General features: G+C 38.2%; 2 protein-coding genes and 1 long non-coding RNA gene across 4 annotated transcripts; 1 reads left to right on the forward strand and 2 right to left on the reverse strand.

Annotated features, from left to right (window-relative positions):
* Nucleotides 1-3,829: 3,829 nt before the first annotated feature.
* LOC311290083 (membrane-spanning 4-domains subfamily A member 8-like) lies at nt 3,830-31,944 on the reverse strand. The gene is made up of 8 exons (XM_084408376.1): nt 31,844-31,944; nt 30,382-30,577; nt 29,822-29,932; nt 29,665-29,724; nt 4,942-5,088; nt 4,478-4,591; nt 4,175-4,255; nt 3,830-3,983 (listed from the first exon to the last, which is right to left on the reverse strand). The coding sequence occupies exons 2-8, from the start codon at nt 30,550-30,552 to the stop codon at nt 3,906-3,908; spliced, it is 762 nt and encodes a 253-aa protein (XP_084264502.1). The 5' UTR covers nt 30,553-30,577; nt 31,844-31,944; the 3' UTR covers nt 3,830-3,905.
* LOC311290144 lies at nt 26,237-27,822 on the forward strand. Its single transcript, XR_014627331.1, has 3 exons — nt 26,237-26,786; nt 26,906-27,159; nt 27,263-27,822. It is a non-coding gene; the product is annotated as an uncharacterized lncRNA (long non-coding RNA).
* Nucleotides 31,945-58,951: 27,007 nt separating the features above from the next.
* LOC311288783 (membrane-spanning 4-domains subfamily A member 4A-like) lies at nt 58,952-67,226 on the reverse strand. 2 transcript variants are annotated; one of them, XM_084406376.1, is made up of 8 exons: nt 67,143-67,226; nt 65,690-65,874; nt 65,118-65,228; nt 64,961-65,020; nt 60,417-60,566; nt 60,140-60,253; nt 59,839-59,919; nt 58,952-59,610 (listed from the first exon to the last, which is right to left on the reverse strand). In XM_084406376.1, the coding sequence occupies exons 2-8, from the start codon at nt 65,858-65,860 to the stop codon at nt 59,533-59,535; spliced, it is 765 nt and encodes a 254-aa protein (XP_084262502.1). In that variant the 5' UTR covers nt 65,861-65,874; nt 67,143-67,226; the 3' UTR covers nt 58,952-59,532. The 2 variants fall into 2 exon arrangements, with proteins under 2 accessions (XP_084262502.1, XP_084262501.1); XM_084406375.1 differs by having other exon boundaries at nt 65,690-65,885.
* Nucleotides 67,227-72,089: the final 4,863 nt, after the last annotated feature.

Raw genomic sequence — 72,089 nt, forward strand, 5'->3', positions numbered from 1 at the left:
GACAACAAAACTTTGCTTTTACTGATATTTACTGAGAAGCACAAAAAAAAAAAAAAAAAAATCATTTTGGAATATTTTTGAAAATGGAAATATAGTGTTTTGGAAAAGAACTCTTCATATATATATATTCTGCAGGTGTATGTTTGATATGCATTATAATTAGGCTGTATTTCATATATCAATATTTAATAAATCCTAGCAAAAAATGTACTCTAAGGAACTCTCTTAAAAAAGGGAGGACGATAAGTGTCCAATGCTGACCGCCTGCAAAGTGGATGGCAAGATACGATTTTTCCACCAAATGCCTCAAATGGAGGGTTTTCCAATTATCCCACTCAACATTTGGTCTGACCCAGGACTACTTATTTGCTCAATTTTCTTAACAGATAGTAATCAAGAAGGATTACATTTCAATTAACTGGTTATAAAATGTGGCCATTTAGTGCAGCGTACTGTCTAATGTTTACAAAATACACACAAAAGGTCATGTTCATGACTCACCGTTTCCTGGTTTGACTGATGCATGTTGATGGCCTCAGTCAGTTTCCTGCGATAAGAATGAAAAAATGTCCTTATTTTAAATAATATATATTGTCAGAGGCTGTCCAGGGCGTAGGGTGTGGTAAGCACTTTTTATTTACATAAATATATATTTTTTCTACTTAAAAACTATAATTTCGTTATTTTATTTCACGACATAATCAAACTCAGCTTGTACTGAATCGTTTCAGAGACTTTGACATGTTTCCCAAATGACATCAGAATAATATCTGAAATTTCACTCACCAAAGCGACATTATCATATAGTCACTTAAAGGGATAGTTCACTTTAAAATGAAAATTCTGTCATCATATACTCACCCTCATGTTGTTTCAAACCTGTATGAATTTCTTTCTTCTGCTGAACAGAAAGGAAGATATTTAGAAGAAAATCAGTAACCAGACAATTTCTGTCCCATTGACTTCCATAGTATTCCTACAGGTTTGGAACTCATACAGGTTTGAAACAACATGAGGGTGAGTATATGATGACAGCATTTTCATTTTAAAGTGAACTATCCCTTTAAGGAAGATTGTTCACGGCGCTTCCTCTGACTTTCACTTCACTTCTCTCTCTCCCCGACGACAACACTCCAGATAACGCATCCAAAGTCCAACTTTCCAAGTGCACTCAATCACAGTTTTTGTTAAGAGAAGAAATGCTTTGGAGAAATGCTCCGTGCTGCTGCCTGCTGTTCCATCAGACCTACTCTCATCTGACTCTCTCCCCCTGCTCACACTGACAGCGGCGCAGGCGCGATCTGAATGCGCCACTGCTATTGGCTCTTTCGGGTGTCAGTCACTACAGCACAATCAGTGATTGGTTCGGATCATTTTACTGACTCGGATCTTTGAATCTCGTTCAGCAAAATGAACGAATAATTTTTCAAGTCATTTCGTTCATTATAGCTGAATATAAATAAAATGTTACATGATACATTCCCCAACACATCTAGTACCTACCTATGCAAATGTTGATTATATTTGAAAAAAATTATGAATCGCTTGGCTGGGTCTTCGGGCTATGCAGATTAGGCCTCACCTCTCGTGTCATCGGGTGATATCGACGTTGATATCGTCCATCGGCACAACCCTATTTGCGAGCCAGTGTGCTACATGCTAGCTACGTTTAGCTAAGCCGCAAGCTTGTAAAAACCCACACAAACCACGAAACTACAACAGTAAATACAGAACAACTGTTTAATAACGTAACTTAACTAGGCTGGAGTAAAACACAAACCTCCTTTTCCAGTATCTCCTTGTTCTTGATGGAATCTCATATTCTGAACCAGGGGCAGTGTATTTTCTTCTCCTTCTGTCCATGCCTCTCTTCTTCTGGAACGGAACCCTCGATCAATGTCGGTACCACTTTGCTGCTTGCACGATCCGTTATGCGCATGCGCAGATGATAATCCTGTTTACGACACTGCACGATCCCACGCTTGCACCGTGTGAACATATTGTGCATGCACATAACCACCGCTACTCTGAGTCTGTGCGTACGTGCCTCAGCGGTGAGAGAAAACGTAAAAAAAAACGTTTGCTCTAGTGAGCTGGTCAAAGGGGAAGGATACAGATGCTCTCAGTATAGTCCCCGTAAATTGGATCGTAGACTTCGATCCTGAAAACTCTAAAAAGGAGTATCTTCTCGAGTGCCGCAGCATCGGTGGCAAGAGGCCTACTAATGGGTGGCCGGTTGAAACAGCACACATTTTGCAGTTGGCAGCAAGTACAGTGCTTTTTTATATATATATTTTTTTACTTGGTTAGTCATGCAACGTTATTGATAGCAATTATCCTGTTGAGGTTTTGCATTATTGGCCAAGTAACGTTCGCTGTAGGCTATTAGCTAGCTTTGGGACAGTGACGAGCTAGCTAACGGCCGTCACGTGAGTCCCGCGCTTCATTTCGCCGGGGCGCGCTGGCAAAGGTTAACAGGTTAAAATGCCCTAAAATCTTCCTCGCAATAGCCAGTGTTTCTGTGATGCGACGCTGATAAAGCAGACCCTCATATATGAGCTGAAGAATGTGCGTGATGAACCACCATACCATCCATTGCTTTTTTTCACATTTCTTGCATTGTGCCGCAAAATGACATGGACCCATTGCTTGTCTGTTTCCCAAGTGTGCTGTATTCCGCTGGGTTTTTGTTGTTTTGAGGTGCCGTATCAAACTGGTAGTATTGGACGCAGCATTGTTGAAACTGCTCGCATTGATATTGCAAGTGGCTGTTGCACAGCTTTCATATTCCAACTGAAAATAATTCCACACTGCAGATTTTTATCTGCGTATTCCTGCCACTTGCACGATGGCTGCCGTAAAATACAGAAAATACCTTGATCGGCCATGATAATTTAAGATTGGCATGGGACATCCCTAATATCTATATTTATATCGGTTTACAATTTTTAAAGAAAAAAGGAAGGCTATTTTGTGACATGACACAGTCCATCACCCTTGTTTTAATCAAGTTTTAATGATAAATATGTATACATCCTGCCAGGCCGTTGTTGTAAATAAGAATTCTTTCTTAAGTCTCTTGCCTGGTTAAATACTCGACTCGACGCCTGTGAAGAGACGACTCAACGCTGGCGATATGTTATGCCCTAAATTAATACATGATTAACTAACTGTATTTTTCTATGTACATTCGTAAAATGCACTTTCTGTAAACAATATGCATTGTGAAAAGCGTTATACAAATAAATTTGAATTGAATTGAATTAAATAAAGGTAAAAGGGAACACACAAAAAGACATGAATAAGCCATTTTTTCATTCTGTATACTTTATTCTTACAGTTTATACTGTATTAAGCAATTAGTTGTTCACAATCTATCCAGTTTCACTGATGATTAGGTAAATTTCTTGACTTAAAACGTAAGAACTCATGAAATAGTATCTAGTCTTGAATAGTTATTATTTACTAAGGGTGTAACGATACATGTATTCATCCCAAATATGTATTCATACCTCGGTGCATGCAGTCAGATGACAAATACAGTCAGTCACAGATGATCCACACTCAAGTTCAGAAGAAGGGGTAATGCAACGCTGTTTACTAAGCAATAATTAGTAATAAAAGTTGACAGTTAGTTAATAGTGAGAATTGGACCCTAAAACTAAAGTGTGGCCATTTTTCCTATTGTATCGAAATTCTAACAAACCCCAAAATTGAGGTACGAACCGAACCATGACTTCTGTGTACCATTACACCCCTATTGTTTACACATTTGTGACTTATAAATTCTGTAATTATTTTTTCTTTTCTATAATGTTCTCTTTTTAATGAAAGACATTAGAGATGGGAAATCACTGGAAAAACCCTTGTGTCCCACCTCAACTCTGTCGACTCTGTTTTAATATTTATATTTTAAAATCACTGTATTGTGGAGGATTTTCTGCAGGAGGATGATGCATGGCAGGGTTGCTGACCACAGATATCTAAAAGAAAAAAAGTATATATATATGAGCTATATGATCAGCTTCCTTGCTTACAGATCACTTATTTATTGATGCTATTAAACAATTAATGCACCCATTACATCCACACACTTCAAGATCATATAGTGACACTAAATTCAAATAATACATTTGCTTTGTGGAACGTTTATTTTTTTTTTAGCTTCTCTTACCTCTGAGTTGTTAAGATCAGGGAAGTGATTGTGCCCAAAACAACAGGGTTGTTGAGTTAAAACTTGTGGAACAAACGGCACCTTTGGAAAAATGCACACAAATTGTTTTATGTCTTCTTACATGCAAAGACACTGGCAGACAGTTTCAGTATTTCAGGATTATAGACATCAATATACTTCAAATGGAGTAGAAAAAAAGCAAAATACTGAAATCCTTCTGAAATGTCCTGGTGTGGAAATTTATGCTTTCATTTGGATATCTTAAAGTCATTTTGCAACTGAAAGACTTGGCGCATCACTCACCTGTGGAGAACAGCAGGAGGTGGCTTTACAGGCAAATGCTGACAGACAGATGGAGATGATAAACTGAAGGAAGGCGAATATCAATGATACACTACCGATTCCCCAGAAGAGAGTCTGAGAGAGAATTCAACATTAGCATAAATAATAATGACAAAATAATTGATGATTAGCACTCACATCAGTACACAGGCTGTTCAGAAGTTCAGAATCTATCATCCTTGAGGTTCATATAGTAATACAACATATTTATAGGTCAAACTGGACTGAGTTTAAAATTAATGTATAATGCCTTCTTGCATTGTAAATGATCAGTAATAGCAAGAGATCTATAAACTACTTCTGAAATGTTTGTAAAAAGACTAGATAAATGAGAGCAGATTAAGGCTTGACTTGACAACTTTACTGAGCAGAGTGATTTTATTGTAATTACTAAATAAATGTGAAAATAAAAGTTGGTAACATACCTTATACTTGTCCCCAATATCATAACAATCATAATAACTGTCGCAGTAAGTGTTCAATGGCCCTAGAGTCAAATCCAATGGAATTATGATAAAGGAAATGCCTGCAATTATAGCACTGAAAACGTTCATTCCAAGTGAACCTTTCACCTATAGGTAGAAAAAAAAAAAAAAAACATAAAATAGATTAATAAATGACCTATAACTTTAACTTGTTAGCGTAGATGGAAAGGTATATGGAGTGTGATAAAAATAAACAAATCAAATATACCCACAAGCATCATTTATCAGGGTCTAAGCACCAATGTCTCATGCGGATGATTAAGGGATATGATTGAAATGTATCTATTTAAGAAATAATGTTTTTTACAATATAGTCCAGTCAATCTTCATTAGCTATGGTTCCATCCGCAAAGTATTATGTGCATTTTGGGATATCACCAAAAAAAATGCTGGATGGAAATGCCAAGATGCGCATAAATTCTAAAAATGTGTATAAAAACGTATGCATTCAATTGGGTTGGACCAGTCCACCCAAAAAGATTCATATTTTATTTTCAACTTTACTGATCCTTCAGTTATGTTCAGTTTAGGTTATGTTCAGTTCAGTTATTTCCCTCAAGGTTCAATACTGGGACCACTTCTTTTTTCTATTTGTGTTAATTTACCATTAATTCTCAAAAGTTGTCAGGTTCAACTTTATGCTGATGATACTGTTATATATGCTTCAAATTCTGTTTCTATACAAATTCAACTATCTCTTCAGTCTGATTTTAATATGTTACAAGATTGGCTTTTGACAACAACAAAAAAAAGTTGTTATGATTTTTGGTTCTAGACAGAAACTTAAATTGTATCACCTAAATAAGGTACTCCTTATTGCATAAAGTTGATACTATATTGAATATCTCGGGGTATGGCTTGATTGATTTTTTTTCAAATCACATTAACTATATTTTACACAAAGTTAACATTGGAATTAGTATCTTACATCGATTTCGGAATTGTTTTTCATATAGTGTTCGTAAGAAATTTGTTTCTCAATTAATACTTCAGTACTTTGATTATTGTGATGTGGTTTATGAAACTGTATTAAAATCAGATCTTGCCCCGCTTAATATAGCATTTCATAGACTTCCATAGAAAAAAGAACATCCCAAAACAAATCAACAATGTACGATGGTGGTCACACTCCAATGGTCATTTTTGCATGGCTTCAATTTATATTTAAATGTATTAATTTCAACTATCTCAGTTACCTACAACAATACCTTGTACAGATGGTGGACAACCAGAATGAGACTTTTACCGCCGCCGTTCCCGCGGCGGCAAAATTGGGATGTGTATTTGCTGCCTTTTACCGCTGAGTGGTGCTGTAATCACAGACTTTGAAAAGTGTCAGTTTATTCTCTTTATGACGTAATCTGCCGCGGCAGTAATCTGAGCTGAGAGGTCACAGATAAATTCAAGATAAATATTGTGGTTAAACGAATTCAAATTCATTAAATTTAAACAAAGTAGACACATGTTAACATTGTGTGCCCAGTTTTTCTATAATTTAGAAAGGCTATGTCAATAGGTTACTTGTCATTTACTTCGTGTTATTTTAATGTGTTTGTAGATTTATTAACTGAAACATAACAGTGAAATAAATTAAAATAATTTACCGTAAAATTAAAACATTTTCAGGACTTGCAGTTACTAACCGATGTTAGTCGGTTTAAGCATTCTTTGTTATATTCAGAATTAAATAGGCTTACATGTTGTTATGATTATCAATTGAATTATTTAATAAATAATCAACCACAATGCCTAAACTGCCGCAGCAAAAATAAACCAGTCGAATTTCAAAGTCGTTCGCGAAATGACTAGGCTATACCGGGTGGCGCAAGTGACAGGGCAAAACAGCAGCAACTGCGGCATTTTAAAAGGTAAGTTTCCTATCTGTTTATTTAAAAAAAAAAATGTTAAAAAAAAAAAAACTTTTTTATGAGACTTATTGAATATGTAAAAATATAAACAAACAAAGCAGAGAATAAAACAAACTTTTAGGAAAAAAATATAGGCCTATTATGCTACAACAGAATTGGTTAACATTAACGAAAGCAAAATATGTAAAAATACATTTAAAACAAAATAAAACAAAACAAATTCGTGGCCGAATTCAAATCGGTTCAAATCCCGAACAAACAGTAGTAGACCTATTCAGACGATAGCTCTGTGGTCAATGCATTAACAATAGTCTCTCGGAGCTTCAAACGATCTGAGATCGAATCTCAGTGTAGCTGACAGTGTTTATGTTTTTCCGTTCTTGATGCTTAAATATGCCTCTGTTTATTAAAGTCAATCGTCTTGTTTAATCATCAATTGTACATTACAACATAAATTTGCTGCACCAGAAAATGAAGATGATGAAGCTCGTCTTTAATCTGCTAAATTATTTTTTGTGTGTGTGTGAATCATTCACGAGATTGAGATGACTGACACGACAGTGATACCCGGCCATAGCAACGGAAGACATTTTTCAAAACAGATCGAACAAATCAGAAAAATACTTTCAATAGGCCTACAGTATTGCTTTCAATTACAAAATAAACAATGAAAATGTAAAAGAAAAAGAAAATTAATTAAGTTTGAAAACCCATCGCACATTTCAAGGTATGAATAAAGTGTCGGGACAGTTTATTTATTTAAACAGGCTTGCATCGATAGAGTTTATTCCCTTTGTGATGCAAAATAAGAAACACAGAATCTTATTCTTGCAACATTTAACATTTCTATTGTCAAAGAAATTGCAGCTAAATTAAAAAATTAAAACGGTACAAAACGAAAAAAGTTCAAAGCAACATAAATTATTTAATTTCTTTGCCTCTCTTGCGCTGGATATTTTTTTAGTAAGTTTGGTCTCCCTCACAGCGCGCGGCGCGAGTCTTTCTCGAAATTAAGCATTTCAGCGTAAGAAACACCATACAGCTGATAATACTGTATATGTCGCTGTGTGTCATCCACACAAATCACGAAAGAAAAAACTGTAACAAATAGCTTTTGTTCCTTCAAAGATACAACATGCCTTGCTGAATTCACCTTACAATAAAACGAGGTGGGTCGCGAATTAAAGAGCTCTGTATCTGCTAAATTGAAATTGTGTGTGGAAAACCTTTAAATACAATCAATAAAACTACAATATATAATTTAATAAGATATAGGGCCTACTGTACATAGGCTATGGACTTTTGGAGATTTTGAGATTAATCCTTAAAAGAATTTAGCCTTTGCCTGCTCATCAGGCTGGCTCCGACACTCTCCATATGAAAGACGGAACATTAACACCTCTGTCCTGCACCCCCACGATAAAGCAACTATTGCCTTCTCCAAACCCCCCACAGGCTAGCTGAGTTTGCAAAACAAAACAAAGAGTTTGCCACTCGTCGTGGTGTGCCAAAACACTTAATTATAAACTTCAATATTTCATTCAAAACAATCTCAAAACGCTTTGTGACATTTTGAAAAGCCGTGGATGCATTACTGCCACTGAAACCATGAACGCAACAGAATACTGGTTCTGATTTTATTGTTTGTCGTTTAAACGTCATATATATATATATATATATATTTTTTTTTTTTTAACAGAACTGCTTTTGAAATTATGATTGGAATTATTATATGCTACAGAAGTAAAGTCATTGTATAATATTTGTTCCTTAGTGTAAAATGGAAATGCATGGTGATTTTATTTTGTAAATAGGCTATAAGCAATAAATTATGTTTTAGAACTAGACAAATCTCTCTGCATCAACAATAGACTATAAAATGCATTAATAGGCTAATATAAAAATATCAATAGTCCAAGTTATTTCGGGATTCGAACCCGTGTCATCTAAATGATCGTAACGTAAGTTCAACCACTCGGCCACGATTCACTCGTTACGACATGGCCTAACGTTCCAGTGTGTGTTCGCTCAAACGCTCTTCATTCAAATGAACGCGCCGCCGCGTTTGTCGAACACTAATTCAACATGCCAGAATAAAACCTGGCTTTAGAACAATGCATAGCGCCACTCGTCGTGGTGTGCCAAAAAATTTACAATAATTTAGTTTCATTTATTTCAGTGTTAATGTTTGAGTTAAAAAAATCCTCTACAAATTAAATTAACACAAAGTCGGCTATTAGAGTCAGCTGGAGCGCATCTCATCCTCCTAACTTAACGAAACTCAGCGTATGCCTCACACAGACATGATAAATACATCAAATACACAAAGCTTGAAATGTCTTCAAACGAAATAATTCAAAACGAAAAGAAAAAGGCTACTCTCTGATTATGTCTTTATGTGCATTTCTCTCTAGGTGCGTTCACTACAAATATGGCGATCGTCAACTTCATCTTTGCAGTCGACACTGTCAGAAAACACTAGTTTATTGATAAAAATCAATGCACGCATCACCGGATTTACAAATACACATCTTGCTTGTTGCACGCACACATTATGTCGAAAAAACGAAATATTATGTTGAAATAACATTATTATTAATAATACATCTTTTAGAATATTTTATTAAATGCTGATTGTTGCGCTTGTTCAATTTAATAAAATTAAAACTTTAATTGTGATAATTAAAATAATTGAAAATTAAATATTTAGTGGCCAAGTTTTGCTAATTTATAGGCTATTATATGCCTATTGCCTATATTAAGTAGGTCATATTAAGACAAGGCATATATTAGTTATTTTAGCTGTTATGAGAAAAAAAAATCTAACGAAATCTAAAATCTAAATCTAATAAATCAAAAAAAAAAAAATCTAAGGCCAATTCACCATGCCAGAATAAAACCTGATTTTTGAACAATGCGTAACGCCACTCGGCCTGGTGTGCCAAAACACTACATTTTAAACTTCAATGTTTAATTCAAAACAATCTCAAAACGCGTTGTGACATTTTTTTAAAGCAGTAGCCTAGCCTATACATTAAGGGCATTGAAACCAGGATCTTAACTAAAACGCGTTCCGCGTAATCTCTCAAAAATTATGCCACACTACTCCATGTATTTTTTTTTTTTTTTTAAGGACTGCTTTTGAAATCACTACGAATTACTATGCAATTGTATCGCTCACGAGAGCTCTTCATTTATCTAATTCCTCAATAGAATAGTAAAAAAATTCCGCGTCATTGCTCCTAATATCGTCTCTATTTTTAACTTTTGATTCTATTTTTTCAGTTCTAAAATTGATTCTATCTTTGGTTCTATTCTGTTGTAGCCTAATAGGCCTATTTATATATATGAAAAATATGCCTATTAGGCTTAGGGTTTTATATTTAACCCACTTACATTTTAAAATACGGCAATTGCTGCTGTTTTGCACAATGTCCCTTTGCGCCACCTGGCGGTCATTTCGGGAACGACTTTGAAATGCGGCTGGTTTATTTTCGCCGCGGTGATTAGGCATTCTGGTTGTCCACCATCTGTACCTTTTTCTTTAAATTACCAAGTAAAGCATTCTGCCCATACTTATTTTCTGAATCCTCGTGCAAAAATCTACGGAAGCCCTGAACCGCAAGGTGAAAAAACTTATTTCCAACTTATTTCAACATATCTCGTTATTTGATATAATATCTCGTTATTTCGACATAAGTCGTTATTTCGACATAATAGGTCATTATTTTGACATAATATCTTCTTATTTTGACATAAATATCTCGTTATTTTGACATAACTTGTTATTTCGACATAATAAGGGGACATTCTAATATGCATTAAGCCACATTTAGCGTTCTTATAATGGTTTTCAATGGGAGGAAAATGCTTAACGTGAAATTAAACGCGTTGCGTTCATATTCTGGACTCATCTGATTTTTTGTAGTATACTTTATTATGATTTTAGTATCATAATGATTAATAAATGCACACACAATTATCCGTGAACTTGATAAAAGTTGCAGATATGTTTTAGGCTACCATCCACAAATAAATTGCTTTCAACTTATGTGTGCAAAATTCAGAATTCAACGAATGTGCAGCAATTTGTACAAATAGAGACATTTTTGTGAATAAAATGTTTTATTTTGTATTAGTGATCATAATTTGCGCATGCAACAAAGAAGATGTACATGTTTAATGACGTCTTTTCTGAGTCGATCTCATTTGAGTGTATTAACGTGTAATTAAACGCGTTATTAATAATAATAATTTCACTGTTATTGTTGTTGCTGCTGCTGTATGGTCTGTGCTAAGAGTATACTATTATGAAACCTACTGCAGAATAGATAGAAGAGTTGTTGCCCATAGGACATTTGTACATCGGCCAGATTTGATCGCATCACAACAGGAACAGGAAGGTCAAAGCTGGCGGGAGCAAACGCAGAAAACAGTGGGCACAGATCATCGCAGTCATGGCGGAGGATGATGATGACTTCCTTCGCAATCGTGGAATGCCAGAGGACATGTTAAAGCGTATGATTGAGCAAAAGGTGATTTAAACATGCATATTTATTAATATGTTCATTATTTTGAATCCAGTTACCTAGGGGTTAAACGGATCGTTGATCCGGTTCGCCATGCATATGATTCGAGTTTAACCACAATAGAATGAAAGGTTATCATTTGCACGTGGTTTGTCTTGCTAGTTTACACATTCAATAGATTTTAAAACATTCCAGCGCTGGAAGAGGCAAATGAGAATTTATTTCGGTACTCGGCGTCGCACACTGTTATCTGTGGTCACAGCAGCACACACAGAGAGAGAGGCGCATTTCAGACTCCGAATCGATTCCTCTTTCGCGTCCCCATGCACGTCTATGGACATATTATACACACACAGTCAAAATAATGAAGTATTCTCGTAAACACAATCGGTTATGTCTTAAGTGAACGAGTTAAAGTGACAGCAGCCTATAAATACATGCTGTTGTCTGTCATTAATGTTAATCAAACTACAAAACACAGCTTTAACAAAGATTAATTTATAAAGTTTATACAGTAAACAGTAGGGCTGCACGATTTGGGGAAAATGGCATATTGCGATAATAGAGGTCAATATTGCGATTGCGATATAATAAACAAATGGTTTCATGAGTCAACTTGCTTGGTTCTCAAGGAAAATAAATGCACACGCAGATTAGTGATAATCTGCCTAAAGAAAAAAGTTCTTTAGTCTTTATTTTTTATTATTTATTTAATATTGATTAAATATGGAAAAAGCAATAACATTGGACGAACCAGGTGCATTGTTTAAAGTGTTATAGCACATGTGCTAATTTTCAACACCTGTCCATAGGGGGCTTTTAAAAGTCAATTTCAAAATACTAAAATTTTCAAAAGTAAAAAGCTTGTGTATGAAAAAAGCTTTTGTATATCACAATGATGCCATCTCGGTTTCTTGTCAAATATCTTAATTGCCTGTTTATATAGAGAAGTGACTGGTTTCAGAGTGTACGCTGATGTTTGTGACAAGAGCAGTGAGTGTTTTTCTCTGTTCCTTGTTTTTCCTTGATTAACTTTAGCGACAGATATAATTAGTAGCTACTGTGTACTGTCCCTTTAAGACCAGCTGCTGTCAGAGACGCGGATCTCATACGCACCTCATTCTCTCGCGAGTCAGAACTCTTAAAGGGGTGATGAACTGAGAAATCAAAGTTTCCTTGAGCTTTTGACATAAGAGATCATCATACTATAATAATATCCTGTAAGTTTCAGAACTGAAAACTACCTTGTTAGTCCAATAAAAGCTTTTATAGACATCAGGCTCAGCAAACGACTCGTTTTTCAAAGTGGGGAACTATGACGTCAAAGAGGATAAAACACCGCCTCCACAAAAGAAGATCAACGCCTACTTCAACACGGCCTGTTTAGCCCCGCCCACTGATTCGCCCAAACATGCTAAATAACATAGGACGACATGATGATTGCTTACCGGATCGAGCTACTTCCAAGCAATAAACATGCTGTTTACTAAATATTGTGCAGTGCCTGGTTGTGGAAGAAGACAGTCTGCATAAGCTTCCTTCGGATTCCAGCATGGTTAAACTTTATTAAATCAGTCAATCACAATTTCCCGACACGGATCTGCCAGCAACATGTAAGTAACCATGTGTATTCTATAATGCCTGATCTGCGATCAGTGGTTTCTGTGTAATTATTCAAGTTCAGATATTTCTCTTAAAATCGTTCAATACTGTTTATGCATCAGTGACTAAACGATCAACTTCACATAATTTCTCGTAGTATTATGAAAATAATCTTTTTTTAAACTGTTATTAAATTATATAGCCTACAGAAAGCGATCAAAGAACGATCCCTTTCGCCCAAGCTGTCAATCAAACAGCACAGCGCGAGCCGCGAGAGCTTATCTGGACACTTACCAAACTCGTGATGAAATAATGACACTGTTACACTACACAACAAAGCTCTTACTGTGTACTCACATCGTGTTTGCATTGTGATTTGGTGTAAGCATTTGTGAGAGTGCAAAAATTGCGTTGCAATGATAAGATCTTTATTCACGCGATCAACAGACTGTCTGTCATCTGCTCAGTGCTCATCATGCTGCAACCTTTCATGTGATGGAATAGATTTAAATATAATGCTTTAAACGATACTTTTCACGATTTGTTAATCTCGATAGCTGTAATAGTAAAAACGTAGTAAAAGTTTTCGAGAGAGTTCCTGTAATACTAGCTATTTCATATGCAAGCATGTCAGCCAATCACAGCAGTGGGCGTTTGCACTGCAGTCTCACAGCAGACACGCCCCTTAAAACAGAGCGTTCAAATCTGAGGCAGAAATCAGGCTTGGAAAAATGGCTTTTATTTATAAATTATGACAATTTTTGATGTAAAAATCATACTAACATTATAAGGGCACCCCAGGCAACATTATAAAATAATAAAACAATCCAGTTCATGACCCCTTTAACGTTCATCATAAGACTAATCTTATGTTATGAAGATACTCGACAAAAAGACATTTTGGCATAATTGTGTGTGTTATTGTTCGTTCAAGCTCGAAAGAGAACTGTATTCTGGCATGCTGTTTTGTGCGCACGCACGATATTATTGCGAGTCTTTCTGTGTGTCACAGGCAGCGCGTTCATTTTGGCATAGGCTACATGTGTGTTGTTCGTTCTACCGCGAAAGAGAACTTGATACTGGCGCGCGTCTATCAGTGGGTCGTGTGTGTGTGTGTCAGGAGGACATTCACTGACTGACAGCGCGTTCTTTTTTGTCTTATCGCGCATGAATGGTTTAAAAGCATTTGCATGAATAAGAGCGGGACCAAAAGATGCCAAAAATTAACAGATGCTGCATTTATAGGCTTATTTGTTTATTTAATATAAAATCGCAGCATTTTGCGTCATATAATCGCGTAGGCTTGACATCGCGATTGCGATTGCGATACGATTAATCGTGCAGCACTAGTAAACAGTGTTATTTTTCATTTAATTATTACATTTTTGTTGGCCTACCTGACATGAATACTACAGTTAGACCTTACTTTATTTGTAAATGTTAGATTGTATATGTTAGATTGTATTTATCTATGCTTGTAATTGCTGTTTGTTCTTTTTACTGTCTGTTCACTTTCCTTTAATATTGCTTTAACTTTATTAGTTAGGCTTGTAGTTTTTGCAGTGGTATTGGAGTAGGTTACTTAAAGTGAGCTTTAAGTGATAAATGGAAAGCAAAGTTAACCCCCACCCAAAATATATATATTTTTTTTTTTTCTGCTGGTCCGAAAAATGATCCAATCCGTGACTCAAAAACCGTAATATGATCCAAACCTTGAGTTCTCTTGATCCAATGAATCACTACCGCATATATTCTATTTGAAATGAATAACTTATTTTAGTAATTATATTGGTAATTCATTTTAGTAAAACAGGACATTGCAAATGATGTGGAAAGGGAAGCATGGTTCTTCTCTCTTGGTTCACACAATCTGCTCAGAGTCCAGATTGAGAAACTATTGTTTCAAGCTCAACATGTCAACTGTGGTTATTTTCTGTGCAAGCTGTATTTAGTTGTTTGGGGGTTTTATTGCTGTTGGTCGGTTTGAAACGGGCGTGCTAATGTTAGTATGCATGTTTTGTTTGTAGAAGGACTCTTTGAATATCCTCTATTTTTCCTTTAGTCGATCAAGCTCAAGGCTGTAATACGAACTGGAACATGAGAGTTCTATAACCTAAGGACAGTGGCTTCAAAGCGTGACTGTGGTCATTTGGGATTTGGAATCATTGTGGGTTAAACTAGTTACTGCTTCGTCACGGGACTATTGTTCCATTCCGCTCCATCCCTGCAAATGGAACAATTGACTATGATACAAAGCATTGGAGGTACTCTATGGATCACAGTACAGTGAAAACTAATGCCGAGTTCACACTGCACGATTTTCAAAGTAGTCGGGTCACTGTTCTTTTCACACTGCGTGACTATCTGGGGTAACATTCAGTTGCTGCTGTGTTCACACTGAACGATGGATCGGCACACTACATGATTTTACAAAAGAAAGAATCACTGACAACTTCTAGCTGGTCCGCAAACTACGTTTCACAACCAAACACACGTGAGAAGTGATAAGGAAATCGTGTCTCACTAGGAGTGGATAGCGAGACTGTTACAGAGTATGTCCCAGCACTTCAGCCTGAGTATGGAAAAGAAGAATGGGAGGCAGTAGGTAGAATTCTACTAAAAGGATACCAGGATCATGGATTCTTCCCAGTGAAGCTGCCGTTGGCCTTTACCGTGTGTCTCCTTCATGGGTAGAACAAAGTGACACCAGACATGCTGATTGAATCTTTTGTGAGTTATGTACTATAGTATTGTTGCCAATTGTACAATTGAATGGTACTGCATGCTAAATAAGCCATTGAATATTATGACAAATATTTGCCACTATGCACTGTAAAGCCCCTTTCACACATTGCGTTGATCCCAGGAAATTCCCATAAAATTGCTAGAATGCCTTCTGTGTGAACGTAAACGCATCCTGGGATTGATGCCGGGATCGGTCCCGGGATGGGAACCAAGTAACATTGCTGGGATCAGTTCTGGAAGGTACTCTGTGTGTACAAAACCGTAATCAATGCCGTAAGGGGTGTGTCGTAGTGATGACACTGAAGCTAAGATCGTTCGCCAGCTTTGTGGAACGGTACTTCATGCGCTAGTTTATGATTGAATCAGGAAAAAAGATGCACACGCGTGGTTTCTCGAGAGAGAAACTGCAACTCATTAGCAAACTTAAGACGCTGCTGAGACATTACATCACATCGATGTCACGTGTCTTTACGGGATGTGTGTGAACGCACGTACAGATTCCGGAAAATCACTGGCAGTGTGAATGAACCAAAATCAAAATGATCCCGGGTCAAATCCCGGGACACATTATCCGTGTATTTTCCAGAATCTCTGTGTGAAAAGGGCTTAATTGATCTGTTTTATACATTCTGTTTTATTCAAGGTTTGTCACGCCATTTGAGAGAGACATCATCAGCTCTGTGCTGAAAGGAAGAGAGTATGACTGTAGAGGCTAATCTTGTTAAAACTTTCTTTAGCCCTTTTGAGGTTAGCGGAGGAGTCTCTCCCGATTCACATGTCCACAAAGCACGCACGGAGATGCAGTCATGACAAAAGCCGCGGTTTATTGAACATAATCTCCGGTTTACTTTCAATCCAAAAAAAAATTTTACTTCCAAGAAAACAAAAAACAAAATATTGCTGTGAGCATGGATACCATAGCAAGCGATTGAAGAAAACTGTTGCTCTCCACACTCTAACCTGTCTACCAACAATTCTAATACACATTTAAGTCCTGCACATTCGCGCCGTAATGATGTGTCAAGGAGGAGGAGCAAGTCTATTCACGTGAACAGGTTAGTCCAGATATGAAACAAAAGAAAAATATAAAATAAGTAAATTAAACAAATATCAATTTTGGTAGTACACAAAAATTCTAAATATGGCTCCTACATCCTGGCCCCTAATTGTTAATGCCAGAAGCAGAACAATTACTAAGCATAATATTTTGAATGGAGCCAAAACACACATAACTAATACAAGTCTTGCCATATTTTCAATATACCAAACCAAATGTCAATTCATATTGCATTTATCAAAACAATTACATTGCATTCCATTTATCAATGTCAACACATTGTCATATTTAACTTCCTTCTCTCTTTTTTATATCATCCCCATGAACCCCTGAGTTTGTCAGGATATGTGAAAGCGTGCATATTGAACAGACTATAGAATGCTGACATTGCATTGTTAGACTCTTAAGCTGATTCTTCAGCTTCCAGGAGCAAGCAGAGTTTGGTGATGGGTCTTTGTAGAACAGCAGTTCTAGTCTTCAGTATGACACTGCGGACAAGACCTTTGGGCCCTGGCAGGGTCTTCATCACACGACCTAGGGGCCACGAGTTCCTTGGTGCTGTATGGTCCACTATGACTACTAGGTCATTTACCTTGAAGTTTCTCTTGGTATTGACCCATTTTTGCCGTTGCTGCATCCATGAAAGATATTCAGTGGTCCATCGTTGCCAGAAAATGTCTGCAAGGTATTGAACCTGTTTCCATCGCTTTCTAGCATACAAGTCATCCTTATTGAAGAGTCCAGGTGGAAAGAGAGGTTTGGATTTCAACTGCAGAAGGTGATTTGGTGTTAGGGGTTCAAGATCATTTGTATCACCTGATACAGTTGTAATGGGCCGATCACTGAGAATGCATTTGACTTCGCAGAAAGCTGTTTGTAACATATCATCATCCAATGTCTGTTGTTTTAAGACAGAAAGTGGTATTTTTTTTACTAGCTTGATTAATCTCTCCCACACTCCTCCAAAGTGGGGTGCAAATGGTGGATTGAAAATCCACCTGACATGATCACTCAGCAAAGCATCTTGAATTTTGCGAAGGTCAATCTGGTTCAAGATGGCCTCTAATTCCTTCTGTGCACACACAAAATTGGTGCCACGATCAGACCTGATGGTCAGTATTGGTCCTCTCCGACATAAAAACCATCGAATAGCATTGATACAAGAGTCTGTGTTAAGTGTGCTTGCTACCCCAAGATGAATGGCTCGGCTCGCCATGCAGGTAAATATCACTCCCCATCTCTTCACACGAGAGCGGCCTCTTTTGACTTCTATAGGTCCAAAGTAGTCAATACCTACATGTGAGAAAGGTAGTAGATCAGGAGCGACACGTTCCTCTGGTAGGTCAGCCATTTTCTGTTCTCCAATTTTAGCCTGCATTCGTCTGCAAAAGACACAAGCTTTTATTATCTTTCTCGCAGAGGAATTGGCAGATGGTAGCCAGAACCTCTGACCCAATCTTGAGAGCATGTGATTTCTTCCTGAGTGTCCAACCTTTTGATGAATATCACGCAGGATCAGTCTGGATATGTGCGAGTCTTTAGGTAGGATAATTGGGTTCTTTAGACTCACTGGCATGGCTGCTTTGCTTAGCCTTCCTCCAATCCTCAAAATGCCCTCATCAATGATTGGATCCAGTTTGTATATGGAGCTATTTGCTTTGATGGGTTTGTCTACTCTCAAAAGTGTAATCTCAGAGTCAAAGTAGCGCTGTTGTTCATAGCTAATGATGGACTTCTCAGCTTCGTCCAGATCCTCTGGAGTTAATCCTTGTTGCTCAACTTTCCACTTGGAATCTGTCATAAGATCTTTGTCTTTCTGATTTCGAAGAATCAAGAGTCTTTTGAGCCTTAGCCACCATGCAATAGCTCTTAATAGTTTCCTCCATGAAGAATAATATTCAATTATTCTGGTAGTTGCATTGTTCTGCAGGTTCAAGCTATTCACAGAGATCTCCCTTTTTACCTCTGAATCATTTGGTGAGATGTAATGGAGATCTTCTGGTACCTCAGGCCATTCAGATTTCTCATTTGACAGGAAATGAGGACCGTTCAGCCATCTGGTGGAATTTAGGAGGGATTCTATCTGTAGACCACGTGAGCTGTCATCTGCTGGGTTGTCCCCAGAACATACATGCCTCCATTGATGTACTTGCGAGAGGTTATGTATCACTGCAATTCTGTTGGCAACATAAGTATGAAATCGTTTTGTTTGGTTGTGGATGTACTTCAGTACTACTGTACTGTCTGTCCAGAAAGTAGAATCATCCAGTTCCATGTGAAGTTCCTTTTGCAACATTCTGTCCACCTTCACAGCCAAGTCTAGGAACGGTCATCCGTTTCAGTGGGACTACTCTGGCTTTTCCCAGTACAAAGGTAACGTGAACATCTTTGATACTGTTTGTAAGTTTGAGGTAACTCACTGTCCCATTCCCTAGCTCCCTCGCATCACAAAAGTGATGTAATTCTGCTGTCTTTACAACACCAAAGTTTTCAGGCTTCATGCACCTGTCCACTTCAAATCTGCTCAGCTGGTCTAACTCTGTAAGCCATCTTTGCCATGGTCATATCATTTCATTTGAGATTATTTCATCCCACCCATATTTCTCATGGCAGAGCCTTTGCAGGATTTGCTTAGCCTTGAGAACAAACGGGGAAAGGAAACCTAGTGGGTCATAGATAGAATTGACTACAGAAAGGATTGTTCGTCTTGTGGGAGCTCTATTTATAACGGCTACCCGAAAGGTAAAGACATCCTTTTGGATGTTCCACTGGATTCCGAATGCCCTCTCAAGAGGAGGTTTTTCTCTGTCCAAGTCCAGCTGTTTCACAAGAGGAGCTCTGTAACTTTCTGGAATAGTCTCAAGGACTTCAAAGCTGTTGCTCACCTATTTACTCAAAGTAAATCCTCCTAGGGTGCATACTTCCCTGAGGTCTTTAATGAGCTTGATTGCTTCTTCCACGGAAGCCACAGATTTGAGACAATCATCGACGTAAAAACTATGATTAATTGTATCAATGACTTGTGAGCTGTATCGTTCAGAATGATCAATTCCTGTTTGCTTTAAGACAAAATTGGCAATGCTGGGAGATGATACTGCACCAAAAAGATTAACATTCATCCTATAGACTTCCAGTGGCTGGTTAACATCCCCTTGTGGCCACCACAGGAATCGAAGAAAGTCACAATGATCATTTTGAACTCGTACCTGATAGTACATTGCTTCGATGTCTGCCATTATTGAAATTCGTTCCTTCCTGAATCTAAGCAACACACCAAGAAGAGGGTTGGTCAGGTCAGGACCTTGGAGAAGTTCGGAGGTAAGAGCTTTGCCTTTGTACGAAGATGAACAATCAAAAACGACTCTAAGCTTTCCTTTCTTCTTGTGGTACACCCCATGATGTGGTATATACCATAGATGACCATCATTCCTGTGGAGTTGATCTTGTGGCACCTTTTCTGCGTATCCCTTCTTCAGCACATCCTCCATGAACACACTATACTCATTTGCATAAGCAGGATCCTTCTTGAATCTCTTAGCAAGGTTAAGTGTACGTTGTGCTGTCACTTCATAGTTGTTGGGCAAGGTTGCATCTTTATCACGAAGCGGTAGAGGTAAGTGCAATGCCCATTTTTGAGTTCCACTGAAGTCGTTGCTATGTTCATGAATATTTTGTCTTCAGAACATTTCTCTTTTCTCCTCATAATCCTTTTCAGGAAAGTCATGATATTGCCTGATAAGCAGATCCTGAAGATTTTCCATAGAGATGCGATTGGCCATCACTGACGTTAATCCAACTTCATCCATAGAGGGACAAGAATTGAGTGGGCCATTAACCACCCACCCTAGCACAGTCTTGACCGCATATGGTCCATTTCCTTGACTGTTCACTATTTTCCACGGTTCCATAGCTTTTGGAACATTAATTCCAAACAAGATTTCAATGTCAGCGTTGATTCTTTTCAGTTCGATTTCTTTCAAATAAGGCCATTTTTCAAGATCATGGTGAGTGAGTAGGTTCTCTTTTGATACAGGGATCTTGGGTTGAGTGTATATTTTAGGCAGATCTATGTATCCACCTCCACCTCCATCAATACTACCTACTTCTAGTCCTGTGAGCTCATAGCTCTTAACCCTCTGAGGTCGGCAAACGCGCCGGCGCGTTTTGCTGGATTTTTTTCACATAGCAGCAACATAAACTTAAAAAAATCTGTCATTTATGGTCATTGTAAGAGCCATTTGTGACATTTATGTTAAATTTAATTTAATGACCCCTGCTGGTGAATTATGACCTTGCGGCCTTGGAAGGCCTTGGCTCAGAAGGAGTTAAAATTGCACACCTGTGCCAATTAGTGGCATAGAGGTAGACAAAGGAGGAATCCTTGAGGTGTTGAAAAGTTTGGAATTGGATGTTGGAAATGCATGGACGCCAGCAGGCATATGGTTTTTCAATTTATTTACTTTTGGTTTATTTACCAGTTTAGTGACAAAATGCTATACTGGAATAAAATTAACAATTTATTGAAACCCCTGAGGCGTCCGAAGTGACTTATGGAAGGCACTACATAGTTGAAAAACCCTGCTATTGGAAAGTGAAACCTGCTGCATTGGAACATTTGGAAGTCACCTGCGTTTGGAAAGTTTGATTTGCGGATTTATCCTAAGAATACTTGGAAGATTGGGAGCTGCATTCTTTAAAGTATGTGGATAATACACGTTTCCCGCTGGAAATATGGGAGGATTTAACCTTTATCTCCTTGGACGTTTGTGAGTAAAACGCTGAATTGAAGCGAGCCGCTGCGCTCATAAAATTACTTTGAATGTGAGCCGCCGTGCTTACACCACAAACTGAACCTTTCACTTGCGTTTGTTTTCTCACTTATGTGTTGAACTTTGAGTTAATCTTTGAAAAAATGTCTGACGAAGAGCCTGAAGAGCAGGATTTGTACGAAGAAAAATAACTGTTTAAGTTAATTGCAACACGTAGGGGGAAGCTTGGTGTTTTAACACGCAAACGAAATGAAATTAATAGTCTTATTGAAGCTGGACAGGACAAAGAAACTGTTAGGAAAATAAATAAATAAAATAAATACATGATTATAAACTATAGAGGGTCTTCTTTTTTTTGTGTACACTCACATTAACATCAAAACCTTGTTTTTATTTTTAAATAAATAAAATAAACAGGGTGCGCTTTCAGCTCACTCTGTCTCCGTAAAAATCTTTCTGAAACAAGTCTGGAAAATGAACTGAAACTCAGCTAATAACTCAGCTAAGGAGAGAGGCTTCATGCATAAATAAACTTATTTGCACAAACGCGTTTCGGCGCGTGCCTTCAGAAGACTTTATACAGCATAGCCTAGACATGCTGTATAATATGTACAACGATATGTTTAGATCATAGGCCTGTATGAAAGTTAGAATTTTGAAATTAATTTAGAAAATATTATGTATGTTTAGATTATATTTTAACTAGTGTTTATGCTGCCTCATTATCATCAACGAAGAGTGCTTGCAAATATCTATTGCAAATGTGTGTATGTGCTGAAATGTGTAAATATGCCCAGCTGATGAATTGCAAAAATGTTTGCGTTTTGCTATCTCCGTAATGGCCTATTGACACGCAATATATGCCTACAGCACGTGTCTACAATTATTCGCATCAGATATTCATATAGACTAATGGTAATATACTTTGAAATATTTATGTTATAATAGTTTTCAAAAAAAAAAAAAAAAAGGAATGTAGCTGCATCACCTTCATCTGCAACTCGGAGGGCGCGCAGCAACACAGTCGAACATCAGAAAGAGTAAGTACATATTTACCCATGGTCGTTCAATTTTGTTTATATACTTATTACAATATGAGCCTGTATGACTATTTATTTTAGGAGGTTGGTTGATAATGTTACATATTTTTTCTTTGTGTTATCTTATCAGCATGCTAATGCCCATCAGTTGTGCATGTGCTGGAATAGTACTCTAAAATATATGATAATAATAGTTTTCAACTTTTTTTGAAAGGAATGATGTAGGTTCTGCAACTCGCACTAAGAGGGCACGCAGCAACATAGACAGAAATCAGAAAGAGTAAGTACATATTTACCCACTATTTTACAGATGTTAGACCTGATGTTGTTTTATCAACATGCTGACTGTCCATCAGTTATGCATGTGCTGGCATAGTACTTTGTTCAACCTTTTTTAATATTAATATTATTATTTTTATAGGAATGTGGTAGCATCACTCTCAGCCTCACCTGCAACTCGCACTGGGAGGGCACGCGACAGGTGTCGTTCAGTTTTGAGAACAACTGAAAAGTAAGTACACTTATTCCCTTTCTTTCAGATATTAGTATAATTCTGTTTACATATTATGGTTTCACATAGTCCATACAAACATTATGTGTCTGTATGGCTTTGCATCTGGCCAATGTTACTTTTAATGATTGAAATGCAGTTGTTATATTTTGTGTAATAAACATGCTCACAGTTGTTTGTTTGTTTTACAGCTATAAAGGTGATGGTGATCATCATACACCTGTTGCAAAGAGGGCCAAGACAAACATTCAGACAAGCAACAAGCAGTCTACTCTGTCATGGAAAACAGAGACTGACATGAGAATGGTGGCATGCAAAGCACACACAGGTATGACGCAGTACATGAAAGCCAAACCAACCAGATGGGGTTTCAAGTTGTTTGTTCTTGCAGACTCATCAAATGGATACACTTTGGACTTTTCTGTGTACACAGGAAAGAACAACTTTCCTTCAGGCCATGGACTGTCACATGATGCTGTAACATCTCTTTTGGACTGTAAAGTTTTAGGCTCTGGGTACCATGTGTACATGGACAATTTCTACACAAGCCCAAAGCTCCTCAAAGACCTGTTTGCAATGAAGTTTGGTGCATGTGGGACTTACAGGGACAACAGGAAGGATTGCCCACGTGATGCAACTAATTCACTCTCCAAAAAATCTGCCAGAGGATCCATCAGGTGGATTCGGGATGGCCCTCTTGTATTTGTGAAGTGGATGGACACACGAGAGGTGTCTGTCTGTTCCACCATTCAATCTGCTTATACCGGTGAGACTGTGCAGAGGAGGGTGAAAACACAAGATGCATGGAGGACAAAGACATTTCCATGTCCTGCACCTTTTACTGCATACAACAAACACATGGGGGGTGTGGACCTGTCCGATCAGCTCTTACAGTACTACACTGCACAACACAAAACAATGAAGTGGTACAGAAAGATCTTTCTACACTTCTTGGACATTGCTGCCACCAATGCTTTCCTTATCCACAAAGAGCTATGTGGTAACATGACCCATAAACAGTTCATGGAACAGCTTATTGCAGAGCTCTGTGGTGTGTCACAGAAAATAGCACCAAAACAAACCAGTAGTGACCATGTGCCGGTTCCAGGAGCTGAGCTGGGCTCAGATGCAAAGAACATTTGCACAGTTGGTCGCAAGATCTGTGTGCTTTGCAAAGGACAGCTTGGTAAAAGGCAGGACACACCTTGGAAATGCCAGGCATGTAATGTTCACTTGTGTCTTCAGTTGAACAGGAACTGTTTTCAAAAATGGCACCAAGACATGTAACTATATTCTATCTGTTTAGTTTATTTTGCTCATTTTGCATTATTTTGTTTAGAGCCGGCATCAACGGGGCATAAGCATTTACTGTGAGATACCTGCAAATTTAGAACATTTAGTTCCTCCACATAGAGGAATTACAATAAAACAGACTGAAAAACAAAACCTTCGAATCTCCTCTACTTCTTTGTTCAGGCTGCCTCACTTGATGGCCCATTAGCCATTGGGGGAGTGTCTATGTCACACCCCTGGTCTGAATCTCATTAATATTGATGGGCCATTACCCCTCCCATGCATAAACCTCTACTGACAAAAAAAATGTTTTACAAAGTTTAAATCAATGTATTGTTTTATGAGAACGATTAGGCAGGATGATTTTCACATCATTTTGAAGCCAGAACTCGAAGCGACAACATATATTAGTCAAAAGTCTTGTGGACACATATTTAGTATGTGTTTTGTGGTCTTATTTCAGAAACTTTAATTTTTATTTTTTCAAATAACCACGCATAAACATTATTCTCTTAAAAATACAAAGATTTACAAGCATGTTGATCAGATATTATGGTAGCCCTGTTTGTGCTATATAGAGTGAATTTACACCTTTGCCATGAACATGTTTATAAATAACTGAAAAAAAAACAAATGTCAGAACACCTCCAGGGCCCAGAAAACCCCTCAGACCCCAGAGGGTTAAATAGATTTGGGAGTTTTTTTGTATTTCCTAGTTCAGGAACAGACACAGTTTCTATGTGATGGGATTTATCTGACCTTGGTGACGTGAGACAGCTAGCAGCCGGTCGGTTAAGCCAGTCTGTCTGCTTCCTGACCTGAGCTCCAGTTCATGTTTGAGCTCTAAGACTATGAGCCAAATTACTAGAGAGAAGAGCAGCACCATCCCAGGAGGGATGAATACCATCTCTTTTCAACAGGTCAGGTCTGCCCCAAAAACGTATCCAATTATCTATAAACCATATATTATTTTGCGGGCACCACTTAGACAGCCAGCCAATGAGTGAGCACAGTCTACTAAGTATCTCATCACTCCGGCGAACAGGAAGGGGGCCAGAGCAAATTACAGTGCCTGACATCGTACTTGCGAGTTCACACACCTCATTAAAGTTAATTTTAGTGATCTCCGACTGGCGGAGTCGAACATCATTAGTGCCGACGTGAATAATAATCTTAGAGAATTTATGATTAGCATTAGCCAGCAATTTAAAATTTGCTTTAATGTCAGGCACTCTGGCTCCCGGCAAACATGTGACTATGGTGGCTGGTGTCTCTATTTTCATGTTCCGTGTAATAGAACCGCCAATAACTAGGGCACATTCAACAGGATTCTCAGTGGATTCACTGAGAGGGGAGAATCTGTTTAAATGTTATTATTGGAACGGAAGGGTGGTGTTTTGACCTGCGACTACAGCGTCTCACCGTCACCCAGTTGCCCTGCTGCACGGGCTCTACAGCCGGAACCGAACAATGTACAGAGTTCACTAAGCTAGTCGCATCCAACTAGCAGTATCTAAAGCCCTTGTACTCTTACAATTAAACTTGATTAAAGTTTGGATGAGTGTCTCTAGTTCTGAAATCTTCTCCGTCAGCCTAATTATCTTCCCTGCATTTATCACATTTAAATCCCTCATTGCTGACAGAGAAGGCTATACTATACATATGACATGAAGTGCAAGTGACACAATAGGAGAAGACATGACTCACCGATTTTGTTGACTGATCCTACTCACCACAGTTGTTTGATGGACTCGAAAAGGTGCGAGCTTGTGAGACAAAAAGATGGCAAACACGGATGGCAGATTAATAGGCTAGTGGAAGTGTCACCGGTGCAGGCCGGGGCGGACTCGGATGACCAGTCGCCCCTGACTCCAGACACCACCGTGAGGAGCCGACACCACAGGCATGCGACAGACGGACAAAGGAGGAGGCAAGTAATTTAGTTCACAAGTAACAATCTTTATTGAATAATAATCAACTTGAGGAAAGAATGAGCAACTCTTGTCTTCTAAGGCTATTCGGCCGGAGTAGCCGCTGGATCGATTATTCGCTGTCTTCGAGACCCAATGGTGTAATAGTGGCTGGGAAGGCTTACTCCACAGCGTTGCTGCACATCTGCAGGACTCAGACAGTAAGTAACAGGTAATGTATGCTTCTCAGTATCAGATGCGTCGTCGGGCACAATGGTAGGACAGTGACTCTAAAAGCTTACTTCACAGCGTTGCTGCACATCTGCAGGTCTCAGACGGTAAGTAACAGGTAATGTTTCTTCGCCCAACAGCAGATTCTCTTATCAGGACGTGAGAGGGGAATTGTGACTTTAAAACTCACTTCACAGCGTTGCTGCACATCTGCAGGTCTCGGACGGTAGGTAACAGGTAATGTTTCTTCGTCCAACAGCAGATTCTCTTATCAGGACATGAAAGGGAAATTGTGACTTTAAAACTCACTTCACAGCGTTGCTGCACATCTGCAGGTCTCGGACGGTAGGTAACAGGTAATGTTTCTTCGTCCAACAGCAGATTCTCTTATCAGGACGTGAGAGGGGAATTGTGACTTTAAAACTCACTTCACAGCGTTGCTGCAGTCTTCAGGATTCTTCCCTCAGCATCACTCACTTTCATCAGACATTAGCGAGAGACTCAATAGGCAGCTTTACCAGCGATGTTGTACATCTTCAGAGCTCCATCAGTAAGCATAACAATTCAGACTTTTCCCCAGCCATATGGTTCTTCACGAGACTTGTAATTTCAGAGAGAGAGAGAATTAACAGGAGCCTTCAATGAGGAATTACTTCACGACAATATTCAGTGGAAGAGAGGATAATACAAAGCATTACTTCACCAGTTCAGTTATATCGCTCTGGAATTTAGATGGAGACCAGTAGATCATCTCACAAGAATGAAAGCAGGCGTTGGGAGACTCTTCTCAGCATAGCACACAGCACTCGTGTTCACTACAAATCCACAGCATTAATTCAGCGTGCATCGGGTAAGGCAAACAACTGCAAATCACTCACACACAGTAGGGCTGATCAGAAACCTCGCTTCATCCATGCATTTCAATGGGAACGTTCCACTCTCAATTCCTCTCCAGTCTTTCTGAAACAGATATCCTCCTCAACAGTAAATTTCACATTCCCAGTCTTTTCTTCCAGCTCTACATTTGATTCAACGATGTAATTGATTCACTTATCTTTCTCTCTTCCTCCTCCAGCGCAGATCCAAGCAGCAGTTCAATCCAGTAATATTCCACAAGCAGCTCTAACGACAGACTCCAATGGCAGTTCTTCACTTACACGAGTTTTCAGGATTACAACGTCCAAAGTGAGCACTCAAACAGGAGATCTTCTACCCCACAGCATGACGACAGAGACCCAGCCGAACAACTGGTCAACTGAACACCGACCAGCAACTGCACCACAAGCAACCATCTTCACCGACTGAATCCAACTCAATTCCACTCCATACCACCCAATACCAAGACTGGATACCACGCATTCGACGACTCCCGGATACCACCTCTCTTCTCTCCTGAACGGCTCCTTTATCCTCCTCTTGTGAAGCGAACAGCCTGTACAAACGCCGCTCCTCTCTCTCTCTCACACCTGCCGTGCATCAGCGGTAATCAGGTCGGGCAATGCCTCTGCTACACCCGGAACCGGAGTGAGGCGTTACACCAAAATAATCCCCTCGGGGAACATAGAAAAAAAAAAGGTTCCGCTTTTCCATGCATTTTGTCACCCGTGACAGAAGGGTAGCGCATTTTGCGAGCGATGGAGATTTAGATTAAAGCTAGCGAAGTCAGATCAATGTGACAGACAAAATTAGATAATATCAGATATCTGGTTGATGAGTACAATATATTTAGCAATATAAACAACAAGGAATGATAGTAAATAGAGATTCAAAACGGAAAGCAATGCATAACAGCTTACAGACGCAAACCACACAGCAGCAAGACATGCACATATGATATACACGTGTATATGTATGTATGTATGTATGTATGTATGTATGTATTTTTTTCTTTTTTACAAATGTATTTTCTGATCAGTATATTTAGTTATATTTAGTATTTATTATTTTCTATTCTGATAACTAGGTGGTGTAATGTTTTCATTATTGTTTGTTTGTTTGTTTGTTTGTTTTTGTTTAAATTAATTGTAATTTTGTTTTGTTTTTGTTATGTTCTGATTATGTAAATGTTGTTTGCTAGGACTCCCTCGAAAACGAGATGGTACATCTCAAGGGGTTAATCCTAATAACAATAAAGAAGAATTTCAGTTATAGCCCCTCCTATAGGTGCCACTATGACACAGTTTGGTGTGAATTCTCAAAATGTCATGTAGTCTATTGCCCAGTTTCACAGACAAGGCTTAAGTCTAGTCCCAAACTAAAATGCATGTTTGAGCTGTTTTAACTGAAAGCAACTTGCACTGACATATCTTATTTATGTCAGTGCCATTATTTTGTCTCAAGGTGCACATCAGTAATGCTTTTTAAGGCACAAAAGCTACTTAAATGTCCTAATTGAACTAAAGCCTAATCCTGGCTTTAATCTAAGACCTGTCTGTGAAACCAGGCCTATGTCTATTAAATTTCATTAAGTTTGGAGATAAGTATAAATTTGTGAAAAATGAACATTGCCAGACAGTATAATTCACTTATATTGTCATGTTTCGATAAATAAAAATTTAGTGAAGATTGGACCAACATCCTAGGAGTTTGAAAATGTTTTATTCCCTCAGAAAATGTAAATAATTTTTATTGCGCCACCTAGTGTTAGACAGATGTGTGTCTATGCACCTGAGTAGATGCGCACACTTGAGACCTTCCTGACTGTCATGATCCTGGTGGGGTGCCTTTTGTTTTGTATGGATTTTTCTCTTGAAATGTCTCTGTTCCCATTTGTTTCTGTGTTTAGTTCCTGTTTCCTTTGTTGCCTTGCCTGCCTTGTTCGTTACCATAGTTACCCTGATTAGTTTCTGGTTGTTCCCAGGTGTGTCTTGTTTGCCATTCACGTCTTGTGTTTCTCATCTATTTTGGCTTTTGCACAGAAAAAAAATGGGATAAAACGATATACTTTGACATAAGTACATACAAAACACAAGGCACATCGATGGGATCGTGACACTGACAAGAAAATTAAGGAAGATGAAATCAGTACAGAAAATTACTATGAACACAATAGGGTTCCAGTACCTCTGGTGCTTAAACCCTGAATATTAACAAGTGTTGTGTACATACCAAACAGGGTGAATTCGGTTTGTTTTCTGCAGAAATGCAGAGTGAGCCTGCGATGATGTACTGAGAGCAGAGAGAAAGACAAAAATCAAGGCTTCTGCTGGAATATGTGACTTGTATTATAAAAGACACAACACTTAATTGTATAACTGTTTCTTACGACGAGAGATCCCCAGTAAGGAATACCACTAAAGACAAAGATGGATTCTGCATGAATTGAAGACACGATTCCCAACAGGAGAGTCAACAGACCAATCATTATCTGGACAGTCTGTGAAGGACAAGAGAGTCTTTTATAAAGTAAAACAATATTACATTTGGGGGAACAATATAAAATGTAGAAAATACATTTATAACAGCTGTAGTATGGACTTATGGTTTTTCTACAAAAATATCTAGGTACTCTCATTGGATGAAATCACATACTGATTTGCGGACTAGCAAAATCTATTCATTACTTCACATTTTTTGTTAGTTTGCAACTCCTAAAACATTCTTCTCTCTGATTGATACACTATAATTTTTTTTATGATTTTACACTGTAAATGATAAACCTTGTCTTCTATTGCTGTCTTTCCTACATTACCAAGGCATTGTCATTCTTCAATAAAAAAATGCTTTGTTCATGTGTGTACAACTGCTTTTTAGAATTTATGTAATTTCCTTACCTCACACATATACACAAAAATCAATTATTTGGGTTTATGAACAATTTCTCACCCCAAGGGTTTTTGGTTGGCCTTTCAGAAAAGGCTGAAGTCCATGAAGAGGTGAAACTCCAGCTAGCTGTTGTCCATAAACAGCCACAGGAACATTTGTCCCAGTTTGTGTTGGTGGTTGAAACTGGATGACAACCGTCGAAGAGTTCACGGGTATGACAGAGTGAGACATTCTTCTTTCTGAATCTGAAACTGACCTGTACAAAATCAGTGTAAATCAAGACTAGATTATAAAATAGATTTTCTATAAACAAACTTTCCAGTTTATTTATTAAAATATTATATATTCATAATAATGTAAGACAAAAAAGAACCTCAGACCATGCTGAGTGTCGTCCACATATTATATATTTTTCAGAGGTCAGGTATGCATCTTTTACTCTTTATTTCTGAGCATTTGATGTTTTGTATTGACCATCTTTGAATTGATTGGTAATCGGCATGATACATTTACCTGATTATTAATACCTGACTTACTTGAAATTATTAACTCTAGTAGATTACGTTGTATCCATTGTTACCGCAAATCTGCATCAGGTTAGTAACGGACTTAAGTCCAGTTTTGAGTGGAGCATAGGGCACACCAACTGAGATTTCAGAGATCCGGCTAACACTTGGCACTAATTCAAGTGTACTTGGACTGTAAAGGCTAATAAAGCGAATTTCCGTTTAGGATAACAAATTGTTGCTCGACCAACCTAAATAGGGTGAGTCTTACCTCTGTTTAATGTAATGTTACTCTAGATGGGAAACCATGGCATGACCAAACCAAAGCTACTATCAGAGAAAGTAAGGTTGGTTGGCTTATATCTGCAGTAGTGGTCATGACGTCTGACAGAGGAGTGTATACAGATATAAGGAGTCTAAATAAAATACTTTTAGAGAGAGCAAGCACAGGAGCGGCCCTCGTGGGATCCACATTAAACGGTGACATTGGTATCCAAATGAACAAGTAAAGAGTTAAATAGATTAATCAAGTCAGATAAGTGTTTTATTTTTAAACTTTAATTGGAATTAAACTACTTTGCCACACTGAAAAGTGTGTATCCAATACCTGCTCTACTGATTACTGCTGTTGAGCCATTTGGCTGGGCCTTGCAATATTTATTATTATAAATATAGTCTTCATGTTGTTGAAACACTTTTGAATGCAATTGTGTCAATAGTAGTTATTTCCATTGGTTAAATTATTGGCATCAACTAGAATTAGACTGTAATAACAGAGAATGTACTATATAACAAACAGCTCATGTTTAAATTGATCCACATCATTTACATTTAAGGCATTTAGCAGAAGCTCTTCTCCAAAGACACTACAAAAGTGCCCTACCAACCAATATAGAAGAAATTCATTTATTAATAAAATGAATACACAATAAATAAAATGCAGATATAATGCAAAGAAAAGCATCTGTATAACGATAGTCAGACAGTAAGTGTAAGTATATAATTTGTTGTTTTACCGGAAAGAAGTCTTCTCTTCAGTTGGTTTACTGCACTTTGCTCTGTTGTTCAGTTCACTCTCCTGAGATAACCCTATGCAAGTAAGATGTCATAAAAGTAACTGCTGATACTGTTTCCCAGAATGAAAGGGGAAGCAGGTGGAGCTCAGGTGGTTATAAGGGGTGGTAAAGCTGGCCATATTAGTCATAGTGGTGTGACAGCCTATCAGTACCTGATTCCTGTCTATTAAAAGACTGCGATTATGCTACCTGGGTGTGCATCATTGCAAGCTTTTTTTTTTTTTTTTTTGCATCATTGCTAGCTCCGCCCCTTGGTGTATGTGTGCTTCCATTCAAAAGTATGTTTTTAGCTGTCTCGCTAATGATGGTGTTATGTGCATTGTAGCGTTTATACGCCCGTATAAATATAATTAATTATTATTCATAACGGATTATGATCAATAATTCATAATTTAATTATTTTCAGAATTTACTGTAGCAGAATCAATAGTATGATCATTTTATCAGTTCATCCAATGAACAGAAAGCATAAACAATTATTAACTCTAGGAAATATAATATCTTCCTGGCCAAGAAACAATAATCCCCAGCTAACAATAAATTAAGAAATAATCAAGGGTAAAAGCACAGGTAACTTAGATCGAAGTTCAAGACAATAAATTCGTAAGCACATAACACAAGTAATACTTCTCTTTTCAAATACAAACAATACTTTATTGATTATATAGGCTACTAACACATAAAACTAATATCTAACACAAACACATGCATACACACACATTCATACAAGTTGCCGAAAGAAAGAAAGAAAGAGTTTGGAAAGAATGAGTTTAAGAGTGAGATGATGAAATCTCAAGATTCTATGCACTTATAAGACATAACCTGAACGAACCATCAATAATTAATTTCACCCTTCGTTTCTTAGGTGGGTTACTAAATCTGTATCAAATACACCAGTTCAGTTTAAGAGTCTGGAGGCAATACTTGCTTGTTTGCGTTCCTTTTTTCTTCTTGGGATTCCCTTTTTTGACGTAAAAGGGGTTTCCCCAAGTTCGTTCGTTGGCTGGTCTCCTCGTGCTTGGCTAGTCTGTGGCGGCCACTCACGTGGTGTGGATGGCGTATTGTTGAAGCGTCTTTGAAGTTGAAAGCGTGCGTTGCAGCCGTGAATCGTGGACCGAAACTTTGCAGCAAAACTTAACTTAAAACCGACTTTCAGTAGACTTTCAATCGGAAAAGAAAGGAAAACTCAGAAAAGAAAGAAAATTGAGACGAGAGTAGTAAGATGGCTTGAATAAAGCTGTTGAACCCGTTCTTCTGATCTTAATTTGGGTTCTTTGTCTAGCTGCGCGTCTACATGGTTACTGGTCTGGTTTAGATCTTCATCGTCTGCCGTCTCCGTCTTTGTTCTGCCCTAAAACGTTGCTTTTTTCTCGAGAGCGAGACTTTGTTTCGGGTCTAAGATTTTAAACTCAAAAGTTTGTCCCACCTCCTGAAGAGATCGGACCAATTAGACACTGGCTTTATTTGTCTCATCGTAAATCATGCGTTATCTGGGATCTCCTTACTCTCCAAGCTCTAGCAGAGAGTACAGAGGCCACAGTTTAGACATCATTACTATTATAAGAATACGAAACATTTTACACAGATTTCAATCAAGCCATCTTTTGAATCACGAGCATACGATCATACTGATATGAAACACGACACACTTTCATTCAAACATCTAACAGTTATAACCATTAAAGGACTTACATGGGATATAATCTTATTAAACATGCATATAAGTGGTAGAAACAACACAGGATTATGTAGTTGCATGATGTTTGATTATAAGTCCATCGAAAACTGTTCTGGATGATTTTATGTATTGTTATAGGAAAAATCTCAGTTTTCTGGTTTGAAGAGAAGAGAAACTCTGGTTTGGTCCTTCAGAGGTCCTAACGGGGGAGGGGTCAGGAATGTTGTGGGGTCCAGCAACATCTGCTGGTATCTTGACAGAGCACTGAGTTGTGCCATCTCTGAACCAATCATTCTTTTAAAAAAAAACTCATATTGACAGGTTCTTCCGTTAGTCTGGCCATAAAAAGTTCTCATTGTAGCCTTGCTAGTGCCAGGATGGGTGATTTATGGCTCTGGGTTTGGTGATTTGAGCCTGGAATGTGAGGACTCTGTGTGGGACCTTGGTCTCTGTCTTTCTCTTAACCAATCAGTGTTCGGCAACAAGCTAGCATTGACCAGTTATTTCGTTAGTGCTGGGGGGCTCTTTTAAATAGCCAGACCGGTGGCGCCTGGACCCCCATGACAAGATTGATGAGGATGCGAAGTCCTGACCAAATCTGCCCCTTTGTTCAGCAGGAAGTGGAAAGTTTGAACTAATCTTCTGGAAGAAGATTAGTTTGTGTTTGGTTCATCCTCGCAGTCGCTACAGCATCATTAAAACCTAAATTCCTTTTTATAGCTGGACTAGCGTTTGTTTTGCAGCGCTGTGGTGGTTAAATTTGGTTAAATTTGAATTTGAAAAATGTAATTGTAAGCTGTGTATACAGAGCCCCTGGTTCTAATATTGAAATGTTCATGAACAGAATGGAAAGTCTATTTACTAAGAATGTTCACAAAGCGGTGTTCATTTTTGGGGATTTTAACATAGATCTCTTAAATCCCAATAAGCATAAACTGACTGATGAATTTATTGATGTATTGTTTATAGGGGTGTAACCAGGGCTTGACATTAACTTTTTTGTTGTTGTGAAGTTACCAGATAAAAGTTTACTATGGCGTGCTAAAATTTACTTGAACTAGATTTACAACCCTTTTAAATGTAAAACCACTGTACACACCCAAGACTACATAAATATATAACAATACAGGTCATTATCATTAGCTCTGATAAGGTTGTGTGTAAAGCTCCTTTTTAAAAATAAAACCATGTATTATGTATTATATGTCGCCACATAGCTCCACCGGCATACGACGTAACTCCAGCAGGGCAGCTAGCTGTCTCTTCGTTTCTGTGTTGTCGGTCACTAGCGCAAGCCGCAAGGCAACACTGTGTGCATGTAATACTCATTAGGGCTGTCAAAATTGCTCAAAAATGACGTTCGAATATTCCCTAAAAAAAACACACATAGCCTATATTCGAACTATTCGAACAACTGGTTGCGCATTTTGTCAATGACGCGCATTACGTCAATAACAGGACAAATTAATACAAAGAGACATAACTACTTGTATAGGTAGTTTATTTAAGTTTAAACATATTTGACAACGTATTACCTACACAAAAACAAGTAAATCAACTAATGGCCAAGACTGCAGACCTCACTCTCGCTCGCACTCGCAGGCACTCTTTCTCTCTCTCGCCCTCACCCTCATGCTGCGTTCACACCAAACGCGAATAGAGCGTCTGGCGCGAGTGATTTCCATGGTGATTTCAATGTTAAGTCAATGTAAAGACGCGTCTACACGCGTCTGGAGGTCTTGCGGTGCGAATGAGGCGTCACGCTCTCTGCGCATAACGGTTTCACGAGTTCACATGTTAATGAAATCTGATGTAATATTAAAATGCGTATTTGGCTTGCTGTCCGGGGGGGAGGGCTCCGAGCTCGGAATTCAGCCCGACCCCAGAGTACTCCCCCCTATAAATGTATATGTGGCATTAAGAGGAGTTACTAAAGATCTAATGTAATGACTACGCCACCTGGGAATTCTCAACCCAGGAAAACCAACCTAATAAATAGGCTGCACAGATTTATTCCCTTAACAGGACAAGAGACGTGGATGAATAAATAATTACTTTTTTATTAGAGGACACAGGTGTAATAATGCAAGACAAGGACAATACAAGGACAAATGTTCAAAATAATACTTCCACGATAAGTTACACAAACTTCGCAACATAAATACAAAAATACATTAAACAAAAAGACAACTCAAATAATCAGACGACAGGACTGAGTGAGGCCAGCAGGGGGGGCACTCAATGAGCACTACAACACTCCGTAAGTAACACCAAAAATGCAAAAGAAAAACCAAAGCAATAACCACATCAGTATCACCTTCACACCGGTGCACATCCACAGCACAAAAATAATCAAGTCAAGCCCCGCCCCTTTGCTCTTGGACACTCAACTCCTAACAAAATCAAAAACAGAACATACAGAGAATAATTACATACAGTTCACAGTAGAAACATATACAAAATAACAAAATAACTAAACAATGAACCTTAGAAAGAAAACAATAACCAGACACACAACACTCCTAGTAAACATTCACACACTCGCACGTTGCCTACACACACACACACACACACACACGCAAACAAACACGCTAAAACTGCAGGGCGGCGATATTCCTCCTGTCAACCTGCATACGCCATTAAAGCACTAACAGTTTCTTGTCCGGCCGCAGCCAGAGTGGAATGAAATTGACACGAATCCTTTCGTTTTAATATAGTTGAGACAGCAGCAAAACAGCAGCGCCCCGTAATCAACGAGCGAACGTCGGGTAACCCCAGCAACGGAATCCTCCCCGCTACTCGGCAGAATACGCTGCGCTTCTGAAACGACAACTTTAATTAAAAGACATATCAGAGCATGACACACATATACAAATAACCTGCATACTTGGGGTGCGAGGAATCCCAGTCACGGCAGTCCGAAGTGCCCATAAATCAATGTGCACGCTGTAAATTGAAACAAGACATTTAAATTTACCCACTGCCCTATAAGGGAAGGATCGATGCTACAAACAACCGCGTTCCTACCTGTGAAGAGGCTGCAGACCCCAGATCAACCATAGTACACATACTCGTTCTCCTACATGCCGTGGGACCACACAAACAATTTTCCTGCATGCCTCTTCACAGCATGCGGAACCGGAAAAGCAAGGAAGCTTGTGACGGGACTCAATACAGGGCAGGTATATATATGCTCCGCCTTTAGCTGTGATAGGCTTAATAAATAAACCTGAAGCAACCAATAGTAGCCTGAAGTCAAACACCTATACTGCCACATATAGATCATAGGTATCTATGAGCAGACCCAGCCGAATGTGAGGTGATGGGGTGGTGGCGGGATGCTGAGAAATTAGTCATGGGACAGGAGGTAAGGGAAGGCTTTATTTATACTGGCTATTATTATTCTTGTGCTGATTGGATGATTACCTGAACATGCTCCTCCCGAACTTTGTTACATAAAACTTCATTTAAATGAACAACAACAAAGCAAATGTTGAGTGCTGATCAAGAGTTTTGTGCAAGCAATTTAAGGTCGCGACTGTAATATAACAGGCTTCATTCAGTGATTGAAACAAATATTATTAACATTAATTGAAGTTTTACAGTATATAGAACCGACATTGAACGCTCCGAGGAAGCTGTGCTGTGGTAAACATGGAACTTTTCCTTGACATGAAATGGTAAATAATCAAACCAGTGGAAGCCTGCAGTGCATGAAACTGCTGTATCTAACCTACCTTATTCATGCAGTATCTATTCAGTCAGTACAGTAGCCTACACTTTAGTAATGTTTCTGTTTAACGTTAACGCTTCTTCCTGTTACCTGTCCCTGACCCTTCTCGCAAAGCCGCGCCTCTGCTACCGCGGGCGTTTTTCCACATTCGAATATTCATTTTCACCTTCGAAATTCTGTTTTTTAAAACTATTCGAATATATATTCGAATTTAGAATATTCGTTGACGTTGACAGCCCTAATACTCATGGGAGTTGTAGTGTCATAGTGTCACACTTATTTCAGATGCCTTTTGAAAAGACTACAATTATTCAACCCGCCAAAGTGGCTAGTTGGAGTCCCAGACAGCATTTACATCTGTGCCAGGTCCGTTTTCGAATCAGCAGATTCGCGCAGCAGTCGCACTCAATATGCAGATCTGCACCAACTCTGCACCAGACTTGTCTGTAGCTTCGACTGTGACAGTCCGTCCGGCGGGTGCGGCGCCGATCCGGGGCAGCTGCGCAGACCATACGCGCCACAACTGAATTGAGTCCGTCCGGCCGGTGCGGCGCCGATCCGGTTCAGCTGCGCAGACCATACGCGCCACAACTGAATTGAGGTCGCCCGGCGGGTGTGGGCCGGATCCGCGCGAGCTGCGCAGACCGGACGCGCGGGCGCCACCCCGCATAACCCGCTGACAAGAGTGGAAGACTGCAGGCTGCACCGTCTTTGCTATTTGGTAAGTGCATTATACAAGTATAATTTAGTAAGTACATTATAAAAGTAAACTGGTGTTGATGTCATGTTAGTCTGTTACATAATTATATTAAAAATAAAAGTTTACAAACGTTTACACTGACATTCTGACAACCTGAGATAAGCTGGGTAGTATAGCCTAGGCGGTTAGCTGGTAGTATAGGTTATTTTAAACATCCACAACTAATGTGAACATAGGCTTTAATGCTGAATCGGTGATATTTGCTTATTATTCACCAAAATTGCTGAATATCGTGTCCATTGTGTGTTATCTGCAAAATCGTTATAGCCATAGCGCACCCACTAACGTTACCTACCAGCGGTGACCGCTGCTAGCTGTCTGCAACAATAACAAATTAATGACTTCCCACGTCCAAATACATTAACTAGTTCGACGTCAGTACCATATCAAGTCTCACTGTATTATAGGCTACCGACTGTAGCCTACAGTGCGACGTGATATGTCGATACGTTAGCTAAACTAGCTGCAAATTACTGTTGCTATAGCAGCTACCTCCAGTTCGTGTTGAAAAATGGATAAACCATAGTAGGCTACGTCTTCTAGCCTCTGCGATGTGCCTCTTTTATTAATTTGTTAAACAAGCTGTTTGTGAAATAGCCTAAAGCGGTTTTTAATTTCCATTGATGCCTGATTATTGCAGTGTTCGGACTCGGACATATTATTTATAGACTGTTAATAACTTTAATTTTAGGCCTATAATTCATTGTATAATCGACCTAAATGTTTTTAGATAATTTTCAGCCTAAGCAGCTTCTATATATTATTATCCTCGCAGCGTGTCTGTTGCGGTGATGCGCAGTTAAATTATTGCGTGGCAAATTAATTATAATAACCTATCAATTTAACAATAAAAGTAGGCCTTCCCTAATAATAATCATAATAATAACAACAATAATAATAATAATAATAATAATAATAATAGGCTACAGTCATACTAATAATAATTTAATACATACATTGGACATGCTAAATCCTCTTAAGGACATGGCAGGCAAAAACATCGGGGTTTTTTCACTGGTTAATTTTGAGATTTTGGGATATTAGTCTGCAATAACATGTCTTCTTTCAGACAAAAAAGTCAGAACTACACATTTAGATCTTTATTTTACTGCACTTTGTCTGTTTGCGTCTGTAGATTTCTCATAAATTTATCAAAAGTTGGCGTTATAAATCATCCGCTGCTCCGCGATCACTGTCTGCACCGTCATCACACACCGTAGAAAGCTCTCTCTCTCTCCTGTCCTGTACAATGCTGTCGGATCCAAATATGGTCATTTCCTTTTTATTCCCAACCAATCGTGAAAGTAAAAGTGGGGTTTTAACTCTAAATGCGCAATCTCATTGGCTGATGCAAATTTATGATGCCGGTTTTCTCAAAATGACTTTTCTCTCAAACTCCAAGTCCGAAATCTCCACTTCAGTAGCACCTATACTGTCCAGTCTTGTACCTAGTTATATTATGAAGACATAGGGATTTATGGATATCTACTTTTGTTATCCTGTAAATCAGAATATACTGTCAATAGCCTTAAATTGATTTTCGCCATGTTTTTTTTAAATAAAAGTGTTATATAAATCAGGCTAGGAATAATATATTTACAAATCCTTATGTAAATGTCTTCATAATATAACTAGGTAACTGGTACAAGACTGAAGAGTTTGGTGTATATAGGTGCTACTGAAGTGGAGATTTCGGACTTGGAGTTTGAGAGAAAAGTCATTTTGAGAAAACCGGCATCAGAAATTTGCATCAGCCAATGAGATTGCGCATTTAGACTTAAAACCCCACTTTTACTTTCACGATTGGTTGGCAATAAAAAGGAAATGACCATATTTGGATCCACAGCATTGTACAGGACAGGAGAGAGAGAGAGAGCGCTTTCTACGGTGTGTGTTGACGGTGCAGACAGTGATCGCAGAAATCTACAGACGCAAACAGACAAAGTGCAGTAAAATAAAGACCTAAATGTGTATTTCAGACTTTTTTTTCACCACAAGTCTGAAAGAAGACATGTTATTGCAGACTAATATCCCAAAATCTCAAAATTGACCAGTGAAAAAAAAAAACTATGTTTTTGAAAAAAACTATGTCTTGCCTTAAATTGATAGCTGATGCTTGTTTTGACAATATCTCTGGATACACGATATTGGCTCAACCTGGCCAATGTTCTATCTCATGGTCTATTGGCGCAACCCGGCACAGGAGTTTATCACATGTAATGTGTATCTTTGTTCTTATTTTTAATAACACATAAAATATAATGACATAAAGATTGTTTTGTTTTTGCCCACTAAATGTCTGCCTTTCTTTTTTTATTATATATTTTGTAACCTTGTAAGGCTTTGTTTTTAAAATATGAAAATTAGTTTGGCTGTAGGCTACTGCTCAGTCACTTGCAAAATAGTAAAACCAAAATTAAAAAGAATTGTGATAAAATCGTGAATCCTGAAAAAAATTCTGATATGATATTTTTTCCATATTGCCTATACTTGTGCTACAAATGTTTGGCCTGTGCTACAAAACTTTCAACCTCTATAGCACCAGTGCTATGTGCAAAAAAAGTTAACGTATACAGGTCAGTGCTGCTGCCCTCCAATAACCTGTTTTACAACATTTATTAAATGCAACTTCACTATCATGTTGGGAAGTGCTTCCAGGTCACATACTGTATGACCCATGTTCTTGACAGCTTCAAACTAATCCGCATACCCTTAATCAATGGTATTTACTTGTAAGATACACTTCAAAATACAACTAATGCAATGTAATGCACTGCATGGTATGATGTACCTGCTCCCTAATATGATTACAAATACAATTAGGCCTGTGCTACAATCATTTCTAACTCATATTTTAATTGTTTGAAGAGGAGAGCTTTTTTTTAAAACTTGCACTACACTATACAGATTTCTGACAGTAGCTGTCAGTGTTTACCTAGGTCTAAGAGGTGAATCTTTTGTGTAGATAAAAAATAATTTGTCTTTCATTTCTCTGTACTGTGCCCTTTAGGTTTTGTCCGGGTCCTGCCCCCTTTGCAAACTGCAAACTGCAATGTAAGTTGTCGTTATTTTGTTGTTGTTATTTTCAAAAATCATGTTTTTGCACTTGACACATGGTCTCCACTACACGTGTACTCTCGATTAAGGATTTTTTTCAACAGCTCGCGAAGGATGGATTCAAGAGAAACTCTCCTCTCTGGGGCCGCCATTAGATGGAGAGCGCGTAGAGAAGTTCAGAAAGGGCTTCAACAAATTAGGGATATGCACAATGAAAGTTTTGCTTCCCAGTGTTGTAGTGGGGAAAATGTAGTGGAAGGACAGCCTGGATGTAGGGAAGGAGTAGCAGAGACAGTCTTGGAGAATATGCAGGGTGACATGGAGGAGAGAGAGGAGACTGGAAATGAAGAGATGATAGAGGAGGACATTAGAGAGGAGGACACATCACACGAGCAGTCCTTTAGGATGGACCTGCTTGGATCTGAGGAGGAGTCTTACTCAGACCAAGATTCTGATGAAACAGATCAGACATCTAACCTTGGTGATAGTATACGCAACTGGGCATTAACTTTTGGAGTTTCCCTGGTAGCTCTTACAGCTCTTCTTGGCCTGCTGAGACTCCATCACCCTGACCTGCCAAAGGATGCCAGAACCCTCCTTAAGACCAGAATCACGTATAGCATAGAAAACAAATGTGAAGGACTCTATTACTATATTGGCATCCTGTCCTCCTTTAAGCAGAAGCTACGACAGGCATTTGAGTCATTTGCAGATGGGTGCACACTAAAACTCCAAGTCAATATTGATGGATTGCCCTTATTCAAGAGTAGTGGGATTCAGGTGTGGCCAATTTTAGGATGTTTACTAAGTTTTCCAATTAAAGAACCTGTTGTGATTGCATTGTTCTGTGGACCACATAAACCAAAGCCAGCGGAAGTCTTTTTGGAAGATTTTGTTTCTGAGTTGAAAGAGTTGGAGAGTGGTATTGACTTTGAGGGCAAAAGGATTTTTGTTAAGTTAGATTCTGTCATATGTGATACACCTGCCCGGGCTTTTATAAAAAACATTAAGAGTCACAATGGATATTTTGGATGTGATAAATGTGCCCAGAAAGGAGAGTATCTATCTGGCAGAATGACCTTTCCCTTAGTCTCTTGCCCACTCAGGACAGATGAATCATTTGCCCAAAAACATAATGAAGAACATCACCATGGCCCTAACCCTTTCCAGGGGTTGAACGTAGGGATGATATCTCAGTTTCCAGGTGATTACATGCATTCTGTTTGTTTAGGTGTCGTTAGGAAGATTCTGAACATTTGGCTTAGAGGACCTCTCAGATTCCGTTTACCTGCTTCGATTGTTGACCGGATGTCTGACAGTTTGCGCAACTATATTCCTTTGGAATTTGCAAGAAAACCCAGAACATTGAGGGACATTGACAGGTGGAAGGCAACGGAATTAAGGATGTTTTTGTTGTACATTGGACCTGTCATTCTGCCTTCATACTTGGACACCAATATTTACAAGAATTTTATGCTGCTGTTTTCCAGCATTGCCATTTTAGTCAGCCCAACCTTGTCCTCGGTGCACTGGCAGTATGCCGAAAGATTGCTCCATATGTTTGTGACGCATTTTGGTGAAATATATGGCAAGGAGGCAATTGTGTACAATGTGCATTCACTAGTACACTTAGCCCAAGAGGTGAGACAGCATGGTTGTCTTGATAATATATCAGCTTTCCCGTATGAGAACCACTTGCAGAAACTCAAGAAACTTGTCAGAAAACCCCAACGCCCCCTTGCCCAAATGCTACGTCGATTGTCTGAGCAAAATCAACAGAATCAAGTCATTGACAGTAACAGAACACCGGTGTCTTTGAAAAAGCCACATTTTGTTGGACCAGTTCCAAATGAGCTTGCCTCTAGAAAGGTTAAAGGGCAGTACAGCCAAATGGTTTCTAACCAGTGGACTATCAAAGTCTCAACAGGAAACAACGTATTTGCCATTGCTGGTGACATCTGTAAGATTGACAATATTGTTGAGTGTCATGATGGCATCTATTTAGTTTATAGAAGGTTTACTGATAAGTCCATCTTCTTTACCTATCCATTCAGTTCAGACTTTCTGAATATCTACAGTGTCTCTCAATTATCAGAACAATGCATGTATGCCAAAGTGTGTGCAGTTGCATATAAATGTGTATTATTCCCATATAGAAGAGGTTTTGCATCCATACCAATTCTACATTCTGTGAAATGATAAAGTAGTTTGCTGTTTTTGAATTAGAATCAGTTGTTTGATCAGTTGTTTGATAAATTCTAGTTTTTCATTTTTGGGTAGGGTGGTATTACAGCTGATAGTCTGTTCTTAGTTGTGGTTAGATTTTAGTTTCTTAAGCATCATCTTCTACGTTACATCAATTTTTTTATGTACATGTAAGTACACTTTCATGACACCAGTAAAATGTATTTTGTTAATAAAAATGCATACACAACAGACACACCAGCAATATACAGTGTTTATGAAAAGTACTCACCATTCATACTTGAAACCTGATTATTTTCAGGGGGCTAAAGAATGCTTTTTTCAGGCACGGTAATGCTGATTTCTTTCTTTCTCTCTCTCTCTCTCTCTCTCAAAAGAATTTTCTGTGTTGTGCAATATTTTTGATGGCAAGAAGTCTGTGTCTGTGGTGCCTCAGTCATGGTACAATTACGGTTTTACTTTCTGGCCAAATTACACAAGCGATGAGAGGATCAACAAAGCTGTGAAGTTTGCCGAGGTGCCAGGCCACAACTGGTCAAAGCATCCTGTCAGACTTTTGAAGACATATGGTATACATTTGTTGAGTTGTTATTATTTCCTTTTACTGTGTCTCCCGATAGCCAACAGTAACTATTTTGTTAATATCTCGAGTCAAGATTAATGCCGGTGATTTACCTATGTAAATGTTATTTTAGGTGACTTCCTGTCAGCCTGGCAAGGGATGAAACAGTCACTGATATGTGACACATCGGAGCTAGACTCTGATGATGAAAATGAGGAAGTTGGTCGAGGCAAAAGAACACCTAAACCTATGTAAGAGAGAATCATGTTTATGATATTTGTCAGGTTTAAATGGATATAATACAAGGATACAAGGATTTTATTTGTCACGTACATAGAAATACTAATGTAAGACGTGTACTGAATTAGCATTTGAATGTTAAACTTTTTGTTTACTGCATTTGTTTAAATTTGACTGAAGCAAAGAGTATTATGTCTTATTTTGTTTCTATCTTGTTTGGTAACCTAATGTTCATGGTTTGTAGATCTTTAAAATAATGAAGCTTTTCAGAATCGTGATCTTTATTCCAAGCAAAAAAATCGTGATTCTCATTTTAGCCAGAATCGTGCAGCTCTAGTGTTAGTGTAAGAGGCGCTAGTGTGTGAAAGTGCAAGTGCCAAGTGATGTGATTTATGTAGCTTTGTGTGTGTTCCGTGTGAAAGTGCAAGTGTCAGTCTAAGTGAAATGTGTCTCTCCTAAAAATTAGGCACCATTATGGTGATACTGAAGACAGTGACAGAGAGCCTGCACCCAAGAAGGCACCAACACCATTCAACATCGGCCATCTTCAGGACCCTCATTAACCCCCACATGGTAAATATAACCAGTATTTGTCCTATTGTGGAAATCAATTGTTAAACTATTAAATTGCTGTTATTTTAGAACTCTTCTGTTCCAAATGTCACTAAAATATCTCCATTATAACCCTTCCCTTATGTTTTATGATTATTGTTTAGCAACCAACCAGCTCCAGGGCCATCCTACTTCGCCCAACCTCCACTACCACCCCCTCCAGTGCCATCCTCCTGTTCTCCGCCTCCACCACTCTCCCCTCCAGTGCCATCCTCATTTTCTCCACCTCCACCACGCTCCCCTTCAAGGCCCCCCTCATTTACTACACCTCTTCAGCAGTTATTCCAATCTCCTTACGACTGTTCATCTCAGAACAACTACACAGATCTGTCTCTACCCCATCCACCTCCCGGGATGTCCTCTGATGGTTTGGCAACTAGCTACAGAGAAAGAGCCACTGAAGTATTTATGCCCAGTCTGAATATGGGGCGTTCTGGGAAGGACCCAATCATCTGTACACGTAAGTGAATTATTGCGCAGACATAGCAACAGCATTAACAACTTAACATATGCTTACACAATGTTGAATCACATGAACCATAAAACCAATACAGATAATTTTAACATTGAGAAACTCACTCAGAAATATTAAAAACAATGTTAAAACAATGTTTCTAAAAAATGATTTCAATTACAGTATGTAGTATTTTCTGTGTTGTCTGCTTTTGCTACATTTAGAATTCATATCATGTCTTTAAATTTGCTGTTGTTTTTGTAGCTGCTGACCTCCACATGCTGACACTAATGGAGACCATGAAGCAACAGATGAATCAGCTTTCATTGAATATGAGCGTGATCATGGCCAGAATGGCAGCCGCTGAGCCTGTTGTGGAGATGCCGGAGGAGATCTCCTTGCCCCTAGCCTCCCTCGAGGAGGTCGATCACTTTGAAGGGTGGTTGAAAAACCCAGGCAACACAGCCAAAAAACAGCACTTGGTATTTATGCTTATATAACATCTAAGTCCACTAACATTCATTCATGCTTTTTTTTGTTGTCATCATTCATTACATTTTATATAGCGCTTTTCTGGGCACTCAAAGCGCTTTAGATATAAGGGGGGGAATCTCCTCAACCACCACCAATGTGCAGCTCCACCTTATGATGCGACGGCAGCCATATTGCGCCAGAACACCAGCTTACTGGTGGAGAGGAGACAGTGATGAAGCCAATCAGTATATGGGGATGATTAGGAGGCCATGATGGTCAGAGGCCACTGGGCATATCTTTTTCGAAGGACATTCTGGGATTTTTAATGACCACAGAGAGTCAAGACCTTGGTTTAGCATCTCATCCGAAGGACGGTGCTCATTGACAGTATAGTGTCCCCGTCACTATACTGGGGCGTTAGGACCCACACAGACCACAGAGTGAGCACCCCCTGCTGGCCTTATAACACCTCTTCCAGCAGCAACCTGGTTTTCTCAGGAGGTCTCCCATCCAGGTACTAACCAGGCTCAGCCCTGCTTAGCTTCAGTGGGTAACCGGTCTTGAGCTACAGGGTGATATGGCTGCTTGTCAAGGGGCATCTCAATAAGATGTGGGAGGGTGCCCGGTGATACTGGCCAATTTAATATATTTGCCTTCAAAATACATTTTCCCATTGGAATGAATGGGATTTTATGGATTTAGATGGTAAAGGTTTACAGCTAACAAATCTTAGCCTGTCCCATTAAGGGAAAACTGATTCAACCATATAAACCTGTAAGCTTATTCCCTCAAGATGTAATTCATGACATGATATATGTCCCACACCCATTGCTATGTTGCCCATACCTCTCTATCATTTATCAATCTCTTCTCACTAATTTTGTCTCTTGTTTCTACAGGTGGGAATGCTGGCCTCCATTGGTGGAAGAGATACGAAACACATCACATTTAACATTTTGGCTCACATTTTTGCTGACAGTGTAGCAAAATCAATAAATTGGAAGGGGATGAATAACAAAAAGAAATTCAGCGAGATGGCAACCAAGGCCATTATGGCTCGTAAGTATTATATATAGATGCCTTTCACTTTACTTAATCACCACTCTCTCATTCATTCACTCACTACTCTATGAAGGTAAAAGAGTAGCAAAACTCGAGAGCACGTAGATGTGAATTTGAGAACTTGTACAATAAATATTCATACATGTGTGTGAAATGTGTAAAATGCCATTCACAGAAATACAATGCCACGCAAAAACTTGTAATATATATTTGCATTTAATCTTACATTAACATTCGCAGTACAACCTCAAATAGACACTTGCAACTTCTCAAATCTGTCACTGCAATTTCAAATTTTGCGCCTTGACTTTTGCTACCCTTTTCGCGCAAGTTGCAAAACTAACTTGTGGACTTGCAACTCAGTGGCGGCGAGAGAGAAAGGGGGACGGGAGCGGGGGTGTTCAAAGGAGCCGGTTTATTGGTTGCCGACTAGCCAATGAAATGGGATGTCCCAAAAATGGGATATTGTACGCGATGATGTCACGAAACCCGCTGTGAGTGTAAATGTTCATGTACAAGTATGAATATTTATTGTTCTCAAATTCACATCTACGTGCTCTCGAGTTTTGATACTCTTTTATCTTCATACTACTCACTCCACACCACTTTAGTCACATTTATTATTATTTATTTGTGCAAGCATTTTACTATAATGTCATGTAATAAAGAATCTTTGAATATTGAATCTAATATTTACTCTTTGTTTCTTTGCTTTGTGTGCTTTTTGTACATCTTACAGGAGCAGTGAGGAAGAATCGGATGTCTGAAAAAGCCACAGACACCGAGATAAACCAGTATACCATCAGGTGGTTTAATCTGGCATGCGACCGTGGGGGTGGCCGCCGTGCCCGGTCACACAACTAATGAGCAATAAATTACATGAGAGTGCAGTGTTCACATTAGTTGTTTTTTATTATTATTTATTTATTTTGGTTTGTATTGCCTTTTTAATATAAAAAAGTTTTTTGAAAATTACTAATTGTCTGGGTGTTTGTGCCTTAATTGTCTGATAGACTAAATATGAATCACAGACCAGGGCCAAATGAGCCCCAGATGTAAAATATGAGTCACGGATCTGGGCCAGATCTGCACCACATGTCATGGCATTAAAAACTGTACTGGGCCAGTGCTGGCCCAGATCTGTCTCTGATCCGTAATTCCAACCTGTTCCGGTATTGGGCCGTTGGAAAGAATGAGCCCGGCCCAGGTCCGTTTAGCTGGGTGTAACGATATTCGAACCGAACCGAATAAACGCGATACACCACCCACGATACGAATCGCGATACTCTCATGGCGTACCGAACACGCCCGCCCCGCCCCCTGCTGTCCCTGCTGTCCCTGCTGTTATGTGTACACAACGAATACAGCGTTGCCAAACCATTTAATTGCAATAAGTTCAGTGTTTTGTTACATTCGATAATAAGCAAGGTGTAATCTTTCAAATTCTGTCTATTTGATCACGAAATTCAAACATTAAATGTGGTTTTGGCGCTCTTTGATGTGGCGTGACAGATCACCGTACTAGGCTCCTCATTTAAAGTGGCAGCGCAGAGCGTGAGTAAACGCGATTCTCTTCCTCAGTTACAGAATAAACATGAATGGACACCTGAAGGTATGTTGAAAGATACAGTATACTTACTGAAAGGCATCATAACTCGTGTAATCGCTCAGTCAGTGTTTCAACAGCGGAAATACGTCATTAAAACGCTTAGTTTTTCACATAGCTTTATTTACCTCAGGCAAGTCATTCAGTGCCCATAGCTTGGGTTTGGTGCCCATAGGTTTGCTAAGGAAATGAACTCTTTCACTAAATAAATGCACTATATATTATATTTTACTTAACCTGTTAATGACGATTATTTAATGTATGTTTAAAATATCTGTCATGAAAATGACAGCAACTGTGTAAATGATTATATTTCAATAATAAATTAGAGTAAAAATGTTAATGTAAAAACTGCCTTATGTGCAGTTTACATGTTTTCATACAATTTGTTACTTGAGTGTTGATTATTATTATATCTAAAAATAAATAGCAACTGAATTTAGGCTAAAAGTCTAGGCTCTGTTGTTAAGCTTTAATGTTATAGTAATGTGCAAGTAAGGGCTCCTATATAGTTTACAGCATTAGCAGATAATTTGTTTTATCCTTGCGAAACGTTTACTTGTAATTGAATTAATTTAAAGACAAGGACACAATTTGTTAATAAAAGCACTGTTTAAAAAAAAAGAAGCAATTTTAGCTTTCTAAACCCCCCACTCCACCTAAATGAACCAAACCGAACCGAACTGAGACGTCAATACAGTGGGACGTACCGAACCTTTTACCACTTATAACCAAACCAAGCAGAATAACACCTCACTGTGCAACTCTAATTGACAACATTTTCACAAACAGAATGGACAATAGTCTAAAGAGTGGGTTGCTACTAAATGACATAAGTGACCATTTGCCAGTTTTTGTGATGTGTGTTTGTGAGCATGTGAATAACAAGGAAGTTAATGAGATTAGTTACAGGAGAGTTAGAACTGTTGAATCAAAAAATACATTTAGAAGAGAATTACTTACATATAATTGGAAAAAATTGTATGATGAGACTGATACCAATAATGATACCATAGCCTATGCAACATTTCTGACCACTTTTAAATCATTATATGATGAACACTGTCCTTTAAAACAAATTAACATAAAGCATACATTTAAAGAGACCATGGATGACAAAAGGATAAAAAAATGCTTGCAAAAAAAAGAACACCTTGTATAAAGAATTAATAAAACACAGAACTATAGAAGCTGAGAACAAATACAAATGATATAAAAATAAGTTGACTAGTCTCATGCGGATAAGTAAGAATGATTATTATAATAAGATATTAAATGATAATAAATATGATATCAAGGGTATATGGAATGTGTTAAATAATATTATCAGGAATGGATCAAAGAATAAAAATTACCCTCAGTATTTTATAGATAATGAGAGGACTTTAAGCAACATGAATGATGCGGTCAATGGGTTTAACCATTTTTTTTGTAAGTGTGGGATTAAATCTGGCCGAGGAAATTAAAAGTCCACAGATTGAAGCTGAGGTGAAGGCATTGGATTATTTAGACAGTAACCCTAACTCGATGTTTTTGAAACCAGCTAAGGAAATGGAGATTATTGAAATTGTTAGCAAATTTAAGAATAAAAAGTCAACAGACTGGAATGATATTGATATGGATTTAATTAAGGAAGTCATTGGTGCAATTGTTAAACCGTTAATGGTTGTATCAGCGATTTCAGGCCCAAAAAAGGCCCAAACATAAATGATCACATTCATCTAATCTACTGCCCGCCGTCAAAAAAACGCGTCTCTGTAGGCAGCCTAGGCTCTGAGATCTGCACACAAAAACAATTGGTTTCACCACCACTCAAAACCAAAATAAATAGTGTTCCAACCAATCACCGACAGGGGGTGGGTGTTGTGAGGTTTTGCGCTCGTGCACGGCTGCACGCAAAGTCACTCCTCAGAACTCACAAACACATCCTAAGACATTGCACTGCACACACACACACATACGCACCTGACTCCAGTATCTCCACCTTTCAAAAGCCTCCCCGATAACTATTCGTGTCTTGGAATAAACACGATGGTATTCCCTCGCCCTAATCCTCCTCCTCCTCTTGGGGATTGACTCAGCCATGTTCAATTGCTCTTGTTCGTTGATAGACGCTGGCTGAGTGCAGCCGTGCACGAGCGCAAAACCTCACAACACCCGCCCCCTGTCGGTGATTGGTTGGAACACTATTTATTTTGGTTTTGAGTGGTTGGTGAAACCAATTGTTTTTGTGTGCAGATCTCAGAGCCTAGGCTGCCTACAGAGACGCGTTTTTTTGACGGCATGCTTATGGGGCGGGCAGCTAGCGGACCGTTAGGAAAGATTAGATGAAGGTGATCATTTATGTTTGGGCCTTTTTTGGGGCCTGAAATCACTGATACAACCTTTCATAGGGAGTGGGCAGGCTCTCCGTAGACGGGCTCTGGTGAAAGTCAACAAAATCCCTAAAGTTTGTACAAGATCACAGTTAAATGTTGATTTTGCAAAAAATATATTAATAAGAAAAAAAGATAACCTGCAATATTTTATAATTCAGTCTAATCCCTTTTTTTCGTTTGTTTGTCTTTTCTACTTTGAGAAGTAAAACGTAATTCATGTTTCGACAGATTGAAGAGCACAGAATAATAGTTTGTGTTAGGAAACGACCCCTAAATAAAAAAGGTAATGCCTCAGATAGGACAATTGGTGTACTCAATTTTTTTTTTTTTTTAAAGGTGCATTAAGCAACTTTTCATGTTAAAAATACCAGTTTTTCTAACCCATACATGCTTAAACAATTGCCTGATGGGCTGAATGAGCCCTTCTATGATCACTGCGATTGCCTCTATAATCCTGTACATTAAAATAAATAAGAGGGATTCGGGACGGAATCGACTGGGCGTGACGTCATGCGCGTTCACGCTCACCTGGCTATGTCTGGCAGGTTTGTGTATTCGCCGCCATTATCCGCATCAGCGAAGACAACTCAAGCGACTTTTGCAAAAGTAGAAGATGGATTCAAAGAGACCGGCTTCTAGTTCATCCCAAACCCCAACGCAAACTCCACGTAACCGCGTGCACAACTCTGGTTGCAGTTTCGTGTGTCGCCAGAAGGGGGCATAGTTCTGCAAAAACTCAGAGACTTGCACCTTTAAATAAGATATACCTTTTTTTTTATTATTGACTTATGTATTTTGTAATGTATTTCTCTTTTGTGTTGTATAGTTAGATGTGATCACTATCCAAAATAAAGATGTTGTCATGGTTCATGAACCAAAACAAAAGGTGGACCTGACTCCATACTTGGAGAAACAAACATTCCGCTTCGATTATGCCTTTGATGACAGCGCAACAAATCAAATGGTTTACAGGTAGAGGATCATTCATTGCTCATTAAACAAGAATATTTCTCAATATAATTGATCATTGTCAGAGGAAAATAACTTCTATCTGCTCTCTCCAAAGGTTTACTGCAAGACCTCTTGTGGAAACCATATTTGAAAGAGGTTTTGCTTATGGCCAAACAGGAAGTGGAAAAACTCATGTAAGAAGTGTTTATTTAATATAATTGAGATTTAAAAAAATCCTGTTTGGATAGTTGCTACAAAAAATACCACAATACCTGTACTGCTCATTTTATAAATATATATATATATATATATATATATATATATATATATATATAATTTATTTATACTACAGGGCCATTGAATGCTTGAATCTGATTGGTTTAACCAACAAAGGTTACGACAAGCCGTGGGACGTCCTCCGGAGTAAATAGAAAGCGCTCAAAGAGCGATACATGGGTCAAAAAAGAGAGTTGTCTCGCAGCGGTGCCGGAGGGAAAATAAAAGGCAAGTTCGACCTTTTTGATGAGATGGATCAGCCAAAAGGCCCATCGTAGCTTCCTTGGCTTCTAATATTAACAGCTCAGGTAAGATATCATGTTATCGTTCTCATTTACTTTGAGGAACACGTTAAGCTTTGATCCGGACTGTACGTCATTTCACGTTTGTATCTTGTTCATTTTAGCCGAGACTTCAATTACTGATGAGAAACAGAGCAATGATGAGGGAGACGTTACAGAGTCTACAGGTATGAAGATTTTTATTTTATTTTTTTATTAAATTAATGTTTCAAGCGTTAGTGAATAAACCCCACATACTGTATATATGTTTAAAAAGAAATCAATACTGGGGCTTTACATTGTGTATGGTTATGGTTAGGGTTGCTCAAATTGTTTTACCATATAAATGAATGCATAAGCTGCACATTATGTATCCCTGAACAGGGGAAGGCAAAGCCTGACTTGAGTTAGAAACAACAGCGACTGTTCAGCTGGTTTTCAATAAAAGGCAATAAAACAAACTACATGAGGAAATATAGCACTGTAAATAACAAAGTGCAACCAAAACCTTTTATGCAAACTTAAATAAACAACTTGTGTAGATATAATGTGTTGTATGACTAATACAACCAACCATATTTTCATGAAACCTTCCCCTACATCAAAGTAAAAGGGTCATTTGTGATAACTTCACTCTGACTAAGAACATTATTCTTTTTACAGAAGAGTCAGGAGATGGAACATGCAGCTTGAGTGATGCCAACGTGTCTGCAACTATGGAAGCACAAGACAAATCCTTGCCCATTGAAGAATCGGCCACACCGAGTAACCCACCAAGATTATGGCAACGCCAGTCAAGAAAGAATGATGCAGGGGAGATGAGATCCTTCTACATGTCCTTTCTCGATCAACAACGTGAGCAGGCAGCACAAGATCAAAAATCATTGGAGTCCATCACCACAGTCATTTCACAGGCAGTTCAGTGTCTTGAGCGGTGTGCCAATGCAGCCGAGAGGCATGCAGAAGCCTCTCAAGTCTTAGATGGGATGAGCCAACAACAAAGTAGGGGCAATTACAATACATTTCAAGGCCAACACCAATTTACCTTCCACCACACTCCCCACCCAACCACCCACATCTGATGCTGCACGCTCAACTCCTCACTCGGAACCTAACTTGCCATTAACTGCTTATCTTAACTTACAGTAGAGTAAGTTGTTAAAGGTGGAGTCAGCGATTCTGGAGAATGCTTGTTGTCAACATCAGTAAATATCTCCTCACGATCCGCTATCTCTCCAAACTTAGTGCGCTAAAAAAAAAACTTGGTGTTAATGCACAGCCTATTCTCTGTAAACTGGTATGTAAACAAAGGGGCCATCGTAGCTGGCAACATGCCGATTTACAGAGCCTAGGCTATGTATTAACACTGAACTTTTTTTCAGCGCACACACAGTACGGACAGGTAGTGGATCGTGAGGTGATATTCACTGATTTTGACAAAAAGGGATTTTGACATCAAGCTTTCTCCAGAACTGACTCCTCCTTTTTAAGAGCCAAATCATTGGGTGAGGAGAATAAAGTTCTAGAATTTGTTACTGATCGTTTTGTTCAGGTGTATCTTAAAATGGCACTTTTGGTGTTACTGAACGTTTTATTCAGTTGTATTTTTAGTGTGTTTGTACAGGAAGGTAGGGGAATGTTGTAAGTACTTTGGTATCTACTACATGAAAACAAAGATCCACTATATTTTTGAAGCCTTAAACACAATTTAGGAGAAGAGTTATTGTCTTTGTTTAGTATTTTACAATACAGAACAATTAATCAAGCATTGCATGTTTCTTTTGAATTGTACAATGTGGAACAGTTTGCATTATATATTTGCTTATTTTTTCAATGGAAATACTGTACTGAAAATGCACTGATAAGATTTTGTTGGCAGCCAGTTGTGGCCATTCTGTGCCAGCTTCCCGATAAGAAAAATGCAATAAAGCTGAAAGACTAGTTTGTTAGCAAAGAGATTCCCTTGCATCATTTGTTGTCACAAACTCCTACGCTATACTGTTTTTGAAAATGTGCTGTAGCTTTACCCCACTGTACTGAAAATGGCTTGAGGTTTAGACTGGGCTGGCCACTTACAGATGACAATACAATTGTCTGCATTCTAGAGCACAATCACTACACTATACAAGTTAAAAAGAGCTAAAAAATGAGAGTGCCCCCAAGAAAGAAAATAGGCAAAATAATAATTTGGAGGGAATACATAATCATACAAATCTAAAGTTGATATCAAGCATTTCTTTACTGAGAATGTATACCTTACTGTTAGGCTGGATCTCCAGCTAACAGGAGGGGCACCTGGACACCTTCCATTTCGATTGGGTTTTGGGGATGTCTCTCAGGGAATCTAGAATAGAATATCCACACAAGGTGTAGAGATAACATGTAGGCTATAATAAATAAGCACAATAATTAACAACTCTGCAGCTAATTGTTGTGATGATACTTCTGGTACTCATACAGTACAGGTCAAAAGTTTGGAAACATAAAGATTGTTTTTTACATTTTTGAAAGAAGTCTTATGCTTATCAAGTCTTATGCTTATCAAGGCTGCGTTTATTTGATCAAAAATACAGAAAAAACAGTAATATTGTGAAATATTATTACAACTTAAAATAATAGTTTTCTATTTGAATATAATTTAAACAATAATTTATTCCTGTGATGCAAAGATGAATTTTCAGCATCATTACTCCAGTCTTCAGTGTCACATGTGACATCCAGTCTATCAAGAAATCATTCTAATATTCTGATTTATTATGAGTGTTGGAAACAGTTCTGCTGCCTAATATATTTGATGAATAAAAGGTTAAAAAGAACTGCATTTATTCAAAATAAAAATTTTTTTCTAATAATATAAATCTTCTTTATCACTTTTTATCAATTTAACACATCCTTGCTGAATAAAAGTATTGATTTATTTAAAAAATATATATATAATTACTGACCCCAAATTACTGACCAGTAGTGTATATTGTTGTTACAAAAGATTTCTATTTGTAAAAAATTTGCTTCTTTTTTTATTTTTTATTCATCAAAGTATCCTAAAAAAGTATCACAGGTTATGAAAAAATATTAAGCAGCAGAACTGTTTCCAACTTTGATAATGAATCATCATATTAGAATGCTTTCTAAAGGATCATGTGATAGACTGGAGTAATGATCCTGAAAATTCAGCTTTGCATCACATAAATAAATGATAATTTAAAGTATAATAAATTGAAAACCAATTATTTTAAATTGTAATAATATATCACAATATTACATTTTTCTGTATTTTTGATCAAATAAATGCAGGCTTGATGAGCAGAAGAAACTTCTTTCAAAAACATTAAAAATAGTAATGTTTCCAAACTTTTGACCTGTACTGTACATCAATGTGGAAATGAAACATAATATATGAACTGCATTTTTATTCAATCTGAGAGTGATTAAGTGTACCATCTACCAAGGTAAACAGACTCACCTGTACAGGTCAGAAGTGGTGAAGACTGCCGCGTCATGCGCACTACCGGGAGTGCCGACACAAATGTCCCTTATGATGCAATGATCGTCTACCACAGCCTGTAGTACGATTGATGGCCAGCCCTTTCTATTAACAAAATCCCTGTAGCCTTCAGCAGGGGTCTAACGTCCCGTCTATTGCACCATACACCTGTGGCACAAGGTGCGCTCTGGAGTTACGCAGCGAGATATCATGCGCCTCATCCACTCCAGGTAGGTATATATATCTTAGCATCATCCTCGTTCATATGGCATTGCACACGGCGTAAACACACGTTTAAAAAGCAAAACGCACCAAACAATTAGGCTTCATGTTTTTATATTGTAATCAATATATTTTTCTCTAGCGTAGTTGTTACTGAAATCTTTTGGAAGACTTAATTAATTGTTATTATTATTTTATTCAGCACTGCACGTAGCCTATGCCTACAAGGCACAACAAACGTGGTGTTCATTATTGTTGGAAACATTTGTGTGTGTGTATTCTGTGAATTAAAAAAATTAATTTTAACCAGAAAAATCTAAAATCTATTCCCAAAATCAGCCCTATAGTTTCTCTTGATATCAGCATGTTCACAGGTTTTTTTTTTGGTTTTTTTTACAGGGCCCAGATGCAACTGAGTCCTGCTGACGTCAACATTCACATGAGTCTCTGTACATGAACATGGTAAAGTGAAAATCAAACACCTTGGAAATTAAAGGTATGTACAATGTTTTTAGGAATGGCACAAAGGTCTCTGTCTTTGGATCATTGTTTCTAATAGTGTGCTTTTTGTCATTTGTTGTATATCTTTGGATTATGCTGTGTTGTAAATAAATCCAAACAATCAAAAGCCATTCTTTTTTTAATCTCCTCATTCTTTGTGCAAGGTTGCTCAGAATGACAGGGCCTGATAGCTCCTAATAGGGCCGTTAGGGGAGGGTCTTTGTCTTTCTCAGGTGTGAAATCCATGCATATTAATGACGTGATCACGCCTCCCGCATAGAGCTTTCAAAAGTCTTGTGAAGAAATAATCAGTATGGGTTTCATGACCTTATTTCAGTGACAATTGTTTTTTGTATTTTCACAAACCACGCATAAATGTCATTATCTCAAAACTTCAAACTTTTACACACATGCTGCTGATATATTATTGTAGCAGAGTTTGTGCTGAATACAGTATAATCAGACTTTAGCCATGAAAATGTCACAAGTAACAGAAATAAGCACAAATGTTAGAGCATGTCAGAACACCTCCAGGGCCACAAAACACCTCAGACCCGAGAGGGTTAACGGTGTAAAAAACTCAGTATGCATGAAATAGCATTTCACCCCCCCCCCCTTTAAATATGAAGGAAAAACAGTGCTGGAAAATCTTGCAAAAACAAAGAAGCACCAGAGTTTTGCATTAGGCAAACGCAAAAATCTAGCCAAAAATGAATTGAATTGGGACGTCCTTCATCGTGCCGCTGTGACGCAATCAGCCTTCAAATACGGCCAATCGACCCTTCGGAGGATGCAGCCTTCACATTGGGACACAGCTTTTGTGTCAGGGACTTCCTGGAATGTCATATGATTATAGCACTTCTTCATGTGTTCCATATATGGACTAAATGTGCATAGGGCGCCCTCTGGCTGCCAGTGTGTATTGAAAACACAGTACATCAGAGTATCCAGCGCTCATAATGATTACATCGACGCATTTGGGTATAAATTCAATAAATATTATTCCTGTCTATAGAAATCTGATGTAAACCTATGAGAATCTATCAATATTTCTCCAAATCTGCAAATTTTTGAGCTAAAAGCCCTGAGGGACGTTGTTTTGTCAAGCGCTGTCATGACGACCGCACAGGACTTTTTTCCTGAATGGGAGCGGCTGACGCTCATAATTCATATTAAAGGTATGGACTCATTTTTTCATTTCATAACTCCTGACACAAATTAAGACATAACTGTCACTATAAGTTTCTCAGACTACAACAGTGGTCAAATACTGAAACTTGAGTCTATCTTTTTAATGATGTATAGTTTGTCAAGGTAATAACATTAAATCTGATAGTAACTTTGAACTATTTAAACAAAAAAACGCTTCAGTGCGCCGGGGCACTGTGATGCGACGCTGATAAAGCAGACCCTCATATATGAGCTGAAGAATGTGCGGGATGAACCACCATACCATCCATTGCTTTTTTTCACATTTCTTGCATTGTGCCGCAAAATGACATGGACCCATTGCTTGTCTGTTTCCCAAGTGTGCTGTATTCCGCTGGGTTTTTGTTGTTTTGAGGTGCCGTATCAAACTGGTAGTATTGGACGCAGCATTGTTGAAACTGCTCGCATTGATATTGCAAGTGGTTGTTGCACTGCTTTCATATTCCAACTGAAAATAATTCCACACTGCAGATTTTTATCCGCGTATTCCTGCCACTTGCACGATGGCTGCTGTAAAATAAAGGATCAGGCTTGATAGAGCTGATACGGACAGTTAAAAAATACCTTGATCGGCCATGATAATTTAAGATCGGCATGGGACATTCCTAATTTCTATATTTATATCTGTTTACAATTTTTAAAGAAAAAAGGAAGGCTATTTTGTGACATGACACAGTCCATCACCCTTGTTTTAATCAAGTTTTAATGATAAATATGTATGTGTTTCCTCCAGGATACTGATATTCTCCTGCCAGGCTGTTGTTGTAAATAAGAATTCTTTCTTAAAGGGTTAGTTCACCCAAAAATGAAAATTCTGTCAGTAATTACTCACCCTCATGTTGTTCCAACCCCGTAAGACTTTCGTTCATCTTCGGAACACAAATTAAGATATTTTTGATGAAATCTGAGAGCTGGCTCACTCCTCCTGCAGGCTTATGGACACCTTAACTTGCTGGCCCAGAAAATGTATTAAAGACATTGTTAATATAGTCCAAGTGACTCCAGTGGCTAAATCTTAAGTTTATAAAGCGATGAGAATACTTTTTGTGCGGACAAACAAACAAAAATAACGACTTTATTCAACTATTCATTTCCTTCTCTCTGGACCTCGAGTCTTTTCACGTAGTGTTTAAGCGTAGCGCGTCTGTGTTGCACGTCACCATGTAGGCTCACTATTGGGCGACTCTGGTCATGTGTGATACGTGGTGACGTGCAACAGACGCGCTACGTTTTGCCTGGTTAAATAAAGGTGAAAGGGAACACACACAAAAAGACACGAATAAGCCATTTTTCATTCTGTATACTTTATTCTTACAGTTTATACTGTATTAAGCAATTAGTTGTTCACAATCTATCCAGTTTCACGGATGATTAGGTAAAGTTCTTGACTTAAAACGTAAGAACTCATGAAATAGTATCTAGTCTTGAATAGTTATTATTTACTAAGGGTGTAACGATACATGTATTCATCCTGAACAGTCACAGTTCGGTGCATGCAGTCAGATGACAAATACAGTCAGTCACAGATGATCCACACTCCAGTTCAGAAGAAGGGGTAATGCAACGCTGTTTACTAAGCAATAATTAGTAACAAAAGTTGACAGTTAGTTAATAGTGAGAATTGGACCCTAAAACTAAAGTGTGGCCATTTTTCCTATTGTATCAAAATTCTACCAAACCCCAAAATTGAGGTACGAACCGAACCATGACTTCTGTGTACCATTACACCCCTATTGTTTACATATTTGTGACTTATAAAGTCTGTAATTATTATCATTTTTTCTTTTCTATAATGTGCTCTTTTTAATGAAAGACATTAGAGATGGGAAATCACTGGAAAAACCCTTGTGTCCCACCTCAACTCTGTCGACTCTGTTTTAATATTTATATTTTAAAATCACTGTATTGTGGAGGATTTTCTGCAGGAGGATGATGCATGGCAGGGTTGCTGACCACAGATATCTAAAAGAAAAAAGTATATATGAGCTATATGATCAGCTTCCTTGCTTACAGATGACTTATTGATGCTATTAAACACCCAAATTAATGCACCCATTACATCCACACACTTCAAGATCATATATAGTGACACTAAATTCAAATAATACATTTGCTTTGTGGAACTGTTTTTTTTTTTCAGTACCGTTTTAGTCAAAGTCTAATTAAACTGGGGTTACCAGCTTCTCTTACCTCTGAGTTGTTCAGATCACGGAAGTGATTGTGCCCAAAACAACAGGGTTGTTGAGTTAAAACTTGTGGAACAAACGGCACCTTTGGAAAAATGCACACAAATTGTTTTATGTCTTCTTACATGCAAAGACACTGGCAGAGACTCAGTATTTCAGGATTATAGACATCAATATACTTCAAATGGAGTAGAAAAAAAGCAAAAGACTGAAATCCTTCTGAAATGTCCTGGTGTGGAAACTTATGCTTTCATTTGGATATCTTAAAGTCATTTTGCAACTGAAAGACTTGGCGCATCACTCACCTGTGGAGAACAGCAGGAGGTGGCTTTACAGGCAAATGCTGACAGACAGATGGAGATGATAAACTGAAGGAAGGCGAATATCAATGATACACTCCTGATTCCCCAGAAGAGAGTCTGAGAGAGAATTCAACATTAGCATAAATAATAATGACAAAATAATTGATGATGAGCACTCACATCAGTACACAAGCTGTGCAGAATCTATCATCCTTGAGGTTCATATAGTAATACAATATATTATATTGGATAAATGTGAATATAAAAGTTGGTAACATACCTCATACTTGTCCTTAGTATAATTACAATTATAATCATTGCAGTAATTGTACATGTTCAATGGCCCTAGACCAAAATCCAATGAAATCATGATAAAGGAAATGCCTGCAGTTATAGCACTTAAAACGTTCATTCCAAGTGAACCTTTCACCTATAGGTAGAAAAAAAAACATAAAATAGATTAATAAATGAACTATAACTTTAACTTGTTATAGGTTAAAACTTTAACTAGGTATATGGAGTGTGATAAAAATAAACAAACAAATAAAATATACCCACAAGCATCATTTATCAGGGTCTAAGCACCAATGTCTCATGCGGATGATTAAGGGATATGATTGAAATGTATCTATTTAAGAAATAATGTTTTTAACAACATAGTCCAGTCAATCTTCATTAGCTATGGTTCCATCCGCAAAGTATTATGTGCATTTTGAGTTATCACAGATACTTTTGTTAATATTTATACCTCTGTGAGTGACTATTTGGTATTTTCCTAAATTTCTGCAAGCTAATGTTAAGCTAACATAGCATATCAATATCGGTTATATAATGATACTCAGTACAGAATGTCTTGAAAGCTTTCGTTCATGTATTGCAGTAATGCTGTTTTATTAATTTCGGTGTATTTTATTGTTTTTGTGTGTTGTTCAAAATAAATGAACTGAAGTCATTTTAAGTCTGAATTCATCATTTACAACTGTTGAAATAGACTTGAACTTACTACTACTTGGACATAAATATAGGTTTTCTACTGAATGTTCGCCCATAGAAGTATATATAAATAATAATAAAAAGTACCAACTGATTGCCAACACAACTATTGATCCATGATGTTGCACTAACTGGCAACGTTACAAAGTTACGTTGTGGGAATGGATCCAGGAATTTCCCTTTTCCGGTTGCCATAAGTAACTAGTTACGTCGCCATGACGACAGTTTGGTCATTAGATTACGTTGCAGTTACGTAACAGTCACGTATTTTTTATTAGCTGAGATGTCTGTTTAAACGTTTTAAGCCTTGTTCTTTATGACACAAATGAGTGTGCACTCTATGAATGAAATGAGCACAACACTATTATATTTATTTAGCCGCTCTGCGGGTAAATAATTATAATTATCACTCTCTGCGCATCACTCAGCAATCAGGGCTGGATTTCCCGATAACATGGTCTCTTAGCGCCAAATAGCAAACTAAATCTATATTCTAATGTAGCCAATATAATCTGGGGGCACTAGCTTATATTCTAGCTGAGCCCCCAGCATGACTTTAAGGCGACCTTATTTTAGAACATTGTTTTAGAACTTATTCCTTGCAGATGCGTAACGCAGATGTAGAAATTGTTTTTGTGTTTTTTTTATTCCAAATATTCACAAACTTGTAAACTATATCATGAATTATATGATATATTCCGATTGTCAAATATGGAAGTGAATGCCTTTTGGCGCGAGATAAGTTTGCACTGCAATTCAGAGCTGTCATTAATTGCTATAGGAGAGGAAGAATTGTCTAAACTCGTTAAATCATCTAAATCAACAACATGTATGTTAGACCCTATACCGGCTATTGAAAGAGATGTAAACATAAAAGCTTTTTTACCAAGCATTATCATTTGTTCATATGCATTATATATATTTTTTTTTATTTACATCAATCAAATTTTTACCCTTAAATGGATTTGGGAGTTTTTTTGTATTTCCTAGTTCGGGAACAGACACAGTCTCTATGTGATAATAGCTAGGTGAAAGAGGCTCTATGTGATGGGATTTATCTGAACTTGGTGACGCGAGGCCGCTAGCAGACGGTCGGTTTAGCCAGTCTGTCTGCTTCCTGACCTGAGCCCCAGATTGTCATGTTTGAGCTCTAAGACTATGAGCCAAATTACTAGAGAGAAGAACATCACCATCCCAGGAGGGATGAATACCATCTCTTTTCAACAGGTCAGGTCTGCCCCAAAAACTTTTCCAATTATCTATAAACCCTATATTATTTTGTGGGCACCACTTAGACAGCCAGCCATTGAGTGAGCACAGTCTACTAACTATCTCATCACTCCTGCGAACAGGAAGGAGGCCAGAGCAAATTACAGTGTCTGACATCGTACTTGCAAGTTCACACACCTCTTTAATGTTAATTTTAGTGATCTCCGACTGGCGGAGTCGAACATCATTAGTGCCGACATGAATAATAATCTAAGAGAATTTACGATTAGCATTAGCCAGCACTTTTAAATTTGCTTTGATGTCAGGCGGCAAACGGCAAACATGTGGCTCTCGGCAAACATGTGACTATGGTGGCTGGTGGCTCTATTTTCATGTTCCGTGTAATAGAACCGGCAATAACTAGGGCACATTCAACAGGATTGTCAGTGGATTCACTGAGTGGAGAGAATCTGTTTAAATGTTGTTATTGGAACGGAATAGCGGTGTTTTGTCCCGCGACTATAGATATTTAACGACTATAGATATATATATATATTCGTGAGGTTTTATAACCTGGAAGTTCCTGCCTTGCAGGCTAAACTGTTGTCAGTATAAGTGGCATGTATGTTCTGCCCAGTCGCTCATGCGCAGACCACATTCACGCACTGGCAAATATTTCTGGTATGGCACCAAGAGAAGAGTGTTTTTCTGCACAGACCGGCTATGCCGCTCTGTCCCCCACCAAGCGCCTGTGTACTGGTGCTGGCCCGCTCTGCTGGCCGCCTGTCCTACACTCGGTTGCGCTGAGGTTATCTTCTCCACACATAGACCGGTGAGACCGCTCTATTTTTCCCCTATATGTGCTTATGTACTATGCGGGCCCGTGCTACTGGCCGCATCTTTCACATTGATATATATGGACCGGCTGTGCCGCTCTATTTTCATATGAAGTGAAGTGCTTTGTACATGTGTTGGCCCGTTTCTTTACCGGCCACCTGTTCGGCATGCTGTTTTCCCCGGTCTCCCTGGAACTCATGCACTGGATGCTCGGCGCACACGGCGTTGACAATGGGTTCCCGTAGCGTAAGCAACTTACGCAATACGAGAGAACCTCTCGTAAGAGAACGTACTCGGTTACCTAACGTAACCTCGGTTCTCTCTAGAAGAGGAAATGAGTATTGCGTAACCGGCCGTGTTGCGCCACGAGCTTTTGCGCTTCAGACTGTGAAAACCAGAATTTCAGCCTACGAGCCCTGCTTATATACACACTGGCCACACCCACCTTGACGGTTAGAAGGGTGTGACGTCATACAGGGCTCACTGGTAGGCTTAAGCAGTTGCCGCCGGGCAGCCAATGAGCACGCTCTTACAGCCTGCCGTGGTCTGCCTGCTGCTGCACTGCGTTGACAATGAATACAAAATTAAGGATAATTTTTTGGCTTCAGATCTCGAAGAAAGACAACTTTCCTGTAGCGTAAGCAACTTACGCAATACTCGTTCCCTCTTCTAGAGAGAACCGAGGTTACATTAGGTAACCGAGTACGTTTGCTAGGACCCCCTCGAAAACGAGATGGTACATCTCAAGGGGTTAATCCTAATAACAATAAAGAAGAGTTTCAGTTATAGCCCCTCCTATAGGTGCCACTATGACACAGTTTGGTGTGAATTCTCAAAATGTCATGTAGTCTATTGCCCAGTTTCACAGACAAGTGTCTGTCTTAAGTCTAGTCCCAAACTAAAATGCATGTTTGAGCTGTTTTAACTGAAAGCAACTTGCACTGACATATCTTACATATGTCAGTGCCATTATTTTGTCTCAAGGTGCACATCAGTAATGCTTTTTAAGGCACAAAATCTACTTAAATGTCCTAATTGAACTAAAGCCTAATCCTGGCTTTAATCTAAGACCTGTCTGTGAAACCAGGCCTATGTCTATTAAATTTCATTAAGTTTGGAGATAAGGATAAATTTGTGAAAAATGAACATTGCCAGACAGTATAACTCACTTATATTGTCACGCTTCGATAAATAAAAATTTAGTGAAGATTGAACCAACATCCTAGGAGTTTGAAAATGTTTTTTTTTTCCTCCCTCCAAAAAAAATGTTTTTTTTTTGCACCACCTAGTGTTAGACAGATGTGTGTCTATGCACCTGAGTAGATGCGCACTCTTGAGACCTTCCTGACTGTCACGATCCTGGAGGGATGCCTTTTGTTTTGTATGTATTTCTCTGTTGAAATGTCTCTGTTCCCATTTGTTTCTGTGTTTAGTTCCTGTTTCCCTTGTTGCCTTGTTTGTTACCATAGTTACCCTGATTAGTTTCTGGTTGTTCCCAGCTGTGTCTTGTTTGCCATTCACGTCTTGTGTTTCTCATCTATTGTGGCTTTTGCACAGAAAAAAAAAAGGGATAAAACTACACTTTGACATAAGTACATACAAAACACAAGGCACATCGATGGGATCATGACACTGACAAGTTTGGGGTCTCTATGAATTACGGTCACTGATGCCCATAGACTTTTTTGGCAGAAAATTAAGGAAAATTACTATGAACACAATAGGGTTCCAGTACCTCTGGTGCTTAAACCCTGAATAATAACAAGTGTTATGTACTGTACATACCAAACAGGGTGAATTCGGTTTGTTTTCTGCAGAAATGCAGAGTGAGCCTGCGATGATGTACTGAGAGCAGAGAGAAAGACAAAAATCAAGGCCTCTATTGGAATATGTGACTTGTGTTATAAAAGACACAACACTTAATTGTATAGCTGTTTCTTACGATGAGAGATCCCCAGTAAGGAACACCACTAAAGACAAAGATGGATTCTGCATGAATTGAAGACACGATTCCCAACAGGAAAGTCCACAGACCAATCATTATCTGGACAGTCTGTGAAGGACAAGAGAGTCTTTTATAAAGTAAAACAATATTACATTTACATTTATTACAATATAAAATGTAGAAAATACATTTATAACAGCTGTAGTATGGACTTTGTATTTTTGTTTTTCTACAAAAATATCTAGGTACTCTCATTGCATGAAATCACATACTGATTTGCGGACTAGCAAAATCTATTCATTACTTCACATTTTTTGATAGTTTGCAACTCCTAAAACATTCTTCTCTCTGACTGATAAACTATACATTTTTTTTATGATTTTACACTGTAAATGATAAACCTTGTCTTCTATTGCTGTCTTTCCTACATTACCAAGGCATTGTCATTCTTCTATAAAAAAAAATGCTTTGTTCATGTGTGTACAACTCCTTTTTGGAATTTATGTAATTTCCTTACCTCACACATATACACAAAAATCAATTATTTGGGTTTATGAACAATTTCTCACCCCAAGGGCTTTTGGTTGGCCTTTCAGAAAAGGCTGAAGTTCATGAAGAGGTGAAACTCCTGCTAGCTGTTGTCCATAAACAGGCACAGGAACATTTGTCCCAGTTTGTGTTGGTGGTTGAAACTGGATGACAACCGTCGAAGAGTTTACGGGCATGACAGTGTGAGACATTCTTCTTTCTGAATCTGAAATTTACCTGTACAAAATCAGTGTAAATCAAGACTAGATTATAAAATAGATTTTCTATAAACAAACTTTCCAGTTTATTTATTAAAATATTATATATTCATAATAATTTAAGAGAAAAAGAACCTCAGACCATGCTGAGTGTCGTCCACATATTATTTATTTTTCAGAGGTCAGGTATGCATCTTTTACTCTTTATTTCTGAGCATTTGATGTTTTGTATTGACCATCTTTGAATTGATTGGTAATCGGCATGATACATTTACCTGATTATTAATACCTGACTTACTTGAAATTATTAACTCTAGTAGATTACGTTGTATCCATTGTTACCGCAAATCTGCATCAGGTTAGTAACAGACTTAAGTCCAGTTTTGAGTGGAGCATAGGGCACACCAACTGAGATTTCAGAGATCCAGCTAACACTTAGCACTAATTCAAGTGTACTTAGACTGTAAAGGCTAATAAAGCGAATTTCCGATTAGGATAACAAATTGTTGCTAAACCAACCTAAATAGGGTGAGTCTTACCTCTGTTTAATGTAATGTTACTCTAGATGGGAAACCATGGCATGACCAAACCAAAGCTACTATCAGAGAAAGTAAGGTTGGTCGGCTTATATCTGTAGTAGTGGTCATGACCTCTGACAGAGGAGTGTATACAGATATAAGGAGTCTAAATAAAATACTTTTAGAGAGAGCAAGCATGGGAGTGGCCCTCGTGGGATCCACATTAAACGGCGACATTGGTATCCAAATGAACAAGTAAAGAGTTAAATAGAATAATCAAGTCAGATAAATTTTTATTGGAATTAAACTACTTTGCCACACTGAAAAGACCAAACGTGCAGTTATCCAATACCTGCTCTACTGATTACTGCTGTTGGGCCATTTGGCTGGGCCTTACAATATTTATTATTATAAACGTGGTCTTCATGTTGTTGAAAAACTTTTGAATGCAATGTCAATAGTAGTTATTTCCATTGGTTAAATTATTGGCATCAACTAGAATTAGACTGTAATAACAGAGAATGTACTATATAACAAACAGCTCATGTTTAAATTGATCCACATCATTTACATTTAATGCATTTAGCAGAAGCTCTTTTCCAAAGACACTACAAAAGTGCCCTACCAACCAATATAGAAGAAATTCATTTATTAATAAAATAAATACATATAAATAAAATGCAGAATATAATGCAAAGAAAAGCATCTGTATAACAATAATCAGATAGTAACTGTAAGTATATAATTTGTTGTTTTACCAGAAAGAAATCTTCTCTTCGGTTGGTTTACCGCACTTTGCTCTGTTGTTCAGTTCACTCTCCTGAGATAACCCTATGCAAGTAAGATGTCATAAAAGTAACTGCTGATACTGTGCTCAGGTGGTTATGAGGGGTGGTAAAGCTGGCCATATTAGTCATAGTGGTGTGACAGCCTATCAGTACCTGATTCCTGTCTATTAAAAGACTGCAATTATGCTACCTGGGTGTGCATCATTGCTAGCTCCGCCCCTTGGTGCATGTGTGTTTCCATTATAAAGTATGTTTTTAGCTGTCTTGCTAATGATGGTGTTATGTGCATCATTAAAACCTAAATTACTTATTATAGCTGGACTAGGCTGTGCAGGCTGTTGTTATCCCCAGATAGGTTCACTTTGAATATTTGTTGGTGTGGAAGTTTGCGGTAATCTGCCACCAGCACTACAGCTGAGCATTGTTGTGTGGCTCTGTGTCAAGGCTTGAGTAAGTACAACAGAGTACTTAGTTTTTACACATTTCCATCTGACGCAGAAATCAGGCGAAAATGGCTTGTCGTTATCCGGAGGGACAACTTCACAGTAAGTCCCCATACCTGAGTATATAGCCGCCATTTTGAAAAGGAGGATGTTCGTGAGCTAGGGAGACAGTTATTAATCAGGGGAGCTGTTCCAGCATTGTTTGAGTGGAACAATTTCACCCTTCCAACTTCAAGACCAGGGGTATGGGAGAAGAGAGAGCGGCCGCCGGTGTCGTAGGAGGATGACACAGCGGCCGAGGAGGTAACTGACCAGTCATCTCATTGAACAAACATCAGTTTTTTTGCTCCCATTTGTCAAGGCAGCTGTCTGAAATTTGAACACTCAGAGAACTGCAAAAATCAAATCATAAAAAAATAAACCTACAACTTAACCCTCTGGTGCTCCTCATTTGGGACCGGACAGCTGAAAATGAAACTTTTTTTATTTTGTATTTTGAGAGGATTTGATGGTACTTATTTATATTTATGCAATAACTATGGTCCATTTTTGCCATTTAAAATAATACAAAACAGAGTGCATTTTCCTATTATTTATGATTTATAATTTTAACAATTTCTGCATTTTTTTTTTAAATTGATTTCAAAATGTAAAAACAATACACACAGTTTTAACTAATATTTATCTATTGATCTTATTCAACTCTTTCAACATTTCTCTCTTAATATGTCTTTATATTAAATCAGAATTAAGTTGGAATTTAAGTTGTAGCATTATAGCGTGATATTTTCCTTCCCCTAGCACTTCCAACATACATGACAAGTTGCTCTTTGCAGGAACAAAGTTTTATTGACAAGTTTTTGGGAGTACTCAATCACAACTAAAATACTCAAATAACACTTTGGTTGAATTTAACATTTAAATCCTTTAATCATTTACATGTGATCCCCAGTTCTCTTCATTCATTTTATTTAGTAGAATCTAAAAGTCAATTTCACCTTTTAATTAATTTAGAAGCATTTGAAAGTAAAAGTATGGAGTCTGTCGTCCTACCTTAAGTCCTTTTACAGCCCGTCTGGAATGGTCCCTCTGTGGCACAGGGTTCTACAGTCTGGCAGAATGAAGACAATGAGTTCCTCATCCCCATCCACAGACAGAGCGAGATTCTGAGAACTCCTGGCTGGCTCGCCAAATTCTGGTAGATTTTCCCCTACACACCTGACTTAGGTCTACCTGGGTCGACAACTCCTGTCGACACCCAAGTGTCTAAAGTCGACACTAAAAAATATTTATACTCTTAGCACTGCGTCTACAGTCGACAACTGGCTTTAAGCTGGATGACGTCTCTTCCCTTTTTACACTAGTACTCGGGATCTCTAGTGTCCTATAACCTGCTGCACAACATTACTATACAGACAATGCCTTCGAATATGCTTTAACCCTTAGGAGTCGACAAAAGCATTGGCACGTTTTGCTGGATTTTCTTCACATAGTAGCAAAATAGACTTAAAATACTCAGTCATTTATGCTCATACAGACAAAAGAAATATAAAAAAATAAACTGTAAAATGTCTACTTGTGTATGTTTCCACTTCCAATCAAACCATTGTCCTTTTGTAAAATAAAGAAAATAAACAGGGTGTGCTTTCTGCCTCTCCGTATCCGTGAACTTTTTTTTCTGGAGCACGTCTCTAAACTGAAACAAAACTCAGTGAATAATTGTCACACAGACATGAGCAATATATCTTTATAAACATTTAAGTGTGTTCCTTTAAATTATCTAATTCAAAATGAAAACAAATATTCTCTGTTTAAGTCATTTGTATGAAACCAACAAGAGATCCAGTTCTTTAGATGCGTGTTAATTATCTCTAATGGGACCACACCCACGCATGCAAAAGCGCATTGCAAATCGTCCAATCCAATCCAATCCAATCCACTTTATTTCTATAGCACATTTTACAAACACAGTTTCCAAAGTGCTGCACAGAAGACTCAGAACATACAAAACAATTAATATAGAATTATTCAAACAAAATAAGAACATCAGGTTTAAAAATATATAAAATATAAAAGATAAAAAGAATAAACACCACAGAGGACCACACAACTCAGGCGGAGTTAAAAGCCAAAGAATAAAAATGAGCCTTTAGACGAGCCTTAAAACACTCAAATGTAGGGGCAGTTCGGACATGGAGGGGCAGAGCGTTCCAGAGTTAAGGTCCAACCACAGAAAAGGCCCTGTTCCCCCGAGTTTTAAGTCTTGACTTGGGGACCGCAAGCTGTAGCTGGCCCTCTGACCTCAGTGTCCGCGCTGGCGTATAAATTTGGATGAGCGTATAAATCTGTCCATGTGAAGGAATGTGAACCTGTTAATGCCCTCATCACCACTTCATCAATCCTCTAATTTTCATGGAGTTTGGAAGACACGCTGTGAGTTTACCTTGGATTTACCTCAGAAGAAGAACGTGATTTGAAGATAAGAAAGATTTTAAGGTAAGAAATAGGGGTGTGATGAGACACTTATCTCACAAGACGAGACACGAGATTGGGTTCTCGAGAACGAGATGAGATTTTTGCACAATATTTTACAAAAATCCTTGATGACAAAGTTCATGCATTTTGAAATGTTTTAACTAATAATCTTCTAATGAATGTCTTACCAGTTCTACTTTGAGTATGAATTATTAAATGCATGAAAGACAATATACAAGCACGGTAAAAGGTTTTGCCACAAATTCAACTGACTGGCTTTTCTCCTGTATGATTTCACATGAGTCTCTTCAGATCTTACTGTACATGATTTATGAGCTTCCAGAACTTCTGCTTGAGGCTGTGTGACCTCCTGATTGAACTCCTTTCCACAAATTTAACATAGAAATAAAAACAGTATAAATAACAAAAAATAAACAACAGTTTTCTCTTAATCTTATTAAGTGGAAACAATAAGTCAAGTCAAGTCACATTTATTTATATAGTGCCTTTTACAATAAAGATTGTTTCAAAGCAGCTTTACAGAGATAACAGAAAAATAATGCAACAAAGTTTGTTTCCAGAAGAAAATAGTGTCAAAGACCAGCTTAACCCTAGTCTCAGCCTCAGACGTCACGCCCACAGGCCGTTGGTTGTACGTCTGATGCATATGGCACATTTTCTGGAAACTCTTCAGGAGTTTCGAAGTCGCGATCTGATTTGTTGAATTCTACAGGATGTCCGGGAGACGCGTGTGTTGCGTTCTTTAACGGTCTGCGTGGAAACAAATGCCGTGACACCAAAAACCCTTGTGGAAGAAGAAAGCCGTTGTGTTTACAACTGTGACAATAAGCACTTACCAGGATCAACTAAATGCTGGATTTTCAAAAGTATGTGAAGTTTGCGGGTCCATTGTTGCAGTAAACTTGCACAATGCTCTTGAATGAACAACCCCTAAACATGACACGGAACAAAACGAACTGTGACTGGTTGCGTTACATTGACCAGACTCTTAAACTGAACTGGTGCATTGATATAGATTTAATAACCCGCCTAAGAAACGATAGAAGGGTTAAATTAATGATTGATGGTTCGTTCAGGCCATGTCTTATAAGTGCATATAGAAACTTTGGATTTCATCATCTCACTCTTAAACTCATTTCCTCACTCTCTTTCTTTCTGCAACTCGTATGAATGTGTTTGCGTGTGTTTGTGTTAGATATTAGTTTTATGTGTTAGAATAATCAAAGTCTTGTTTGTATTTTAAAGAGAAGTGTTACTTGTGTTATGTGCTTACGAATTTAATGTTTTAAACTGCGGATCTAAGTTACCTTGCTAATACACAGGGTTTCACTATAGTTTGGATATTTACATCCGCATATAGAAACTTGGGATTTCATCATCTCACTCTTAACACTAGAACGGCCATGGCGGTCATTTTGACCGTTTTGAATTTTATATCTGCAATAACTTTGTTGAAATAATAAATACAATCCTGCTGGCACCTGACTTTTCCTAAAAGTGTCTGTATTTCCATTTAAAATGTGTTTCATATAAATTACACATAAGGCAAAAAAACAAATGAACATATTTACCTATTTCGGCCATAGGCGGTCATATTGACCGCACTGAATTTCGCGGTATTATTATAGGCTATACTAATATACACAACAATAAAATGTGGTAAAAAAATACACTAAACATATTCAACAACAAATCATTTAAATGTAATGATATTCAGAACAGAACAAGAATGAAAAAAATAACTATAAACAAGCCAAAATGAAATAGGCTACTTTATAAGCGAAAGTGAAAGTAAGCGGCGTTGGGCTCACGTAACTCTCTAATTAGAATCAAAATGTTTCAACATTTGCGATGTATATTTGAATGGTAAACTATTCTTTATTATAGGCTTTGTACTTCACTCATGTTCCAGTATCGACGGAAAAAAATCATCCTCTTCACATGCGCAAAATGGTACGAATTGTAGGCTACTGACAAA

This window comes from Rutilus rutilus (assembly GCF_951802725.1).
Source record: "Rutilus rutilus genome assembly, chromosome: 4".
In the NCBI taxonomy this organism is placed as follows: Eukaryota; Metazoa; Chordata; class Actinopteri; order Cypriniformes; family Leuciscidae; genus Rutilus; species Rutilus rutilus.

Excerpts from the sequence above, each read along its gene's own strand:
- LOC311288783 (XM_084406376.1), bottom strand. The coding sequence starts at position 65,860 with ATGTCTCACACTGTCATGCCCGTAAACTCTTCGACGGTTGTCATCCAG. Across the intron at positions 60,567-64,960 it reads AACCGAATTCACCCTGTTTG|GTGAAAGGTTCACTTGGAAT; the intron begins GTATGTACAGTA and ends TTCTACCTATAG. Across the intron at positions 59,920-60,139 it reads CCTCCTGCTGTTCTCCACAG|GTGCCGTTTGTTCCACAAGT; the intron begins GTGAGTGATGCG and ends ATTTTTCCAAAG.
- LOC311290083 (XM_084408376.1), bottom strand. The coding sequence starts at position 30,552 with ATGTCTCACTCTGTCATACCCGTGAACTCTTCGACGGTTGTCATCCAG. Across the intron at positions 4,592-4,941 it reads ATATTGGGGACAAGTATAAG|ACTCTCTTCTGGGGAATCGG; the intron begins GTATGTTACCAA and ends ATTCTCTCTCAG. Across the intron at positions 3,984-4,174 it reads CTGATCTTAACAACTCAGAG|ATATCTGTGGTCAGCAACCC; the intron begins GTAAGAGAAGCT and ends TTTTTCTTTTAG.